Below are 60,948 nucleotides of genomic sequence, written 5' to 3' on the forward strand. Positions count from 1 at the left end.
TATATGTTTAGCCAGCCACCATCTTCAATTATGCCTAGATATTAGTTATTTTTTTTTATTTTTTTTATTTTTTTGGTTGTTCAGGTTGAACTTAATGTTACATTATTTTATGATCTACAATTACAAAGAAATAAGGTCATGGTGTCACCGGTGTCAAATTATTATATGATTTTACGATCCAAGAAATGCTGTGTGTGCTAAGAAACAGGCCATGAATCACAAAGAAATTTTGTTATGCATATATGATTTCTCCTGCCATGATTTTACGATCTATAATTAATTACTCAAAGATACAAGACAGCATCCATTTTTTATAGAACAAAGTGACGGGCCGCCTTTGATTTTAATGGTAAATGACTTAACAAGATTATTGTATAGCATCTTCCCAATAGATTTTTTAATCCTTACGTTACCGTACAGCATTTCTCTTACTGTATAAAACAAGGGGAAAAGCCGTGGAGTCGTGTTCAAATAGCTGTCTTTCTGTCTTGCTTGCACGGGTATTTGTTGGCGGCCAAATCTACTATTAAGTCAATCCGTAAAATGATTTCTTCAAAACCTTGCCTGTTTTCTTTCAAATCTCTCTAAATTTACTTAACCTGTCGGCACAAGAATGAGAGATTTTTTTAGTGTGATCGGCACACAAGATAGTAGCACATCACATATAATTATATAAATAGTAAAATTTGTGTGTCATAAAGTTAATAACTTAAAAAATAAATTTTTTTATCATTTACATAAAAACACGTGATACTATTTATATTTACGTTATAATTAAAAATTTATCCACAGAAAGCCAGAACTGTAGATGTTGAAAAGTAGCTCAGTAGCACTATAAATGGCTGCGTTTGACCAAGCACCGCGGCTTCTCCATTTTCACATCCGTTTCCAGTTGTCTCTTTCGAACATCTCTGCTTCCGTTGCTCTCAGAGTCTGCCCTGTATCTTTCTTATTTCTTTTAATTTATATGATCACGTTTAAATTATGTTAATATTTTATATTGAATTTTTTATAAAAATAATAAATTAAAAAAATAATAAAAATATAAAATATTGATGTGATTTAACCGTGACTATATAAATAGAAAATGATGGAAAGAGTATGAGATAAGAAAGACAGACAATCCAGATCCCTCTTTTGAACATCTCTGCTTCCGTTGCTCTCAGAGTCTGCTCTGTATCTTTCTTATTTCTTTTAATTTATATGATCACGTTTAAATTACGTTAATATTTTATATTGAATTTTTTTATAAAAATAATAAAAATATAAAATATTAATGTGATTTAACCGTGACTATATAAATACAAAAGGATGGGAAGGTTATGGGATAAGAATGACAGACAATCCAGATCCCTCTCAACTTGCCTTCTGACACTCTCAAACGCCGGATAAGCTATCGACCACCCACTCTCTACCTTCTTCTTCTTCCTTCGCTTCTCCCTGTGCAAATCTGAGAGACGCCTACCTTTGCTTTCCAAATAATAACAGTTTCGAGGTTTTCTTGAAAGTTGATCCTTGTATAATCTAAATGGGTGCCACAGCAGTCGCTACTAAGCCTCATGCTGTTTGCATTCCACTTCCGGCTCAAAGCCATATCAAGGCAATGCTTAAATTTGCAAAGCTCCTCCACCATAGAGGCTTTCATATTACCTTTGTCAACTCCAAGTACAACCACAGGCGGTTTCTAAAATCCTGGGGCCCCAACTCCCTTGATGGCTTGCCTGATTTCCAATTCAAAGCCATCCCAGACGGCCTTCCAGATTCAGATGCAGATACCACCCAAGATGTCCCATTGCTTTGTGATTCAGTCAGAAAACAAAATTTCTTGGCTCCCTTCCGTGAACTACTCATGAAACTCAACGGCGATGCCATATCAACATCCACTAATCCTCCAGTGACTTGCATAGTTTCAGATGGTTTCATGTCGCCGTTCACAATCACAGCCGCCGAAGAGATTGAAGTCCCTCTGGTGCTGTTCTACACTATTGCTGCATGCAGCTTTATGGGCGTTATACAATTTCGTGCTTTGGTTGAAAAGGGACTTGCACCACTCAAAGGTGACATAAATACAACTTTTCAAACAATTGCTTAATTTGTCTTTAACTCTTATTTGCTCATTCCTAAGCATGTAAATGAAATTTTTCGTGTTGTAGATGATATCTGTTTGACAAATGGCTATTTGGAAAAGGTTATGGATTGGATTCCAGGAATGAAAGATATCCGTTTAAAGGAGTTCCCAACCTTTATTCGGACTTCAGATCCCGACGACATCATGTTTAACTTCATGATGGAATCAACCGATAGAGCTCATAAAGCTTCTGCAGTTGTCCTTCATACTTTTGATGCCTTAGAGCCAGATGTTTTGGGGGCTCTCTCATCTATGCTTCCACTTGTTTATCCAATTGGCCCTCTTCAACTACATCTCAATCAAATACCAGAACACCCCTTGAATATTGGATATAGTCTATGGAAAGAAGAAACAGAATGCCTCGAGTGGCTAAACACTAAGGCGCCAAATTCAGTTGTATATGTGAATTTTGGCAGTGTAACTGTTATGACACCTGAACATCTTGTCGAGTTTGGCTGGGGACTTGCAAACAGCAAGGTTCCCTTCTTTTGGGTAATTAGACCTGATTTGGTTATTGGCCAATCAGCGCTTTTGCCGCCCGAGTTTTTGGCTGAAACAAAGGAAAGAAGTCTCATTGCTGGTTGGTGCCCACAAGAGCAAGTCCTGAACCACCCATCAGTGGGAGGATTTTTAACACACTGCGGTTGGAATTCAACCATGGAGAGCCTCACTGCAGGAGTGCCTATGCTCTGTTGGCCATTCTTTGGCGACCAGCAGATGGACTGCCGCTATAGTTGCAATGAATGGGGCATTGGCATGGAGATTAGTAATGATGTGAAGAGGGATGAGGTAGAGAAGCTTGTCAAAGAGTTAATCGAGGGAGAGAAGGGTGAGAAGATGAAAAATGAGGTCATGATGTGGAAGAAGCTTGCAGAAGAAGCTACTGAACCACATGGTTCTTCATCCAAAAACTTAAACATGTTAGTGAATCAAGTGCTACTGAGAAAAATCTAGATGTCATCCGTAAGAATATTTCTGGTCATGTATTTCTTCCTTTAGCTCTGGCGATGTTTTGTTATTGTTATTCATCGCCTCAAATAATAATCAGCTATAGCAATATAAACGGTTGGGTGTTGTTATTCAGGTCATTTTTACTTCTCTGTTAATTTTTATCTTTTGATTTTTTTAATTCATTTGATTAAATGACTAAAGATTTAAGATGAGTGTCTAGAAAGTAAAAATGATGTGTAAATAACACAATCCTAATTAGTATTATATAATTTTGACAAAAAAAAATTTATATATATATATATTACTGAGACACCAAATGGTTATTGATCAAACAATCCTCTTGGTTACTAGCCAAAAATATTTAACGTAGCGGTATTTCCGTACCACAAAATAATTTGTCCTATAGTCTCACTTTCACGTCATCTCTAACTCCAACTCCTCATCATCAACCGTCATCTCTAACTCCAACTCCTCATCATCAACCATCGTATTATATTTACACGCAATAGAAAAAATAGCACTAATTAACCATATGTCTTATATTATATATAAAATCAATAGAAAAGATAGCCCCTCTCTATCTCCCCTTTTCTAAAAAAAGTAAGAATTCCTACTACAATAATCATGTTGGAGAGATGTTGACATGATGCTAAGGCACAATTTTCATTAATATTCAAATGCATAATATAGGAAAGAAGATAAACACGAACACTGTTACATAAATTAGAGAAAATAAAATGCTACTTTAATTAAACAAATCCTCATGATTACTTGAGGTATAAAACATGCGACATTTCGGTACCATACAATAATTTTTCAGCCTAATTCGTCTAGCTCCTCGTCACTAATTAAATTATACACGCATTGTTTGGCATTAAACATGTATTATATAATGTATAAACTCGAAGAAAAAGCAACATGAAGTATTCATTAATATTTAAATGCACAACATTGAAAAGAAGGAAAACACAAACAGGGTTAAAGCAAATTATAGAAAATAAATTCCTACTTTGAATATTCCTCGTGTCCCCTTACGTTAATTTGTTTGACTGCTAAGCTTCTTTTCTTGAAACTTTCTTTAATCTCCTATTTTGGCTGCCCTTGATGCGTATCTGAAATTCTGCTAAGCTTCTTCACCTCGATCAGCAAGCGCCCTGGATCCAAAGAAACGTGTTATTTGGAGAGGTTGGAATTGCACCCTTTGACATGTGTACTGGGAAAACTAAGGGGATGACCTGGCTAATTTAATCCCTTTACTTTTCATCCGATGCATGCGATATTGGATGTGTTGGAAGTTTGATGAGCCCATGATATACTTAACAATAGAAATAACGAGAGAAATAATATTCAAAGGTGACTGCAACAATCGAACATCTAAAATATGCTCTTCTGACATATTTGAGAGACCTATTACTCTTTCACATCTCCTATTTCTTGATTCTTTTTCTTTTCTCACTCTTGATGAACATGGTGCTCATGGCAACTCAGAGGTTTGGCTCCTTCAATTTTGTAAGATCCTAATCTATTTATATATTGTAATGGTTAAAGCCTCATGACGATTATGTGAAAAATAGTAATTTGATGAGGTTATTTCAAGGGGTTTGTAATTACCTCTAAGGGTAAAATTTTCATTTCAATTTTTTTTATATGATAAATTTTCGGATGAAATTGTAACAGATGGAGTTTTGTGAAATCAATTTTAAACCCAAGGGGTGCTAATGTAATTTCGAAAGTCTCTAGGAATTTTTATCAAAATATAAAAAACCTCAATATGGGTAGTATATATTGGAATGTATAATTTGAGTGTAAGTGAGAGTATGAAACTGCACTAACAAATTAGCTTAATCTATATCTCACATCTGTATGAACCACAAGCCCGCCTAACATGATTCCAAATGTATCATCATTTGAGATAAAAGCTAAGAAATAGGTTATGACCTTATCTTATCAAATAGCAAACCTAATTTATGGGTACGGTACCATATGTATTTTGATAATTCAAGAGAGGAATCAAATTATGACATGTTACCCTGAAGGTGAAAAATGGGATCGATCCTGTAAATGTTATGCATATATATAAGGATATTATTATTGATAATAATAACTTTTGCGGGTGTTCCTATTGCTCGTCTTAACAACTACCAATAAGTAATACACAAACATGAGATATAGAGGCAGACTGAAAAAAGTAAAACAAAAAGAGAGAGAAGACAGGACATTGTCTCAATAAAACTAGCTACGGCCATTGCATTAGGGACCAAAATAACAACATTATAGAGAGGATTGGCTTGGGTATGATTATTCACCATATTCAAGGTATTCTAAACGAAGAAATGGATGACAAATTCCTTATTTTGTCGAAGTTGAAGGTTACTCATGAAAAAAAAGATATGCCTACAAATTGTTAGATTGAATTAAGCTCTGATTATTCTCTTGTTAAATGGATTCAAAGAAGATGATAAAATTGGAAAATGGTTTCTTCTCACTCTCTGCAAGATGCAAAGGTGCTCTCTTAATTTCTGATATTTTTCATACAACTCTCACACACAAGTCGTGAGATGAGGAATATAACTATTAGGGACTGTTGGATTCATTCTCACTCCTAGCTTAGATCACAGCCACACATCACATGGCTCTCATGGCCTTTACAAAACAAAACTTTACACTTGGCATTCTAAGCACAAGTGGATGCACCAATTAAATCATAAAACTTATCATATCAGCTCACAACTTATAATTCAACACTCCACTTTAAGTTTTGAGCTGATTTGACACCAAGCATGTTTCTAAGATAGTTGAATCGATCTTTGGTTAGAGCCTTAGTGAAGATGTCTGCAACTTGCTCATTTGTTAGACAGTACACTAAGTCAATTACTCATTCTTGTAGTGCATCCTTGATGAAATGGTACCTTCTGTCAATGTGTTTGGTTTTCTGATGAAATACTGGATTCTTGGTGATTGCAATTGCAGCTGCATTGTCACAGTGAACTGGAGTTGCTTCAGTTTGTAACTCACAAAATCTTCAAGGACAAATCTAAGCCAAATAGCTTGAGCAGTTGCCTCGAAAGCACTGATACACTCAGCTTCTGCAGTGGATAAAGCTACACAATTTTGTTTCACTAAGGCCCATGAAAACACACCACTGCCAAAAGAAAAAGCATATCCATAGGTGTTTTTGCTATCATCAACAGATCCTCCCTAATCACTATCGCAAAAACCAATTAGCATTGCATTCTTTCCCTTCACATACTCCAAGCCATAATCCAGGGTACCTTTAATGTATCTTAGCACCCTTTTAGCAGTACCAAAATGTTTATTTGTAGGACTGTGCATGAATCTAGCAAGGAGACTGGCAACATACATTATATCTGGTCGAGTGACAGTAAGATATAGCAAGCGTCCCACAATTCTTCAATATTTTTCCTCACTTGCTGGTCCATTACCATCATCTTTACACAGCTTATCTGATGGTACAAGAGGTGTGAATACAGATTTGCACTCACTTAGACCAAATTTATTCAACAGAGAGACGGTGACACACCCCGACCGAGATCAGAGCGTGCTGGCCGTCACACGAAGGTGACGTAACCATGTGCACGTGCGGAAGCTAATAAGATAGTAATATAAAAAGTACGGATAATTAAAAACTAGCATACAAAGTACTAAAATAAGTGTTAGCGTGTGAGACACAAATTCAGAGCAAGCCTACAGCAGTCCAAAAGAAAAGATGCGACAAAAGTACACCCGAAGGTGACCCTACAATGGTGAGTGTCTGTCAGAAATGCCGGAAAAGCCCTCTGGGAAACCACCGAACCCGCTACTCAACTAGAACCTGGAGGGGCGCAAAACAAAAGCGTGAATGGGCAAAAACAAAGCTTTCGAAAACCATTTATAAATACTTTCTAACCCCTCGCCGTAAAACCTGTATACTTCCCAGAAAATAGATATACGTATATATATACGAAACATGCTCAAGAATATGCCAAACGTGCTCAATAATGTGCCATGCCAAAATCTCATAATGATATGCAAGTGCTCAGGTATAATCATATGAATATCAAGTAATCTGGCAGCCGGAGTCACCTAACGTGACCTGTACGGCTGCATCTAGAGCTCAAATCTCAAAATCAATAACTGAACCTGCCCACGAGTCGGAACCACCTAAAGTGGTCTGTACGACAGGCCTGGGTGTAACATATGTATACGCTCTAGTGCTACGATCACGTGAAGGCTGTGCGAATAATCGCGGGTCACCTACGAGTCGGAACCACCTAAAGTGGTTTGTACGACAGGACTGTGCACCTAACTTGGATCCAAGCTGAGCGTGTGGTGCGGGAGGTGAACATCACGTGAAGGACTGTGCCCTACTCTGGGCGGGAGCACTAACACCGGGGGTGCAGGTTATGAGCTCTCTAAGCATCTCAAACTGCTACTGAATATAAACATGAATACCAATTACCTGGCACTTACCTGTGCGTCCACAGCACCATATATGCATATGTATATGTATATGCAACTACTAACATAACCAACGATGCATGAATGACGATAATGTAATGCATGGCATAAACTAATAAACATTTATTCAATTTCTGGGAAAATATAGTATATAGGTATATACGGAAAACCAAAAGCCCACTCACTGGTATGTGGAAGGGTCGTAGCCCCCCTGCCTCGAGTGTGCACGCTCGTCCTCGGGGTACGTGTCACCTATATGCGAAATAACTATAAAAACGTTAACTTTAAAGCACATAACCAACTTCTCATACATTGCTCAAAATGGACAATTGAATATACCAACGTGACCTACACAACCTCAGGATCACAACCATATTTTTAGAAAAATTTTCCACCGCCGCACGCGCCGGCCACGCGCAGGCACGTGCCTGGCACGCTGACGGCGTCAACTGACGCCGTTAGGAATATTCCGTCAGTTTTGACAGATTTCGTTAACGACGTCAGGAATATTCCGTCATCTTCTCCGCGCGAACCTCCGGCGAGGCTCCGGTGCCGGAAAACTGGAAAAACTTCCAATCGTGTTTTCTCACTCGTTTTTCAACCATTTTTCACGATTTTTGCACCAAATTGAAGCCTAGAACTAGGAGAACAACAATATACAAGTTTCAAGGGCTAAAAATCACGCGATCATACCTGTCCACACAAACCAAAAACCGGCCAAACTCAAAAACCACGATTCCGACGTCCAAATTCGTCCAACGAACTACTCCGAGGCTCCTTGGGACACCACCAAGCTACCTACGAGCTTCAAAATCCCAAAAACGAGCTAGATTAATCTTGCATGAATAGTACTCAAATCGGAGCTTGTGACATCGACGTGAAAACGTCGAAGTTCTTACCTGAAAATGGTACGATCGTGCTCCTCTCAACCTCACGAGTTCGACAGTGTCCTTGGTTCCTTCGATCTGCAAGGATTTGGTGTAGTTGTGTGTGTGTCCGTACGTTACAATGATAATGGGGGGAATGGGAACACAGGAGAGACAGGGAGGAAGGCAGAGAGAGAGGGAGTGTGAGAGGGTGTGTGTGTGTGGCCCAACACCTGCCAACACAACCCAAAACCACCACACAATATGACGAAAACAAACTAGAGGCAAAAGGGTCATTTCACACGTACGTTTTTGATATTTCCGGGACGGGATGTCACAGACGGCATACTTTCTTTGGTGAATAAAAATGCTAGTGTGAGTTTGAATAATTCCTATGCCAAGAAAATGATGAAAAAACCCCAAATCAGTCATTTCATACTTAACCATCATATCCTCCTTGAATTTTTTTCAACAGATCATTGCTCTTTCCAGTATACACTATGTCATCCACATAGATTGATACAATCAGAATTTCATATCCCCTTGCTTTGGTGTAGAGAGTAGCTTCACTTAGACTTTTCACAAAACCATATTATGCAAAATAGGTGTCAATCTCTCCATACCCTCTAGGTGCCTATTTGAGACTGTAGAGAACTTTATGAAGTTTATATACTTTGTCTTCTTTTCCTGTGATCACAAATCCATCAGGTTGCTCTACATATACTTCCTCTTCCAGAACACCATTCAGAAAGGCAGATTTAACATCAAGCTGATAGAGTTTCCAATTCTTTTGTGCAGCCAAAGCAATAAGAGTTCTGATTGTATCTAACCTAGCAACAGGAGCAAAATTCTCATTATAGTCTATTCCTGGTTTCTGGGCATATCCCTTTGCAACAAGCCTTGCCTTGCACAGCTCTATCAAGGTTGAGTTTGGTCTTAAACACCCATTTAACTCCAATTACAAGCTTGTTTGATGGACAGTCTACCAGTTCCCAGGTTGCATTTTTTTTAATCATGGAAAGTTCATTCTTCATGGCTTTCATCCAAGACTCATCATCAGCAGCATCTTCATACTTCTCAGGTTCCATAATGCATAAGTTGCATTAAGCAAGTACATCATCCAAATTTCTCCATCTCAATGGAGTATGATAAAAAACTTGGGAGCCTCTCACATCTTCACATGTTTTGCTAGAAGGCTCACTTGATTGGACTTGTGGAGTGATCTGAGTATCATCCGTACCACTTGGAGTTTCTTTTAAACTATCAGGTGGCAGGTTGTTTGAAACTTAAGTCTCATCTTCAGTGAACTCACTTCTTGGTATCTCAAAAGACTGTCACTCATAATTGGGCATAGTCACATGTTTCTCTGTGCTTTCTTGCCAATCCCAACTTGACTCTTCATCAAACACAACATATCTCGACAATATTAACCGTTTAGAGAGGGGATCAAAAATTATGTATCCTTTCTCACACTTTGTATAACCAACAAAAACTCCCTTTAGACTCTTAGCTTCAAGTTTGTGTCTTAGCTCAGATGGAGTGTGAACATAACAAACGGAGCCAAATACCTTCAAATGAGCAATACCCAGTTTCCTTCTACTGTAATCTTCAAAGGGGGTTATGTTGTCAAAAGACTTGGTAGGACATCGATTCAGAATATAAACTGCAGTATGTACAGCTTCTGCCCACATATAGTAAGGCATCCCTTTATCATGTCGCATAGATTTTGCCATTTCAATCATTGTTATATTTTTCCTTTCCACCATTCCATTTTGTTGTGGAGTGTATGCAAGAGAGAGTTGCCTTTGAATGCCTTCTGTATCACAGAGTTGATTGAATTCAGAAGATAAGAACTCTCATTCTCTGTCACTCCTCAAACATTTCACTTTTAAACCAGTTTGCAACTTAGTCATTGCTTTAAATTTCTTGAAACAAGAGAAAGCATCAGATTTATATCTAAGAAAGTATACCCAAATCATTCTTGTTGCATTATCCACAAGCAACATAAAGTACTTGTTTCCTCCAGTGGATTCATTTCTCATTGGCCTACATAGATCAACATGAACCAATTCGAGTGGAGCACTTGCTCTTTGTGCTTGACCACTAGGAAAACTTTCTCTATATTGTTTACCATATTGACAGCCTTCACAGACTCTATCATACTCTTCTAGATATGGTAGACCATGAACCATGCCTTTATCCTGCAATTTCTTGATTCCACCAAAGTTTAAGTGGCCTAATGTTCTGTGCCAAGTCCAAGTACAAAGAGCAAAACTAGTCTTCAACACAAGTTGATTTTCAGCCCTTAAAGATAAAGGATAACATCTGTTTCCTTTCATTTTCACATTGATAATTTGACATTCCAGAAAAAGGCCATCAAAAATAGTACACATACTTCCACCAAACACAAGATAGCATCCGTGCTCATCCATTTGTCCCACACGTGGTAGATTTTCCTTTAAACTAGGTAAGTACATGACTTCTCTGATGTATTTCCTCCCTTTGTTAGTTTCAATTGCCAGGGATCTCATTCCTGCCACATTCACTAACACTCCTGTTGGCATTTGAACTTTCCTTACAACATTAGTCCTCACATCAACAAGAAGATCAACATTCCCTGTCATATGGTTGTTGCAGCCACTGTCAATATACTATTCCCCATTAACCTTTGATTCAGCAACAACACAATTTGCATAAAATAAGTTTCCAGTCACTTCCCTTTGATTTGCATAGTTTGCTTTCTGAACAGCTTTTCCAATAATACATTCTTTGGCCCAGTGTCCAAATCTATCATAGTTATAACACTTAGATTTCCCCTTGTGCCTACATTCACCATAATGAAATTTAGTGCACACCTTGCACTGAGGTTTTGTACCCTCTTGATCCATGATTTGAGGAGAAATACCATTCTGTGCAGCATTAAGAATTGGCTTTTGTTGAAACTTGGGTTTTGAATCCCACTTCTTACCTTTCTGATTATAAATTTTATGTGGCTTAAACGTACTAGACTGAGCATACCCTCGATTCTGTCCTTTTGAATTAACAGTAAGAGAAGAAAATGCTCTCTCAGTTGCATCAGAGGAATGCAAATCAAACCTCTGTTCTTGACTCTTTAATATAGCTAGTACCTCTTGCAGCTCAACAGATTCCAGACATTTGGTGTTTTCTATCACTAAGCATATAGGATCATACATCTTAGTGAAACTAATTAACACCTTCTGAACTAATCTCTCATTTGGAAGAGTTTCACCAAACATCTTCATTTGATTAATTAGATCATTTAAACGAGTAAGATACCCAGACAAGGATTCATCATAATGCATTCTAGTGTATTCAAATTCTCGTCTAAGATTTTGTAGTTTCACAGACCTTACCTGATCCCCACCATGATATTCATCATATAACATATCCCATGCCACCTTTGCTGAGTCTGCATTTGAGATTCGAAGGAAGATCTGATCGGAGACTGCGCTTTGAATGATGTCGAGGGCTTTTGCATCTTTCATGAAGATTGCAGCCATTTTCTCATCATCATCACCATTAGCGTCAGTATCTTCATCAGTCTTTGCCTTTTTCTTCGAATCGGGAGTCGTAATCCCTTTCTCCACCAGATTCCATATTCCATGTGACTTGAAAATAGTGACCATTTTGATTCTCCCGAACTCGTAGTTCTCACTGGAGAAATTCGGAGTTCTCACTTGAGCATTCCCAGATCCGGCCCTCGCAAACTTGTGTGAACCCAAAAACGTAACATAGTGCACGCCCAGTTCTAATCGCAACCTGGCTCTGAGGCCATGTTAGATTGAATTAAGCTCTGATTATTCTCTTGTTAAATGGATTCGAAGAAGATGATAAAATTGGAAAATGGTTTCTTCTCACTCTCTATAAGATACAGAGGTGCTCTCTTAATTTCTGATATTTTCACACACCTCTCACACACAAGTCATGTGATGAGGAATATAACTATTAGGGACTGTTGGATTCATTCTCACTCCTAGCTTAGATCACAGCCACACATCACATGGCTCTCATGGCCTTTACAAAACAAAACTTTACACTTGGCATTCTAAGCACAAGTGGATACACCAATTAAATCATAAAACTTATCCTATCAGCTCACAACTTATAATTCAACATCCCCAAAAAAAAAAAAAAAAAAAGATTAAAAGAGACAACTATTTTCATGAGTAACCTACAAATCCTAAAAAACTTTCCTTAATTTATATTAATTATAATGATCAATCAGATTCAACTTGACAAGCAAGAAATAACGTACAGGGAGGGAAAGGGCCGTATTTCAACTTTTGCTTCTTCATCTCCTAGGTTCAATGTGCCTAACAGCTACGCTTCTTTTTTTGACCTCCTATACTTCAGTCAATCACAAGACGTAGAAAGGTAGCTGAGCAGAAAAGTAGCTCAGGAGCACTATAAACAGTCTGCATTTGTGCAAGCAATGCCATGCAAACACAAAACCTCAAATGGATCCCACAGCAGTAGCTACTAAGCCTCATGCTGTTTGCATTCCGGCTCCAGCTCAAAGCCATATCAAGGCAATGCTTAAATTTGCAAAGCTCCTCCACCATAGAGGTTTTCATATTACCTATGTCAACACTGAGTACAACCACAAGCGCTTTCTAAAATCTCTGGGCCCCAATTCCCTTGATGGCTCACCTGATTTCCAGTTTGCAGCCATCCCAGACGGCCTTCCAGATTCAGATGAAGATGCCACCCAAGATGTCCCATTGCTTTGTGATTCAATCAGAAAACAAAAATTATTGGCTCCCTTTCGTGAACTACTAATGAATCTCAACAGTGATGCCATTTCAACATCCATTAATCCTCCAGTAACTTGCATAGTTTCAGATGGTTTGATGTCCCCGTTCACAATCACAGCCGCTGAAGAGATTGAAGTCCCCATAGTGCTGTTCTACACTATTGCGGCATGCAGCTTCATGGGAGTTATACAATCTCGTGCTTTGATGGAAAAAGGCCTGGCACCACTCAAAGGTAAAATATATTATATATACAACTACAGAAGCTTTAATTAATTTATGGCTCGCTCTTAATTCCTTGTTTCTAAACATGCAATTGGATTCCAGGAATGAAAGATATCCGTTTAAGGGAGCTCCCAACCTTTCTTCGGACTTCAGATCCCGACGATATCATGTTTAACTTCATGATGGAGATAACTGATAGAGTTCATGAAGCTTCTGCAGTTGTTCTTCATACTTTTGATACCTTAGAGCCAGATGTTTTGGAAGCTCTCTCATCTATGCTTCCACTTGTTTATCCAATTGGCCCTCTTCAATTACATCTCAATCAAATGCCAGATCAGCCCTTGAATATTGGATACAGTCTATGGAAAGAAGAAACAGAATGCCTTGACTGGCTAAACACTAAGGCGCCAAATTCAGTTGTGTATGTGAATTTTGGCAGTATAACAGTTATGACACCTGAACATCTTGTCGAGTTTGGCTGGGGACTTGCAAAGAGCAAGGTGCCCTTCTTTTGGGTAATTAGACCTGATTTAGTTATTGGCCAATCAGCACTTTTGCCGCTGGAGTTTGTGGATGAAACAAAAGAAAGAAGTCTCATTGCGAGTTGGTGCCCACAAGAGCAAGTCCTTAACCACCCTTCAGTGGCAGGATTTTTAACACACAGTGGTTGGAATTCAACCCTTGAGAGCCTCACTGCAGGAGTGCCTATGCTCTGTTGGCCATTCTTCGGCGACCAGCAGATGGACTGCCGCTATAGTTGCAATGAATGGGGCATTGGCATGGAAATTAGTAATGATGTGAAGAGGGATGAAGTAGAGAGGCTTGTCAGAGAGTTAATGGATGGGGAGAAGGGTAAGAAGATGAAAAATAAGGTCATGGTGTGGAAGAAGCTTGCAGAAGAAGCTACTGGTCCACATGGTTCTTCATCCAAAAACTTAGACATGCTAGTGAATCAAGTGCTACTAAGAAAAACTAGACGTCATCCGTAAGAATATTTCTGGTCATTTATTTTTGACATTGTCAATGCTTTGTTATTGTTGTCCATTGCCTTAATTAATAATCAACTATAGCTGTATTAAACATGTAATATTGTGGGACCATACAATAACTTTTCAACGTAATTCTTTTAGCTTCTCATTAGTCATTAAATTATACACGCATTGTTAGGCATAACATGTATTATATTTTGTATCAACCCGAAGAAAAAAAGCAACATGACATAAGAAGCCATAAGTATTCATTAGTATTTAAATGCATAACGTCGAAAAGAAGAAAAGACAAACATGATTAAAGCAAATTTGTCAAATTTAGTAGATAATTTAATGATTTAGTAGATAATTTAATCTTGGATCTCTTATTCTAATAACATTTGAACCAGTAAAAATTTCAAAATATATGGGTGTTATGGTATATCAAATCACATCCTTTGTGGTGGCCGGCGTATGGACCATTGCCTTGCCAACTCCTCCTAGTCCAAGTGTAATCTCATGATCATATGGTCCAATCGAAAATAAAGTGAAACGACTTGTAGTTGTAGACTTGTAGTGCTTGATGTATGAAGTGTGGTAGCAAATGGAGAGATGATATGCCATCTATATTAGAACAATTTACATGGTACCGGTATATTGTCATGTGACGTTTTGTGTCATTAAATTAAAAATATATGCATAAAAACTTACACATATCTCCCTTTTATAGAAAAGCTACTAACGAAGGCTTCAAAATTTTGAAATTTAACTAAAAGTCTTCTAATAACTTTATTTAATGAAAAAGATTAAACTTCAAGAGCATGTCTGTCAAATTAATTACATTTTTGTTCTTGGACCCTTAATTTGCTTCTATGCCGTAGCCTGTGTACAGCCATTGGATCTAGTTTCATGGCTTATATAAGTTGTGCTTAAACCTAGTTTGGTACTGAGATGATTCTGAAAAAAGTGACTATCAAAAAAAAGTTGGGAGCTCTTTTATGTTTAGTAAACATTCAGCTTTAGATTTTTTTTTTCACAATTTTGGGTGAAAAAAAGCCAAAAACACAAAGTTGCAAAACCCAGCTTTGAAAAACCAGTTTTTTCCCCATCTGTTTTACATAAAAGTTTATCAAATACTATAATACTGTTTTTTTTTTTTCAAAAGCACTTTTATAAAAAGGTTTACCAAACACTCTGCTGCTTTATTTCACAACTGCTTATTCTCACAGCACAGCAGAAGCAGTTTTTTTTCAAAACACAGCAATACCAAACCAGCCCTCACTATCGATATGAGCAAGAAAGATTTACCTTGAATTTATGCCCATTTGCAATGTTCCAGTAGAGCCATAAACAACATGCTGACCAACCTGAAGTGGACTGGCCATCATATTGTACGTTTACATGCTGGCTAACCTGAAGTGACCTGGCCACCATATTGGAAGTTTCATTAATCGAGCCAATTAGCATCCGATGTAGAATTTTCCTCGCTTTTCCATTCCATGTAACTTCTGGTTCTTGGTACTTATGTGAATGAAATTGACTTTCTTCAATTTCGATTTCAAAATACTACAGTCTAATAGTATTTTTTTCACTTAGAAGTGAGAAATCTTAGGTTCGAATCTCATGAATGACGAATTCGATATATACCAAATTAGGTTGCACATTGTGTAGTTTTGTTGAACCCTCACTTCCTTTAGTGTAAAATATCGATGTGCTAAAAAAAAATTAACATTTTTGTTTCTCTTCATAAATTGTCTATACCACATAAAATTTAAGACGTTCCCTCATCCTTCATCCACACACAACTCTACCAAAATTTATATCAAGACGCGACATAAAAAGTAAGACGTTTCCTCGTCCTTCATCCACACACCACTCCTACCAAAATTGGTATCAAGACGCGATTAAAAATTATTTGTACCATATCAACTGATCATACGCACAATGAACAGATCAGAGCTGGTGTTTGTTCCGACACCGGCGGTTGGTCATCTTGTATCAACCATAGAGTTTTCGAAACGATTACTCGACTGTTGTGATAAATTCTCTGTTACAATCCTTGTCATGAAACCACCATATGAATCCTCCACTACTTTGGACTCAAACCCTAGCACTGCTCGATCACTTGCAGCCTCCCACGCCCACATAAAAATCATAGACCTTCCCAGTGTGAACCGCCCATTCGAAATTCTTCAACAATCTGTGGAGAAATACGTCACAGTTTACATAGAGAACTACAAGTGCCACGTCAGAGACGCCATAGCTGACCATGTTCTGCCGAACTCCTCCGTTTCTGGTTTGGTTATTGATATGTTCTGCACCACCATGATTGACGTAGCCAATGAGTTCAAGGTTCCATCTTATCTGTTTTTCACTTCCGGGGCTGGTTTTCTAGGGCTTCTCCTCCACCTTCCGGGCCGGTATGACCGACTCGGCACAGTTTTCAAACCATCAGACCCTGAGTCTGTTGTGCCGAGTTATGTCAACCCAGTTCCTGCAAATGTGCTTCCTTCGTTTGCTTACATAGACACCGGGTACAGTTGCTTTGCAAACCATGCTAGGAGGTTCAAGGAAACCAAGGTTATAGTGGTCAACACAATTTTTGAGCTGGAGTCCCATGCGGTTGGCTCACTTTTGGATTGTGAGACCGAGATCCCTCCTGTTTACACGGTGGGACCCTTGATTGGTGAGCATCATGTGCAGCCGTCTGATCGGGCCAAATTTGGAAAGATCATGACGTGGCTTGATGATCAGCCTCCAAAATCAGTGGTGTTCCTCTGCTTTGGGAGCTTTGGAAGTTTTGATGAGGCCCAACTGAGAGAGATTGCAGTTGGATTAGAAAAGAGTGGTATGAAATTCTTGTGGTCCGTACGGAAAACCCCACCTGCGGGCCAGTTTGTAATGCCAGGTGAGACAATTTATTTTTGGAAAATGATTTTAGCACATCTTTTATGTTATATATATATATATATTTTTTTTAATTTTTGAATTAATATTTGAATCAAAATAAAATTAAGAAACATACATAATGTAAAATGAGGTTTTAAAATGTGTTAGCGGCTTAGGGCCTCCGCATTTAGGCGCGGGCCTAGGTCTTTTTTTTTTTATTTTAATCGAATTTATTATGTAATATATAAATAAATGTTTATACTTTAAGAAAATACATAATTGTATTGGATTTAAATTGCAAAAAATGAGGAACAATCATATAATAAGTGTTCATTTAGGTATTTAACAAGTCTCTTACAATTTATTGAAAAATAAAATCTAAAATAAAATTTTAATATTTTCTATTTAAGTGGGTAGCAACTTGTCAAACATTACGGCTCTTACTCTCGTAGATAATTTAATCATTATTTTTCAACTTGTTAGTGAATTTGGTCTTATCCCCTTCAAGTGTAAATTTTGTAACATTTCTAAGCTTAGAAAATGTAATGGCAGGTGAGTACGCAAATCATGAGAAGTTTTTGCCTCGAGGGTTCTTGGAGAGGACCAAAGATGTTGGTATTTTGTGTGGCTGGGCCCCACAAGTGGAGGTCCTGGCCCACAAAGCGATTGGAGGGTTTGTTTCGCACTGTGGGTGGAACTCCATATTAGAGAGCATGTGGCATGGTGTCCCTGTTGTGACTTGGCCTCTGTCTGCAGAGCAGCAGATTAATGCCTTTCAGATGGTGAGGGATTTGGGATTGGCCGTGGAGCTGAGATTGGACTACAGAAGGGACGGTGGTAATCATTTCGTGGTGGCGGATGAGATTGAGAAGGCTGTGAGGTGTGTGATGGACGGTGATGGTGCGGTGAGGAAGAGGGTTGAGGAGATGAGTGAAGTGTGCAGGAAGGCTGTTGGAGATGGTGGATCTTCCTCTACTTCGTTTCGACATTTGATTGAGGTTATGTTGGCAAGCCTTGACAAAAAGGAGGAATGTTGGGATTAGTCGCACATATGCTCACGGCACAATATAATTGCTTTTATTTTGGGGAACTACAAATATAAATAACTAGGCTTTGTTCATTTGCACATCTGCGACTGATCTTAGTTGCTTGAATGTGGTCATGGGTAAGGTGAAATTCTCAATAGCCTTTACAAGCCTGGATTAGGTGGATGATCGTGGTTTGCCACCAGTTGTCTCTCTTTTTCTAAGAAAAAGCTCAAGTAAAAGCAACTGATTTTGTGTGCTCAATAACAATTCTAGTGCAATGTTTATTAATGCATGGTTTGCTTAAGAAACCATGCATTAATAAACGGACTTAACTATAAGTGATTTTCGCACTTTGTTTTCTTTGTGCACTCCTTCATTTCTTTTTTCTAGCATGTGGAATACATCGAGAGGTAGAAACACAATAAATGCCGAATGAACAACGCAAGTGCGCAAATCACTACCCCGGTAAATACCTATATTGGAGGAACGTAGGAAAATGGAATTTTAAGGACAAAGAGAACATATTTCTTCTACAAAGTAATGTTGCTTTTATTCATCATCCAGATTACAAAGACAATTAAACGAATTTAACAAATTAAATGAAACAATAAAAAATTACAAATGAGGAATTAAATTTAATCCTTTATATATTTCCATCCGATCTCAAATAATTGGAGAACCTCACATGATCCATTGGATCTTTCTTCTTTTTCTTGAAATGCTTAGAGGCAGCTTTCAGCACCTTATTCCACACCTGAACACCAATTACACAACTTCATATCTTAGAAATCAAAAACCAGATCAACCAAAAATTTTCAGTTACCAGATTGATTAAATTTCCAATGGGTAAATCTCAGAATCTCAATCAAACATTAAAAAAAAAATTAAAAACGAATTAAAAATCTAAGAACACAGATTACAAAAAAAAGGCAGTACCTTCGAGGCTATGGGGTTACAGTTAACGTTAACAGGAGTCGGAGAGAAATCAGAGGCCAAAACCATCTTGCTTTTCTTCCTCTTTATCAGCTTGTTCTTCAGAGCACTCCGATTCAGATTGAAACAAGTTGTGGTTGTGGGGATCTTCTTCTTCTTAATGCCGGAACCGGCTTCGACAAGGCTGTTCTGATTCTTCACTTCCAACCCCATCTCAAAATTGAGCTTACGCGGCGTCGCGAAATCCAAATCCAAATCCAGGTCCAAATCCACGGGAGCGTAAGCCCGGGGGACCAACGGGGACCATATCGAGCTCTGCGAGTAGTCGAAATCAAATGCGGAGTTGTCCGGGAACTTGCAGAGCAGCTCGTTTGACATCACTGGCTGCAAATACTCCACCACTTTGCATATGCAGCTCAAACCCGAAAAACTCTCTCTCTCTTCTTCTTCTTCTTGTTGTCTGAGTGAAGTGAGATAATATGTTTCTTCTTCTACTTCCATTAACGAAGTGAAAAGCTAACAACTTTGGTGTTTTTTGGTCGCAAAAGCTAAGATCTTTTGTGTTGGGAAGTTTGGTTTTGGAGCAGACTAAGGAGAAGGAGGACAAGACGGGACAAGAAAGTTACCGTTGCCGTGGGTTTTAGTGTTTGCTTTTAAAATGTCCAACGGCCGAAACAATGTGATGTCTGACCAAAAAACATTCTGATATGTCGGATCTAGGCCCAAACATCTGATATGTTAGATTTAGCCCTGCTTCTATTTCAAGCCCAAAACAAGTTTTTTTTTGTACTTGAGATTTTACATTTCAATTAGCTCATGGAAATCAAGATTACTGAGTAATTTTTCTGCGTACATAAAACATGGATCACGTAGTATTAATATTTAACTCAAATTATAATTCTTGTTATAACACATTAAATGGTACACAACGTGACTTGTATTTCTAGTACCGATTAAAATTTCTCTAACAGTACAATCATGAACCTCCAAAATAAAAGAAGTAATTTCCACATTCTCATTTTTTCAACATTGGGTTGAATAAATCAAAATAAATTAAAAGCATAAACAAAAGAGGGGTGTAAGAAGAGAAAAAGAGTACTACACCAAAATAAGTCTCCTCCATGTCTTGTTGATTTCCCCTACACAAAAGTAGAAGAATACATATGTTGAGTGGTCGGAGAAGTTCAAGTATATAAAAGGAGGGTTTTTGCCACTTAATACTGTAGTCTAATGGTATTTCTCTTCACTTGTAAGTGAGAGGTCATATGTTCGATTTTCGCCAAATGAGAATTTGAACTACATTATTAATAGCCCATTGTAAGGCTTAGCCTAATTCCTCTCCCCTCCCCTCCCCCATAGTGTAGATAATATCGTTTATTAAAAAAAAAAAAAAAAAAAAAAGTAGTGCTTTTTAGTCAAAACGGTCCCTATGATTGACATAACTCCTCACTATTTAGTCCCTGACAATGAAAATTGATAGAAGTGGTCTCAGAATAATTTATGGTGGACAAACTCATAAACCATTTTTATCGATTTTTATTGTCCTAGACCGAATTGAAGAATTATGTCAATCTCAGATACAATTTTTGCTAAAAAGCCTAAAAAGAGTCCACATAATGTCATATCAACCGTGTCAAGTATGAGAACAAATAACGCGAGTGATTTTAACACATCTCTTTTAGCCTCTTCATGTGTATTCAAGAGAAGTGCCACAATCGCTAGCAAAACAGATATAGACAAGCATGTAACTCATAGGTAATAAAAACTCCACTATTAATCATAATTAATTTTTGACTATTGTCAAAATTTCCACTGTAGTAAACTAAGACAAGTTTAACTTGGTTATTACACGATTAGTACAACCACGAGTTAAACCTCAATGTATCTAACCTTAATCTTTCTTCCTTATTTGACCTAAGTTTGAAATACAATCAAACTACATTGGAAGAAAAGATGATGGCTCCCTCAAAGTTTAAGGAAGCACCCAACGGCCGATGACATCCAGTACTAGGCTTTCAGCTACTTCCTTAGGAGGGATGTCAGCCCAAAACTCGACTCGCTTGCACTCCGCAGCAATCCTGGCAAGCAAGTTAGCAGCAGAATTGTCATCCCTAGTGACCGAGCAGAAAGTCACACTCCTAAACTTCTGCAAGTCATGAATGCAACGAAAAACAAGTCCTCTGGTCTCGGAGTCAGGTATCTTGGTCTCACCTGTTATCATCTGAAACAGAAATGGATGATTACCTTCGATCTGTAGGTAATCAATGCCTTCTGTCATGGCAAACTCAATTGCCCGGGAGAAAGCAATCAAATGCGTTGCCAAACCGTCCCTGACCTTGCCTGAAGGTCCAGCAATGGCAGATTTGAATACAGCATTGTGATCTCTCACAATGCAAGCAAAAGAACCAGTCCTTGATTCCGGCTCATGGTGACCAGCAAAGCTGATCTTCCATGCATTATTGGGGGGCGGAGTCCATGAAATGTGCTGGACAGGCACTATCCAATTAGCATTTAGCATATCTAGGAGAGGTCTTGCAGCCATATTTGTTTTTGTACTGAATGAGGCTACAGCTTAGCAACAAACACACAATGGCTACTAACTCGAACACTTGGACCCAAATTTATAATATGAGTTTACCTAACCACCTCGTCCAAAACAGGTCATCATGCCATTTCAGGTCATAGACTAAAAGAAAGGTAAAAATCGTGCTATGGAAAGAGACCGTTGAATACAGTCAATTGCCTTCTAAATGCAAGAAATCTACCAATTCTAGATATGCTATAGATGGCAAGAGACCGTTGCCAACGGCATCATAATTTTATAACATTTCGAGCAAAAACATAATTGACATTCCGAATAATGAACATGACTAGATTTTCTTTTTAAACTCTAGAACAGTTCAAGCCTCACTTGCCATAGCTGGCAAGGGGTTGTTGGCAACGGTCATATAACTTATTCTGCAAGTTTAGATGCTGTGTTTAAATTTGAACTCTAAAACATAATTTGAACATACTGGGTAAGTAACTTCTTCCCAAATTCCCCTAAGGAGGAAGAGTTAGGTCACGAGTAGCAAAATCTTGTTGCCGAATGGTAACAGAACAGCCAAATTATAACAGGTTGACATAGAATCTTCAATTGAAAAGTTATCAACAGGAATGAGAGCTCTGGACTTATAGTCAACCAAGCGTGATTGGTGAAGAGTATAATTTCTCTCTTCTGCAAAATCAAGTAAAGGAGTTTTATGCGGAACTTAAATTTTGTGTCTCGATAATTCTTAGACCTTCTAGTTGTTCTTAGCTAGAACTGAAAGTCAGTACCTACTATGTGTCTGCAATGAAATATACAGAGAGTAAGACATGCCAAAAAATAAGATGGCATCTTATCCTTAACGACGAGTGAAAGTTTTATGCAGTTCTTTTGTTCCCAATTCCAGTATGGTGTGTGATTGTGGCCTTTCAGCCTCCGTGCCTTCGTGGTTACATTGGCAAACAAAAACTCCTAGGTATCAGGTTCAATGATGAGCACAAACCAAGAGTTTTAAGGCGTTCCATCAAATATATACGTTTCATAATATTGTTAAACTCACTGAACAGAAGACAAGTATACGAGAAAAGATTTTTAAGGTGTTCCATCATGATGCAAAAGAAGAGATGCTAAACATCTTGGGATAGTAAGAGATGAGCTATAGAGACAAGATTAAAAGTTCGAAAACTACTTATCGAAGGACTCGTAACTTCCGGAGAAATGCAGAATCTAATATAGAGAGTGAGAGAGAATAGAAGTGTGCGTCGCTTTTGAGTGGAAAGCAAGCAAAATACAGTTCAGAAAAGTCTGCAATGTTCATATTTTCTCCACTGCCAAGCAAGAATATATTCAAAGGAAGCAACAAAAAATCTTAGACTACAAAGTAGTGAAGAGGAATCTTCTTTAATTAGCTTTACTTTATGTCCTCCCTACATATATCTCCCAAATGTTTTCTTGGAAGATGACTCAGTTAAGCAAAACATTTCAGACTGGTTTTTTTAGTGTTTTGGAGCTCACAATGTATTGCATGAGATTGAGCATCATACCAATTTTCTACATCTCCATTTCAATCACAACTTTCTCCATTCTATGTGGTAAGTAAGTGCTTCTCTTTGTGTCCAAAGTCATTAATTTAGCCCTCTTCATGAGCGAGAGAAACTTACTTACGTCTGGAATGTCTCAATGGCGGTGTCTCGAGCCTATCACTCGCCACAATGTGTTTTCACTTCTCACATTGAAGTGTGTTATTGACTTGTAATACCGTCATTGTGGCAATATGTCACTATGACAATATTCCAAGCCTATCATTTAACTTTGCACATTGGAGTGCGTAATTGACGAGTTACCATTAGTGTAATGTACTAGTTGCATGCAAGTTCTTTCTTCCTACATACAACTTACATTGCTTGGACAACTTTTACAACTAATTCTATGGTTTGTTTTGGTGCAGATGCAAGAAGTTTTGCCCAATTCTTTAAACTACACAAAAGCAATTCAATCCATGAATTAGAGAAGAACAAGCTGAAAGCAATATATCACTTGGACTTACAATTTCCATTGCCTTCCCCAAATATTGAATTTACACCGTCCGATGCCAGCTCTCCCTCTCCCTCCTCATCACCACCGTTGGATTCACGAGCACCAGGAAATCTCCCCCTTCCAGATCCATACTCTGTACTCCCACCCATTCCTTCAACCCCACCTCTTGCAAATCCTCCTTCATCTGGGCCCACTTCCTCACCCATCCCAAACCCACCACAAAATGGGCCTAGCCCATACCCACCAACCACAATCCCAATCCCGCCCAAAAATTCTCCTATCCCACCCAAATCCATCCCAACCCAACCAATCTCTCTGCCCCCTATAGCTTCCCCTCCGCCGTCCGGGCCACCATCTCCTCCGCACAAAAAGCCACCACAGTCTGCAGCGTGGTGCGTGGCCAACCCGGCGGTGCCGGACCCGATAGTCCAAGAAGCCCTAGACTATGCATGTGGGTCGGGGGCGGACTGCAAGTCAATCCAGCCCAGTGGGTCCTGCTACAAGCCCGACACATTGTTGTCGCATGCTTCGTACGCCTTCAACAGTTACTGGCAGAAGACCAAGGAGGCTGGAGGCACTTGTGATTTTGGAGGGACTGCCATGCTTGTCAAAGTTGATCCAAGTAAGTCCAAATTGTTCCTTCGACAAAAGAAAAAGTCCAAATTGCTCCCAATCAAGATATAATTTTCAATACGAATTGTCCTTATATATATTTGGCATATTGTACTTGATATTTCGCAGGGCTTTGATCTAGACATTTATTTTGAATTTATTGTTAATAACGCAAGGGGAAGAGTTCGAAACTTTTACAACATTTTAGGGTAAAGAGAGTTTTGAATCCGAAACGCATATCTAGAAATCTAAGATGCTATCTACTAGGATATTGCACCGCATGCTGATTCAAGAACACTAACACACAGCATGCTAATTAACAAATTAATCCTTGCATGATTGTGACACAGCAGGTTTTGTTGGATGCAAATTCTTCTACAAGGGATGATTCATGAAGAAGATAAAGAAAACTCTATTGCACGGAATATATTCCCTTTGAGATTTCCAGATTGTCCAGAAACTGCAAGCCCTTGTATAGTTCTTTCATTTAGCAGGATTAGCAAGAAGGATGAGTTTTTATTCTATCAATAAGTACCAACTCGTGTGGAGAATGATCTCATATAATTATATATTTGGTTGGAAGGGAGCGAACAGCTGCCCAATTACTTGCATTCGATGCCTTCATTCTTTGAAGGGTTTGTTAATTAATGAACATTATCAAGTGAAAGCAAATGAAATGATGTAATTAATAACTAATTTTAAAGAGAAATGTTATTTGGACTCTCTCAATTGGAACTTGCTTAAACATGTAATATTTTTCTTTTATTGAGCTGTAACATATACATAGAGTTAGGAGCATCTCGAGTAGTGCTTTTATATCCAGTCCTTACAATTATTTAGTCCTTAGAAGCCTTTAAGGGAAAGAATTTTTATTTTATTCTTTTATAAAAATAGGGATTAGGTGTGAGGTCCACACCACATCGAATTTTAACGATCCGAACTATCTATTTTTGAAGTTGCATCTCATAGATCATCCTTGCAAAATATTAGCCAAATCAGAAATATTTAAGACCTTTTTTTTTTTTTTTTTTAACAAATGATATTATTTACACTAAAGGGAAGGGGTGAGCTTTGCTTTACAATGAGCTAAGCAATAATGTGGTTCAAATTTACTTTTGGTGAGAGTCGAACCTAAGACCTCTCACTTACTGATTTGATTAAAAAAAAATTAACAAATACTTTGTTATATAAAAAACAATAAAATTTTATCTTGATAATTAAATAAGTAAAAAATTTCGGATTGAATTGAATTAATGCAAATGACTTCAAAACTTTGAATTTTAACAAAAAAAAACCATCATAGAATTTTATGTACTGATAAGTACAACAGAAGCTTCAATGTTTAGGTTGACAAAGATAAACCACCAGCACTTAGTGGCATTATACTGCAACTTGCACCAAAACTAGGCCAGCTGCTTACCTTTTTTGGACACCTTAAGTAAATGGCTTGGAGTAGTGACCGACGGGTTGGACATTCATCATTAAACGCCAATACACAGACTTGTTTGCAATAGGAAGACGACGGCAATACATGCTCATTATTATTTCCTCCATATTTACACAATTCTTTGGCAAATATGACTTTGCACATTACAGAATAATACAAACCCCAATACATGGCCCCAAGTACAACCCTAGTGACTTTTCAATGGAGGTTTCTTTTTTGTAGCTGCATGTGAAGCATTATTTTTAGGACAAGGATTGTATGCCCTCCCACTTCCGGTGCCCTCTCGTGCTTTCCTGTTTTGTGTGGTCACAGTTAAGCCACGTCAACATTTTATATTGTTTTTTTATAGAAATAATAAGACAAAAATGAATAGTAATATAAAATGTTGACGTGGCTTAACCGTGACCACACAAACATGAGGACACGAGAGGGCACCGGAAGTGGGAGGGCAAACAATCCTTATCCTTATTTTTAGTTTGTTAAAAAAATGCACCAATTTTTATCTTTTACATATCATTGTTAATTTTTTATCGTTGATCTTGTTTTATTCATTCAATCCGACAGCTGAAAATTAAGAAATTGTGTAAGAAGTAAAAATGAACGCACGGATAGCATTACCCTACATTGAAATGCAATTGCATGCAGCTAGGGTTATAGCAGCTGTGTAAATTAAAAGGAAGTTCCTACATCCGAATTCCGATAATATAATTTAAAGAAAATTAATGAAAATGACTTGTAAACTTTAAGTTTTAATGATAAGGACAAAATAAAGGATAAAGTGAATAATACCAAGATTGATTTTTTTAGTGTAAGAATGTAATTTTTCGTTAAAATAAACAATACCGAGAATTTTTCGTTAAAGTTCCTTATAATTTAATTGAGAAGATGTATAATAAGGTGCAGCCGACACCCAAATGCAATTGCTACTGTCTATTCATAAGATAAGAATGCCTAAGCCTGGTGGTGAGGGTGTGGGTGAGGGGTGGGGTAGAAATAGGTCCTAGGTTCGTAACCTGGTGGGGGTAGGGTGGGGTGAGGTTAAAAAATAAAAACAAATAAAAACCCTAAACTTGAACTAAGAAAGAGGTGGAAAACAAAACCCAAAAAGAAAAAAAGGAAAACAAAACCCTCCAATAAAAAGAAAAAGAAAAAAAAGCATGCCCTTTAAGTTGAAAAAGTCTAGGGCCTCTTTTGTCCCCATTGTTTTTTTTATACAAGAAAATTTGTTAGTGAAAGCATCACATGTTTAGTTTTGGCAGCATGAACCCCAATCACGGGTTGAAAAGCACACTACATGTTAAAACTTTGCCTGTATCAAAATCCGGGTTATTGATCCTTACCTTTGTCCTTTAACATTATGATTGGATTAGCAATTTGCAAGTACTTAATTTTTTTTTTTTTTTTTTTTTATACAATGTTGAATTTGTAGTAAGGAAGTATGATATTTAGAAATGCGTTTCTGTACAAAAACGTAAGCAAATGATTTAGAATTGGTTCGTTTCGAGTAATCAATATGCACATCCTCTCAATTCATTCTATTTATCATTTCAAATTCATTCATCTAATATTTTACAATGGAGTTTTAACTAATTTAACCTAAATTTATTGGTGCTTACAAATCTCTCCTCCACACATACCTATATTTGGCTAAAGATCATGACCACTGATTTCAAATTATAACACCCTACTTGCATATATCTTGAAATCTGAATGTAAGGTAAGGAAGTGACTCCAGGCGAATGTGATCTTCAACTTGGTTTTGGAAAGACCCTCAAGTCAATGAGTCATGACAATTTGGCAAATTAATTATACACAAATTAATAATTTTATATATGCACTTGGTACCACAAAGAAAGGAGCAGGAGTATCTCTGTCTCTGTCTCTCTCTCTGTCTCTCTCATACACACTGTCAAGCACACACACTAAGCGCGTTAAACTCTCTATAAAGGCAATTGCTTGGTATTGGGTTTCAATATCTAGTTTTGTACCCAGCTCTCTTTGGGGTTGTGGAGTGTAGCATTGAACATGGAGATCAATTACGCTCTGGCATTGCTCTTAGTCCTCATTCTCAACTTGGGTAGTTTGCTCACTTCTCTTGCTAACTCCTATTGCCCACCACCAACATACCCTCCAGTTCCTCACTTGCCACCCAAATTCCCTCCCCATGTAACGCCACCCTCCCACCCTAAACCACCAAAGAAGCCACCGCCATATGTCAAACCACCTCATGCAAAGCCTCCTCCCCATGTTCCCAAACCGCCCTCAAAGCCACCACATGCAAAGCCTCCTCCTCATGTACCAACCAAACCCCCTCATGTTAAACCACCCATTGTAAAACCACCTCCTTATCCGAAACCCCCGGTTGCCAAACCACCTCCCCATCCCAAACCTCCTGTTGTCAAACCACCTCCCTATCCAAAACCTCCTGTTGTCAAACCACCTCCCCATCCCAAACCTCCTGTTGTCAAACCACCTCACTATCCCAAACCTCCTGTTGTCAAACCACCTCCCCATCCCAAACCTCCTGTTCCCCATCCCAAACCTCCTGTTGTCAAACCACCTCACTATCCCAAACCTCCTGTTGTCAAACCACCTCCCTATCCCAAACCTCCTGTTGTCAAACCACCTCCCCATCCCAAACCACCAGTTGTACTGCCTCCACCATATACCCCGAAGCCCCCAGTTGTAATGCCTCCACCATATACCCCGAAGCCCCCAGTTGTCCTTCCTCCACCATATACCCCAAAGCCCCCAGTTGTCATGCCTCCACCATATACCCCGAAGCCCCCAGTTGTCATGCCTCCACCATATACCCCGAAGCCCCCAGTTGTCCTTCCTCCACCATATACCCCGAAGCCCCCAGTTGTCATGCCTCCACCATATACCCCGAAGCCCCCAGTTGTACTGCCTCCACCATCTACCCCGAAGCCCCCAGTTGTACTGCCTCCACCATATACCCCCAAGCCCCCAGTTGTACTGCCTCCACCTTCACCACCTGTTGTAGTGCCAAGCCCACCATCAACACCAACGCCAACCCCAGTTGTCCCAGTGAAGCCTCCTCCACCCACTGAAACACCATGCCCTCCTCCACCGCCAAAGGTAGTACCACCCCCAAAGTCGCCACCGAAGGACACGTGCCCCATCGACACCTTAAAGTTGGGAGCTTGTGTAGATGTGCTGGGTGGACTTATCCACATTGGAATTGGGAGCAGTGCCAAAGATGCATGTTGTCCGGTGCTTCAGGGACTGGTGGACTTGGACGCTGCTATTTGCCTTTGCACCACGATCAAGGCTAAGCTTCTCAATATCAACCTCATCATCCCCATTGCTCTTCAGGTGCTCATTGATTGTGGGAAGACACCTCCCTCTGGTTTCCAGTGTCCTGCATAGATGATCATCATGTCATATTCCTAAATCACAGTTAGTGGTTGTTAATCATGTCTTCGTTCAGCAATATGTGGCGCCACCTAGCTAATAATATAGCATGTCAATGCTTGGAAGTAAAAACTGCTTCTTAAGGATGAATATCTGTAGTTTGGTTTTGTTTTGTTTTGTTTATTTGAAGAGTGTATCAGGTCGATCGAAACACTGTGGTAATTAATTAAGTCATGTTAATTTGGTGAACTGTAGACGTTTCTATTTTGGAATGTTATAACTTGAGCTTAAAGAACTTGATTAATTCACTGTTAATCTGGTTTTCTCGCCGTAGTGTTTCGGTTTATTAATATGATAAAAACTTGCACACATAGCATTATATTATTATATCAAAACACTATTGACATAGCAATATAGGTTCCTAGCTCTCCCTTGTCTGTCGCTATGTAAAGTGTGTGTTTGTAGGTGCACGTGATTGTGTACTGCATTGAGTTACTTTTTGACTGCATTCGTATATAAAGATACAGTAGGAATAAACTATCAACGTCAAGTGCCACATGCATGATCGATGCATGCATGCAACACATATGTCAATAACTTTCTTAGGTCTGGCTGAATCACATGCACCAAATCCAAAGGGGAATCGGAATAATATTCTTTTGCAAAATGTTTTAATTCAAATTTCACCATGTTTTTCGATGTTTCAATTATTTGATCAATTTATCCGAAAAAAACATGTTAGCGATCATATGATCGAGATCGACCACGATATCGACAATTTAGAGAGGGAAAAAGAATTAAAAAAAATTAAAAAAAAAAACTAATAAAAAAAGTTTAAAAACTTTAAATTTCAATGATAAAAATAAAATAAAATGTAAAATGAATAATACCATGATTAATTTTTTAATGTAAAAATATAATTTTTCGTTAAAATAAACAGTACTTAAAACTTTTCGTTAAATTTTTCATAAAAAAAATGATATGACCTCACCTAACTTTCAATAGTGTTACTAAAACATTTCAAGTTCCAATACAATTACTTCTCATGAGCAATGTTTGTCTCATATGCTGCCATGCAATACCAAACTCTCTACCGAAAGGAACGAGGATCATCTACGGATCTTCTTTATGAGGATTGTAAAAATTTTCATATTGTGTTTGTTCATCGTATAATATGTGATCGGTTTTTATCAGGTACTGTTTATATTTAATTTTAAATAAAAAAATTAAAATAACTTTTTAACTATACGATATACGATAACCATATATAAGAACAAAAAGAATTTGGAAAGAATCCTCGTTCTACAAAAAGCACTTAATGTTACTCCTACAGTCTCAAATAATCTTTTTATATAGTGGAGTCAATGTGGGGTATTAGCTGTCGTTGAACCCCATAACATATAAATCCCCTCGTTGAAATTTTGTTTGACTCTTATATTAGTTAAGACATATATGTATGTATGTACGTATACGTGATCCAATATCTTAATAGATAAGATGTTAAGTTTCTACATCTTAAGTTCAAAACACCTTTTACCTCTAAATTATTGTAATAGTTTCAAACTTTTCCACTCACCTTCATAATAATAATTTGTATTAAAAAAAAAAAAAAAAAAACACAATCCCTACTATATCTTCTCATGTTTTTATCAAAATTTCAAAATCATGCTTGAATATTATGGGTTGCATACGAACCAACACTTGGGCTACCCACGTCAAACAGGCCCATATTTATCCCCATCGTTTTGCACAAATTTTCACGAAAGCCCTTACTCCAGAGCAGACAAAGTGAAACCTTTGGTTATTTCTTGAGGAAGAAGACGACGAACAACTGAAGAAGAAAGAGGGAGCTGAGCCGAATAGGCAGCAAAGACATAAAATTTCTTTGACCATCTGCACGAACGGAGCGTGAGCGATTCTGGGTAAGATCCGCATTCGCCAACAATCGTCTTTTCAATTAGTTTCTGAGAAATTTTCATACTCTCAAATGTCGACAACTTCATTGTAATTCGCTAGTTGGTACCTCTGATTATCGTGCATTTTAATGTTTGTTAATCCATTTATCTGTTCGGTGATATTATTGTTGTAATTTTTTTTATCTGGGTTCTGATGTTCTTAGTATTTCAAATATGTATGCTGCCCAATGGATGCTATTTAGTAATTTCGTATGTTACATTGAAGAAGAAGACCTTGCCCAAATTGTATTCATATTTTGATTTCTGGGTTTCCCTTGTTCTTCCTTTTTGAATCCGATTTTCGGGTGTTCTTGCTATAAATTTCGATATTTGCTTCCCAGTTGTAATCAAAGATGTCTTGGAGATATGATAGCCGGACAACAATCTTTTCCCCTGAGGGCCGTCTCTACCAAGTTGAGTACGCAATGGAGGCCATTGGGAATGCGGGTACCGCAATCGGTATACTGTCGAAAGACGGGGTTGTCTTGGTTGGTGAGAAGAAAGTCACATCCAAACTCCTCCAATCCTCAACTTCCACTGAGAAAATGTACAAGATAGATAACCATGTCGCTTGTGCTGTGGCTGGCATAATGTCCGATGCCAACATTCTGATAAACACCGCTCGGGTCCAAGCTCAACGCTACGCCTCGGTCCGTTAGTGCGGAAATAAAATTTAGATTACCTCACCAAGATACAGACCCACAGTTGAACATAATAAAATACAAGAAATAAAGACACCAAGAAATTTACGAGATTCGGCAAAAACCTGCCTACGTCTCTAAAGAGATATTGCTCTTCACTATGAGAATAACAGTACAAGTTACACATGAGTTAAATCGACATAACCCAATCTCAAATCCCTTGTACATCTACTCACAAAGTTTTCCCAAGAGCCTCACTCTACCCAAGAGTTATTTCACTATAATACTTTTCACTCTAGCTCTCTTGATTTTCTCTCAACCCATGTTCAACCCTTCCTCCCATGGGAGAGCCGGATGCTCTCCCCCTTGGATGCTTCTATGATGCTTACCTTCCCACTTTCCAAGCATACTAAATGCACAAATATTGCATCTAGTTATGGGCATACGCTAGCAACCATGCCAACAACCAAGACCAAAAAGTCTTAAGTTCACATGACATAATCATCACCTAGCCTACCTAGCATGCACCAAAGTCTATACCTAGCCTATAGAGTACAACTTTTTCTCCATTTGCCATTTGATGCATAGAAGAGAAAACATGCACAATTGCATGCAAGCAAACACAAAGTCACGGTTGCTGCCATTTCCTTGTAGCATTCACATGGTCTTCAATTGTTGTCAACACGACTCATAATTACTCACAAATGTATGAGCCAAATACAACAGTTTGCATATCAGGAACCGATGCCTGTGGAGCAGCTTGTTCAAACTCTTTGTGATACCAAGCAGGGGTACACGCAGTTTGGTGGTCTCCGGCCATTTGGTGTTTCGTTTTTGTTCGCTGGTTGGGACAAGAATTAAGGTTTCCAGCTTTACATGAGTGATCCGAGCGGAAACTATGCTGGCTGGAAAGCTGCTGTGATTGGGGCTAACAACCAAGCTGCGCAGTCAATGCTTAAGCAGGATTACAAGGATGATATGACTAGGGAAGAGGGAGTCGAGCTAGCGCTGAAGGTGCTCAGTAAAACCATGGACAGCACAGGTCTCACACCAGAGAAGCTTGAATTGGCTGACGTATTTCTCTCACCTTCTGGAAAAGTGAAATATCAAGTTTGTCCGCCTGCATGTTTGAGTAAGTTGTTGGAGAAGGTTGGGGTTAACCAGCCAGCTCCCGAGGATTCGTAAGCTTTTTCTGCATTTTGTCCTGACCTTTATAATCTTGGGGAAAGTTTAAAGTTTGTGCTGTTTGACGCACGATGTGATTTGTTTTTTAAGTTTGTTTTATCATATTACCACGTGTTTAAATTGCCTGCATTCTACTGATTTTTGCATCCTTCTTTGGGTTGATTGTTGCAATAGGCTTAGATGGTGTAGTTACAGCTGCTTAGCGGATTGATTCCGGTACTAGATGTGCAAACTTCTATTGGTTTTGAGTGGATTAGGGTTGAAAACAAACTAAGAGGATTCTAATATGAGAAAGTTATGGCAGAATGTGTTTACGGAATGTTGTCTAGTCAGATATGTCGGAGCTTGAGAAGAATGTTTAGTGTGCTTGTGCTACTGCTAACCTATGCTAGGGAAGGATTTGTAGCACAAATAAATGTCAGTTTGTTTGTTCGATCATAGGTTTGATGATGATAGGAGCCCAAAACCAGCAGATGTCATGGAATCTGCAACTATAGTTATCTGCCATATTTGTGTTGATTAACGTTTAGAAAGTAAAAGCATTGCCTTAGATGTCTCATGTTGGTCATTAAGGAAAGAGGCAAACCATCTCGGTTTCGAAACTCTCTGATGATTTCCATGAAGAAAGACTCACCCTATGCAGTTTTAGCTATCTATACTTCTCATTCCCTCCAGCATCCAAGCATCTGAAGGCTGCTGAAATATATACAGTTAGGCCTAGCCCAAGGTTTTCCTCACTTCAAGACTACAGCAGGATAAAACGTAGGCCCAAAATCCTTTAAAGTGACCAAGAAGATAAAGCCTATATTATTCGTATATCCCTCTTTAAGACGTACACCATCTCATGGAGAAAGACTTGTATATGACGGGTTTTTGTTCACCATGACCACCAATACAAGATAATGTGTAAGACTCTCCTCCCCACGGCCTTGTACATGAACCCGTTTCATGTAATTCTTTCTCTGTTTCAAGGTCGAAAACCCATTTTCCATCTCAAATTTGAGGGAAAATTTCATATGTTTTACTGTCAGCTGGCTTCGTAAGCTTGTTATGAAAGGAATTTTTGTACTATGGCGGCCACTTCTTCATGTGTTTTTACTAAATCATGTGTGATAACATGGGTGGACGACACAATTGACAGAAAATAGAATATTAATAAATGAATACACGTATCATAATATGAGTGGATTAATAACACTACGTGACACCATTTCTTCTACTTTGAAAGACAAGCAATTTTGAGCTAAATTTTTCATTAGCTCCAAGTACTCCATGTCTTTTCTTAAAGTCTCTGTTCAAGTCTTCTTATGTTTTCTCTATCCTTTTGCCCTGATGCTGAACCCCTGTCTCATAATCATACTTTTTTTAACCGAAACATATGTAGGTCTTCGTATATATAACTAGCCGTGGTAGCTAGATTCCACAAGCACCGAATTCCTGTACTTAATAAATCTAGTGAGGTAGACCAAAGCAGCTTCCAAATCCTTCTTCATATATAGATGTATTTTGGGCGAAGCGTGGATCGATTTGCATCGTAGCAAGGGTGTTTTACACACCCCGACCCTCCCTTTTTTTTTTTTTTTTTTTGGTTCTCTGGTTCTCTTTGCAGGTGTTTGATGGCAACTTTTTGAATCTCGAGCATTCGATTTGGTTCGGTGTTTCAAAATTAATCTTATGGTTCGTGTGTGATTTGAGATTTTGTGCAAGTATCATGGGTGCGGCAAGCTGCTCTCGTGTGTTGGAGATTAGGGTTTCCTTTTGTTGCTTTGTTTCTTATGCTAGGCATAAGCTTGGTTGGGTCTCTCTAAATATTTTGGGTTGTTGTTCACTTTTTGCTTTCGCCTTTTGTTGTTTGTACTTATTTTTTTAATTAATGAATGTTCTCTTTTCGAACAAAAAAAATAAAAAATAAATATATATATATATATATATATATGTATATATATATGTGTGTGTGTGTGTGTATTTTGGGGCATTCCGCATGCTCTATAGACAACATTTTTGCAGCCTTTTAAACCCACGTACTGAACCTACTCACTCAATGCTCACTCCAGTCTCTCACTCACATTCCCATTTCGTAAAGCCTTTTGGACCATTGCCAATTTGGCATGGGTCGTCTGCATTTTCTAAAACCCAGAATTAACCAACCAGAAGTATTTTAATTTACGAAAAGAGAGATTCAAATTTGAGTGCGAGAATACGAGAGAGCGGGTACACTGCTCTGGCTCTTTCTTGTAAACACTTCCTTTCTTCTATATATATATATATATATTTATTTATTTTTTTGATCTTGTATCATTTTCGCAGCATCTGTATTTACTATTATTGTCCTCACCTTTAAATGTTGACTGATTAAATTAGTAACTAGTGGAGCATCTTTCTAGCAGTGGCGTCACGAAGCTCCATCTCACCTCTGTCTCTGGATCTCTCTCTATATCTATATCCAATGCCTTTTTTTTAATGCTCATAAACAATGCGTCATCCATACTACATATGTATGTACCAAAATATTAAGAATAGACCGTCGAGAGTTATTCTTTATTGCAAAGACTCACTGTTTCGCATGCGTATGTAAATTACTTTTATGTACGTGTCATGTTGTGATTTGCAAGTAAAAATAAATGAATCTTTGCGTGTAAGAAGTCGTCCTTCATTGCAAAGAACTCACAATCTGACATGCTTGTGCATAACGCAAACATGTTGCTTTTATGTAAGTATCAGACTACAATTTGTGATTTGCAAGTAAAGAGAAACTATCAGGCAGTTTCCGTTGCAATTACTTATATATTTTGTCATGTATGCCTTGGTGTAACGGAAATGTTGCTACTTGTGACCGAAATGTCACAAGTTCGAGTCGTGGAAACAATCTCGTTGTAAAACTGCATACGTTCCCCTCTTTTTAAGTATTTGAGTATTAGAACATGCATGCTTTTGAATCTAAAGACATCCTATTAATTTATAACCCAATTGGGCAGCAGTGATGAGTTTATTACCTTATCTCTGGTTCTGTTAAGCTTTTGCCATCATTCGCCATTCAGTAAACCAAGTCTCCAGATGTGTGGAATTTGTGTAAGTAGGTGATTTAACTAGGTTTAGTCAATCATTAACTAATTTCATCATCAAAAAACAAAAAAAGAAAAGAGTCAGTAATTAACTAATATCTCTAGATATTATCTTAATGTATACTAGCATGTGTGAGATTTTTTTTTTTTTTTGTTTTTGAAATAGAAGGAGAGAGGAAAATAGTGATAGAGAATGCGGTAGTGGGCAGTATTTTTTTATTTTTTTTAATTAAAGATATGTTAGGATTACATGTAAGTGAGGTTTTGAAAAAAAAAAAAACAAAATTTGGTTGTATGAAATTATATTTCTGCCCCATATTTCTTATTCATGTTCTGTTTTAATTAGAGAGTTAAACTGGTAATTTCATAGGGTTTTGGTTGATAATAAGTGTTATTAATTAGTAGAGATTTTGATGGTGACCAATGGTTAGCGGTTGAAGGATATAACTATTGATTGGAATGTGGGAAAAATGTTGCTTCTTTTTTAGCATTATTTTTCATGATATCCATTTGGGTGATCTAATACAACGAAATGGATAGTATCTAAATTGCTGGATCTCCGTATACGTGATTGTTATGGAGGTGCGACGGTCAAATTGTTACATAGTATTAGCGTTTTTGATCCTCATAATGTAAGTATGTGTAGTGTATCTTTTGATTAAAGTAAAATTTGAAGTACTTGAAATATAAGTCATATCATTTTCCATTTTTCATATTAGAACATCACGTTTTTACATGATTATCTTCATATCTACTCTTGACTCAAACTAATGTGGCTACTTCAAAGTTTGTCTGTAAATCGAACCTAAAATCTTATAGTGAAAATAAGTATAACTAAACTGTATTACTAAGTGAAAATAAATCAAGTCAAGAAGTTGGCCAAAAGCAAAAATACGAAAAAAATACTAGTCAAGAAGGTGACCCAAATAAATAGCGTTGGGGCCATACCATATAATTACGCCACCCAACGGTTATATTATATCATCTCACACTCCCACCATATATTACATGAACCCGCACCAATTTTAACCCTCGGCGGTCTTTTTTTGTCACTCATGGCCAAACCACACTCTCACTCCTCACTCCCACTCTCGCTACTACTCCTCTCACTCCTCCTCACTCCTTCCGTCCAACAAACTCACAAAATCTCCACCGTCGATCTCCGCGCCCTGATCGCCATCAAAAACTCCTTCACCGACGTTCCCTCCCGCCGCGGCTCCCCCGCCGCGTTCTTCTCCACCTGGAACTTCTCCGCCCCCGACCCCTGCTCCACATTCACTGGCCTCACGTGCGCCTCCGGCCGCGTCACCACCCTCACCCTCGGCACCGGCCTTTCCGACTCTCCTGGTCTCGCTGGGTCGCTCCCGCCCTCCATCGCCGACCTCACCGAGTTGACTCAGCTCATTCTCTTCCCCGGAATCGTCACCGGTCCTATTCCCTTCCAGCTAGACCGGCTCGCCAGCCTCCGAGTCATCTCCCTCACCAACAACCGCCTCACCGGCCCGATTCCTCAGTCCCTCTCTCTCCTCCCCAACCTCCACACCCTCGACCTCAGCTACAACAGCCTCGCCGGACCAATTCCGCCGGGTCTGACCCGTTTACCCAAGCTCAAGGTCCTCATCCTCGCCTCCAATTCCCTCTCCGGCGAGGTCCCCTACGACGTGTCGTCCCAGCTCCTTCACCTGGACTTAAAACGCAACGGCCTCACCGGCCCGTTGCCGCCTTCTCTCCCTACGACGCTCCGCTACGTGTCGCTCTCGGAAAACGACATGTCAGGCCCCATCGGCTCCGTCTTCGACTCGCTCGCCGATTTAGTCCACCTAGATCTCGGGTCCAACCGTTTCGGTGGGCCCCTCCCTCAAACTCTGTTCCGCACGAACCTCCAGTCCCTCCAGTTGCAACGGAACAATCTCTCCGGGTGGGTCCCCCCAGCACGGTCCCAGCCGCCATCGTACGGCGAGGGTTCGATCGTGGATTTGAGCCACAACGTCATAACGGGTGAGCTGTCGCCGATCCTGGCGGGTGTTGAGAGCTTGTATTTGAATAACAACCGTCTGATCGGGACGGTACCGAAGGAGTACGTTAAGAGCGTGTGCGTGGGGATCACCAAAACGTTGTACCTGCAACACAATTACATTTCCCGGTTCGCGGTGGAGCCCGGGTCGATGTTGCCCGATACGGTGTCGTTGTGCTTAAGTTACAACTGCATGGTGCCGCCGGTGGGGATGGAGGCGTGCCCGGCCAACGCAGGAACGGATCTGTCGCGGCCGGCGTCGCAGTGCTCGGTGTTTAACTACGGCTAATGTGGAGAACTAATGATTTAGCTACTATAATTAGGGAGGTTTGAGCAACTTATTAACATTATTAATTCGTTTTAGTCTAAATATATTTAAAGTAATGTTATTCATACTATGTTTTTATACCACATTTTTATATTACCTTAGCTAGCATATGATGTGGATAGCCACATCATTTGAAAAATTTACACAATCCAAGGAAATAAAGGAGAAAGACTTCTTGTATACCACAATCATCATTTAATTAACTAGTTTTTCTTAATTATTAGTTTATTAAATAATGAACTAAATTTAAAAATCTGATTAATTCAAATGATGTGACTATCCACATCAAATGTCACCTAAGGTGGTATGAAAATATGGTACAAAAATATGGTATGAATAACATTACTCATATATTTACATATTTGTATTTTCCACATTTGTTTTGTGATTTGTGTTCATATTTGTAAATAGTAAAAGGAAAATATTATGTTCATTTTACTTTCACTGTATAATTATCGTACATGAAATTTAAATTTAAAATTTAATTTGGCGTGTCTTTTATTTTTACATTTGTCGCCAAGTGCGTCCCATGTGCGAACCCGGATCCTCTTTGGATTCCTATAAATCTGAGCTTAAGGATCCAATGATCCAGATCGTTGAAATTTGATCCAACGGTTACAAACAAGAGGTCCCTTTAAAAGTTATAATAATTATAATCGTTATATCAACTTTCAATGGCTCGGATCGTTGAATTCTTAAACTCAGACTATTGGGATCTGGAAAGGAACCCAAAAATTCCAACTGATTATTAGGGCCGATACATTAACTGTCGCATTTTAACATGTTAATACTTATTTTTTCAATATTAAAAAATATTTTATGTATGAATTCTCACTCTTTATCGACGAAGACAAAACATGAAAGAAAATAATATGTGATATAATATATTTATAAGCCATAACGGATTGATGACGTGATGTGACGTGACGTGGCAAACGTATTTTTTTTACCATTGACATGCCATGGATATATTTTCAAGATTATTGTGACAATACACCCAAGGAATCATGTATATATTTTCATGCATGCAAGGGAGGGGGGAAATATAAATACAAATATTAATGGGGCTAATAATAATATTCTTAAATGTTTGTCGTGAGAGGTGTGAGGCAGCCAAGCCAAGTGCATAATTGAAGTTTGTCACGCACCAAACGGATCTCGGCATGCCAAAGCAGCTCCTTTGTGATCCACATATCACATATCCATGCATGCACGTCACCTAGAGGCCAGAGGTCCAATGCAAAACCCAACATTAATTCACTGCTCCACGAGGTACGCCAACGATCTCGTTGTAGCATGTTTGTGGTGGATTCAGAATTTTTTATTTTCTTTCCATCTCGGGCAAAGATCAAGTCTACATACATGCCTACGCAATTTTTGTTAGTTGTCATTGGCTACTTACCTTATACATTAGTTTGTTTAAGGTATTCAGTCAACAATCTATTACGCGTAGAGCGGAGTTGGAGAAAGCACCTGACCAAGATGAGCCGCATAGCAACCAAATACAGTATGGCCCATTCCCTTGTCTGAGTTCTGAATCTGATCGCCCAGCTAGTCGTGTTGCACTACCCGTCAATGGTGTTTTTGCATTAATAAATACAAGTTTATAAGAAATGCTAATGTTAGTCGCGCATGACGTGTGAGTGACTCATTTTCTTTGTATGGACGGCTGAATCTAAGTGTTGTGGTAGCCTTTTTTCCCCAAGTTAGTGAATCCACTCAATTGGTATAAGGGAGTAGGAATATCACCTTTTATTCTCATCCCCTTCCCTTCTCTCCTCTCACACTTTGCTTTGTGTCTTTTTGTCCCCATAAAAAGTTCAATATAAAATGCTTACGTGGCTCAATCGCAATTGTTCAAGTATGAGGGGAGATAATAGGAGAGATTAGGAGGGAAGATAATCCTTCTCTTAGTATAAGGGCCACAAGAAAGATACGTCCTTATCGATTAGTCTGTTTTCGGTGGTGGTGTTGATGGCTAGGCCATGAGATATATCTCTAAAGGGTATCCCAAATCAATAAGGCTTTCGACTTTGAGAGAGTTGGGAGAGAAACATATATCGTACGTAATCTTAGTTTTGCTTTACAAATAAACTGTTTTTACGATTTAAATTCTTAATCTTTTGGTCAAATAACATTTTTATTGCATGGCTCGCCACCTCGCCAGACCATGAGATATATCTCTGCTGGGGAAAAGCCAGCTTTTAACGAAGTTAGCGTTGAAGCCAAGGAAAATGACTTCTCTCTGTCATGTCATGAAAATTATAAAACAACCATGGCAAGTGAAAGCCTCAATCAACATCAGCAGACGAAAGAAAAGCCAAGTGAATGTACGATGACGTGCAGAAAATGTTGGGTCCATTTTACCCAAATAATGTATTTTAAAAGTAAAATTTAGCAAGTAGCTGTTTTAAAATTTTCATGGAAAAGGCCATGAAAGCAGTGAAAATCACGGTACAACAACCAAACTATGACTTACACATAATAGGTTCACTCCTATTGTAACATCCTGATCCAATATTGTAATGTCATGTGGAAATTTTTCTCCGTACATCATTACAGTATTGAATTGGGACATTACGTGACAATGAAGCTATTTCATGTATGTTCTCTCCAAGAACATGGTTACTTGACACGTTAGTCTTAGAGATACCAATTGACACCATTAATGTCACCCATGTTGTCACCGGTATAAATCTCCTTGTGTATTTCACACAACTCTTTAGTCAAAATAGTCCCTGAGAATTTGAGATTAACATAATTCCTCACTTTGGTCCTTGAGATTTAAAATCGAAATAAATTGTTCCTAAGTTTGTCTATAATCAATCATTTTGATCATTTAAGTGAAAAATGTTCGTTAAATACGGACCAAAATGAAAAAACCACCCTCAAAATTTATCAAATCATTTGGCCCGTTATTTATTAAATTAAGAGTATCTTTGTCATTCTGATACTTATCTAACAGAGATTTCACAAAATGAACAAAACGATTAACGATGGACAAACTCAAGGATTACTTCTATCGATTTCAAATTTCAGAAACCAAAGTAAGGCGTTATGCTAGTCTCAGAAACTATTTTGGCTAAATTGCCTTCACATAATCATGACCTACTTACATGGAGAGATATATACAGCGGTGATAAAGACAGAATCTCTCCTCAAGAAAACATTGAAGAAGTAAATACAATAAGCAAGAGAAACTCGAAAGCTATTGGTGACGAAATCATGGGGAAAAAATGCACTTTCAAATTGCATTGGAAACGAAATCATGAAAATAATTGCCGGACAATCACAGCCGAAGAAAATTTGTAGTAAAGTTTGGGCCAGTCTAGCAACTGGTACAACAAAGAACCACCATACGTTACAAGAATGTATAAGATATCTACCACCTCTGCCAGTAATTTAAAGAGACTGAGAAGCTCTTATGTGTTTTCAATAACTGAGTTCTGTCAATGTCGGTATATCCTTGCAACAGGCTCTGATCTGTTGCATTTGGAAGCAGGTTTCCTTGAGTAATTTTAAGCAAGTTGAATTGGAACACACGGTCGATGTACTTACGCCAGAGCAAGGAAGGGCAGCAACTTATTGCACTCAAGCGTTCACATTTTATTTCGTGCATCGTATTTCTTGTATATCTTGACTGGACGTCATCTTTCTCGCATGCGATAATCTTTATAATCTCAAATCAGTCTACTTCAGAACCATAGATTTTCATTTTTCTCCTAGCTCAGTTGGACAATTCATCCCTGTTGCGAATCTAAACAGGTTAGAGAGAAGGAAAACATTAGTAACTATCACCGTGAAATTTTTGACAAACCGACCTTGAAACCAAGCACATGGCATGGGAAGCACCAACTGCAACAGACAGCACATTGTGGGCTCCCAGTCCATCATCCTCCATTAAAAACTTGACTTCAACAGGAGATGGTTGGATCTCCGGCAGCCCAGGTACTCCTAGCTGAGAGTCTTTGGTGTATCCCCACATAAACAACTTTCCTTTATCTGTTACGAAACAAAAGATGGGCACTCAGCAGGAATATACGAAAGTTTCACGCTTACTGGTTTGAACCAAAAGCCAAAACATCTGCCTATCCATGTTCTGATTTATGCAACTAAAATTTGTAATGCTCTCTCAGACCATCTTTAAGTCTTGAATTGTTTCCTAAATACAAATATCTATGGATGACTAAACCTTCAACAAAAAACCAACCTGTTTTGCTACAATAGCACATTTATGACTCATGATCAATGCTCTGGTAGAATGTAAAATTAGAGGATGCAAGGAATTTACACATTTGAGCGCCAGAATAAAGTATTTCTAAGACCTAATTGATTACAGTACCAATAAGGCACGAATCATTACCTGTTATAGCTGCTGAAGATGAACCCCCGCAAGCAATATAGATAACACGCTCATCAGTTAAAGCCTCAACAACTGTAGGTGTTTTCTGACTCTGTAAAGAAGAGTTGCCCAACTGACCATGACCACCATGGCCCCAAGAAAGTACTTTACCTTCATCTGAAAATTAAACACCAAGAAAGAAGGACCATTAATAAGACTTAACCTTTCCAGAACTAAAGACAATAATAGTTGCTGCTGCAGTCAATTTACCGGTTAACGCAAGAGAATGATATCCACCACTTTCTATCTGAATAATACGAATGCCTGCAAGACTAGGAACTGGTTTTGGTGTCCAACCACCAACCTTATCGCCCCTTCCAAGCTCATAGTTAGAGTTTGCTGAGGAAATAACAAGAAAACGCAATAAATTCATTAAAGTGGAGCATTTAAAGTCAGTCATAAGTCTCAAAGATGGCAATAATATCAAGAGCCAATTAGCTAATCCCCTTAATTTAACAGTAACAGCAACGCTTCCCTCACAGATGTTCCAATGGCCTCAGGATTGCTAAAATAAACTAAATCTAGCCTTTTATTATCTCCTTATGGCTATCTCCATTTGTCAAATTTACAGGTTGAAATGAATTTCCATTAACTCATTCACTAATGAATCAAATATTTTGGAGAACCTTTGAAAACAATAACACCATTTCCTACAATAATTATACAAAACTTACTCAGCATTGGCAGTATGTGGTGAAGTTACAGTAACTAAATTTAATTCACTTATATAAGAAAGAAGCAAACACTTTCCGCATAAGAGGCTGCAACCTTACCTCCCCAATTCCAAAGTTCCCCATCTTCTGTCAGTGCCATTGTGAAAAAACCTCCGCAAGAAACAGCAGTCACAGGCATAGGTAATGCTTTTACTTTGGAGGGTATGCTGAGTCCACCACCCTCGTTTGGGCCTCGATTAGGACCAAGTCCCAATCTACCATCCCCTTCATCTCGACCCCAAGTATAAAGTTCTCCTACAAGCTACATCCAATTAGTAATAGCCTATTATATGTAACGACAAATCAAACATATAAACATAATCTTCATACTGGAATACGAATGCAGAAAGCCAGAGAGGAGTGAGAATCTGAAATTCATGCCATCTGCAACATATTAGTTTAAATTCTTCCTATCCTAGCGGTTGGAGTCCATTAATTTGTTGCATCCACGCAGTACCACATTTACTCCAGTAAAAAATAACTGCAACAAACCTGATTCCGTGATGGCACCAGTATGCGTCCCACTAGTCGAAATATGACGTATTTTCCCACTCCACGATCCTTCTACCAATCTAGGGAACAACTCTCTAGTATAAACAGAATGCCCCAGTGCACCAAAACCACCATAACCCCTGCAAGCTTCATGTTTAATGACAACCATGAGTCGATAGAGCAATATGGTCAATGAACACAAAGATTTGTAGCACACACGAAAACAATATAATTCTTTCAAACTTATTGAATGTGTTAGAATTTGATAAAATTCATGCGGGTTGGAGAAGTAAATAGTAAATTGGTCTTTCAACTTATAACAAGCAAATGTTTTGGGCAATTTTACTCTTAAAAAAGAACTTTTAACTGCATATAGTTGAGAGTAGAAACGATTACTCTTGCGAAGAAACGAACTTTACGAGTTATGGGCTGACTCTGCTCGTTGCCACAATATGTTCTATACAGGTAAACCGTGAATTCGATACAATACTTCCTCTTTCAATAAGATCAAAGCAGTAAATATTTGTGCAAATTGAAAACAACAAAGAAAACCGAATTGATTGCAACCAACGAAATGCAGGGCAACACATCCTGTGATAAACTGCTAGAAATGTGTAATCTTTACTATTGTACTGACCAAGTATAGACCTCCCCGGTGGCGGTGAGCGCCACCGAATGCAACCCGCCAAGCGCCACGAAGCGAACCGAATCCAAATTGGGGTTCAAAGTCGGGAGAAACAGAGAATTCTCATGCCCAAAACCAAGTCGACCGCCGTCGCCTTTACCCCAAATCCAAAGCTTACCATCCACCAACAGCGATGAGTGGAACAACCCACAAGAAATACCCACCTCCACAACACCGCTGTCGGCATTGTTCTTTTGATTCGAGCAATTGGGTGATTGAATTCGGCCCTGGGTTGGTGAAAGAGTGAAGGATGAGGTGGGAACGACGAGGTTGGCGACTGGAGTTGGGTAGAGCCGGATTTCTTCGATGCCGCCGCCGAGCTGACCGGAGGCGCCTCTGCCCCATGAGAGGAGTTGGAGGGTTGTGGTGGGGACGGCGTCGTTTTGGGTGGTGGTGGGGGCGGCGGTGGGTTCGTAAAGGGTGGGGATTTTGGAGATGGTGCTGGTGGAGAAGGGCGAGGAGGAGAGGCGGCGATTGAGGTATGCGAAAGAGCGGTGGCGGAGAGACAGATGGACACTCATGTTTACCGCTTTGTTCTCCTAATTGAAAATGGAGGGTTTTAGAAAAGGGTTTAACAGCCATGGATTTGACACAAATTCTTTTTATTATTTGAGTTATTTTTCAAAAGAGCAAATTTGAATTTGGGTGCAGAATCCTAGCAAAAACGGCAATGACTACGTTTGTACTAACATTTAACAAAAATTTATTGTACTTCTTTTATTGATATTGGAAAATATCCGAAATTCGAATCTCTTATTTATTAATAAAAAAAATATTAAATTAAAATGACAACGATCTCAAGTATCGTTTGATTAGTGTGATCATTTGGTTAATAAGTTAATTGACATCCACAAGTTAAACCTCATGCCAAGTTTAATTAGGAGTCTTTTAGACCTACGAGTCTCCCACTTGTTAGGCATGTATCCTTAGTCATGCATCAATTGCTTAATTAGCCGAGGAGGAGTGTTTCTTGAATTGTTGTAGTACTAAAGTTCCACCCTTTTCAACTCTTGTGCATTTTCAGCAATGTGGGAGCTGTGTAGACAGCTCTTTGTACACAATTCTATGCCGAAACGAAATCGAGAAATAGAAATGAAGCTATTTAACATGTTCTCTTGTATTATATCCGCACATTTTTGGTATCATATCGGTCTTCTTTTCAAAATTTGACGAATGATACATGTATGTATTCCCTTGTACAAGGTAGACAGTTGTAACTTGATAAATAATTTACATGAGAAGGAACAATTTCATGTATTGTGCAAATGGAAGAGCGACTGAGAGACACAGCGATCGAAGGAAACGGTAGGCGGGAGAGAGTAATCGAGAATTCGAAACCATACATCCTCTGCATATTTTCTAACTGCTTTGCAGGGTTCAGTGTTGTCTCCAAGGTCTCTCTAGACAAAAGGCATGAGCTGTTATGTGCTTGTGGTTTATGCACATGTTTTCGGAACTCTGGCAACTGCTCTTCTTGCCCTAATTTTCGAGAGGTCAATATAGTTTTCATTCTTCTTGTATTTTCGTTTATGCTGTATCCGATGTGAATTTCTCCTCTCATTAATTGTAACCTATCTCATGGCAGACAAAACGAGAGCAAAATCAGTGTTCCCGTCTTGCGAAATGTCTTCTTCTTGGGCTTCCTTGGGTGAGAAGCTTGCTGAACTCTGAACAAGTAATCTAATTCTGATTAATCCTCTAAATTTTCGTGTGCATCTTAGAGGAGTGTTTGGAAGAACATTGAATTACATGGGACTCGAGTACACTTCAGCGGCTTTTGTAACTGCCATGAGCAACCTTATTCCATGTAATACCTTTATCATAGCAGTTTTGTGCAGGTAATGCAATCCATTTGGTCACACGTAAGTCACATGATTATTGCATTAGGGTTTTTAAGGATTTACATCATGATGTACTCAGGATGGAGAAATTCGATATTGGGAAGCTTGGCACGCAAGCAAAGACTGGGGGAACTCTTGTTGGGTTTGCTGGCGCGACGCTGATGACCCTATACAAGGGCATTGCTGTGATTTCAATGCACACTGAAGGCTCCCATCGAACCGCAGCTACCTCAAAACCATCCATAGACAGAGACTGGATAAAGGGCTCTCTTGTCCTTCTTGTTTCATATTTTGCATTATCTGCATTCTACATCTTACAGGTGCTCGAAAAAACTACATCTTAAATGAACAAGTTTTGTCACAATTCTCATAGCCACGTAATATTATTGATGCAGACGGTAACAATTGAAATGTATTCAGCACCAATCACGCTTACCTTACTCACTTTCTTATCGGGGACTTTACTCACGGGGATCATGGCAGCGATTCTCGATCACAAAGCATCCTCTTGGAAGTTGTCATGGAACATTACACTTCTTGCTCCTGTGTGTAGTGTAAGAATCCAAATTCCGAAGACTGGTCTTTTAACTGTCTAATGTTTTTACTGCTCAGCTCATGGAAAATCTGAGGAGGTGAAACCTTTTTTGCAGGGAGTTGTGATTTTGGGACTTGTGATTTATCTGTAGACTTTGGTAGCAAAAACAAGAGGTCCAGTTTTCATGACAGCATTTAGACCCCTGGCTACGATTGTTGCGGCTATTATGGGATTGTTTATCTTAGGAGAAGCTCTATACATGGGAAGGTATTTCCAAACTGAGTCGAGTCATGGTCAATTTACTGGATCCCAAATCTCTACATTTAGAATCAGTACATTTATCCGCCTTTTACTTTGTGCAGAACATTGTATTGATTAACATTTACAGGCCCGGGCCGTTTGATAACCATTTCATTATTTTTATTTTTTTGAAAACTGAAAATTAAAAACGAAACGGTTATCAAACAGCTCCTGGAATCTTTTGGTGGCTGATTTTATATGAATTCATTGAGTCTGGGATCTTCAATTTAACACACCTTAACATTTTTGGACATTTTCAGTGTTTTAGGAGCCTTCTTTATCGTTCTTGGTTTGTCTGCAACTCGGGGGAAAGAAAAGGGAGAAACAGAAAGTGAATAATTCATTGGAAGATGCTGTGTCCCAACATGAAGCTAGTGATTACAACAGCACATGATCTTTACCATTCAAGTTGTGGTCTAGATGATTGTACATTTGAAATCTTTGGTCAAATGTTGCACAAATGCAAGTTTTTTTTTTCTTCAGAAACAAAATTCGTTCATTCAAACGGAAAAACCTCTAGTATAATCAGTTTCAATACAATCAAATATCAGAGTATTAGTAGCTACGTTAGAGATGGACCTATCCCAAATGTGCATGTTTTGATTGGGAACACCCACATTCGCAATCTCCCTGAAGACATGCATCCATTTGATGCAGAGGAAAAAGGAAGCCAATCATCAAATATCGTCAATGATTGGTTTAAGTCTCTAGGGGATGCTACATAATTAAATCCTAAACGGTATCAATAACAAGTTTGGTGATTTTGACTCGGGAAGCTTTGTATGACTGACAATTTGATTCATTCAGTAGAAGTTGCTATCGTGAATTTTCGTTGAATTGTTTTTCTATCGAAAAAAAGAGACTGACCTGCCTTCTCCCCCCTCCTTTTCGTTGAACACTAACATTGACTGTGTGATATAACTCACAGATGAAATGAACAGAGATTCTGCTTAACGGTTGTCCTTCACTTATCAAGTTGATGAAGAAATTACCAATACAAACTTCATGGCTATTCTGATGTACTGTGGTTTGAATTAATTGTTCGGACTTTATGGCTATCCTGAAAACTGATGTACTGTGGTCTCTAGTCATATTTCAAAATTATCAGAACCCAGTTTGTACATTTAGAGGCAAATGCCAGTTGAACCTAGAATAAGTTGTAGCTTTCATGTTGTCCAGATCTGATTGTTGAAACCAATGGCTATATAAGCCCTTCGTTTTATTGGTTTTGCCTCTGAATTACATGTTTTCATGCCGTCATATTCAATTTGCCGACTCTGACTTCTCGGATTGGTGATTTGTCAATTTGTTTCCCCTCTTATGCAAATTAGGTGAAGTCATCCAGCGCTCGTGAATATGTACCTGTGCAATATCCAGAAGTTGCTCTTTCCATTGAGGTTTACCAAAATGTGCAAAAAAGGTTTAAGGTATAGCATCTTCTAAAGTGTTATCTTGCTGATGTCAAATAGAATGGGTCTTGGTTTTGGTGTTTTTCAGTTGCATAGTTCCTACTAGTCAAGGTTTAATGCGAGCACTTTTATTTGGCTTCTGATTTGTAGGGTTGAAATATCTGATATCTCTCTATGATTGAGATGTGTGCAAGTGCAGTTCTTCATTTTTATAAGGCACACACTACATAGGATACAAACATTGACCAGAAACTCCAAAGACAGATTTCCATGCTCAAACCTAGCTGGCTTATGCAAAGATGTAAGAAACTCATGGTACGTGTAACTGTGTGATGGGAAGGTCTCAGAATTAAGCCGAACAACTGGATCTGCTGCTTTTATTTTGGAATTGGTTTGAGTTCGCTAGGTTCTTAGACATAGGCTTTTAGGTCCCTTGTGGCTGAATCACCTTCAATAAATTGGGAGTCCACTGAGAGTGGAACATGACCAAAATTGTCGTGCATTAGACTTGTCATTCTTTTTTTTCTTCATCTGAGTTATGTAAATATATCCATCTGGTTCCTTTTAGTACTGTTGAGGGAAATGGTAGACCGGAAAAAAAGAAGTTAGCTTTCCGTCCTTTGTATTCTCTTTATGCAGTACTCTTTTTGCTTAATCTCATGATTCTTGCCTCAAATTCCTGATTTATTGACATAGAAAGATCGTTTGCAGAACCAAGAGTTATTGGTCCTTGGACAACAAACCTTGACTGAACTGAGGGATAAGAGCGACCGCTTGACAGACCATGTGATGCAAAAAGCTAGTCAGCATGATCCTTCAGCATACTTCCTTGTAGAAGTAAGAAATCTGTTCATCAATTCTTTGTTCCATGATGAAGATAGTATTATGACTAAAATCTAGTATGTTGCTATCCTATATAGGATACATTTTGCAATTATTTGAGGGGTCCCTCTGTGGTTGATTATAGCGAACCTATATTCGATTGGCTTAAAGATTCTAAGGACGATGCACTTGAGAAATGGGAAAGCATTGTAGCTGGAGAATTGAAAAAGAAGCAAAAGGCTGTCGTAGGAGATGTAACGGGCTCACAATTGTCTAGTTTCAGAGCTGTTGACATGGACAAGACTAAGTTTTCTGACTTGAAGTTCCGACTTGGTGCTGGATATCTGTATTGTCACCAGGTGCAGATCTCTGTTACCATATATGTTCATGCTTTATAAGGGAAATGTTGTTTTGTGGTGTACCTTCATATTTTGCTCATTGAGAACCTTTATGAAGTTCATATGCATATTTATTATTATTTAAAACTGCTTAGAGTCAATTATCTTTTAGGATCTATTTTCTCACTGTTTGGGCCCAAAATATTATTGTTGGGCCGAGCAGCAGGATGTGCTCGGCCCAAGGTGATAACAAATTATGGGCCGAATAATAAATCACGGGCCAGTTGGCAGGGTCGGCCAAATACTATCCTAAGTAGTCCGGATAAATAGAAAAGGTCGAAGAAGTCCTGGTGCGACCAGGATTCTCGACCGGCAAGGAATAAAGCCTCGAAAAGAAGGAAAATTCAGAATCCCAGTGGGAGTAGGTTTGTTCGAGTTAGAGTCAAAATGGGACAAGGACTCCCAATCCAGATCAGAATTGGTTTCAAGGAATGGGGCGCTATAAATACAAGAAATCATACAACACAAAAACCCCTTCAAATCAGCATACAATTGCCCTGCGCAAAACTTCTCAAACACCTTGAGATTTTTCCTTTTCTTTTCCTGCCGACACACCTTCAGTTTGGATAAACGGCACTGTGGAAGCACCGGGCGAGCATCTTCAGTTTGGATAAACAGCACTGCTGTCGCAGAATCAGCCGACCGAGAAGCACATTCAGTTTGGATAAACAGCACTGCGTCGAGGTCGACCAGTTATCTATCTGAGTCTCGGCCGAGAAGGGTTTTCGAACCTTTGTTGGCAGAGGTCACCTTACGAGCCTTCTCGGCATAGTCAGGTGTTACGAATTGCATTACTCGGCGTACTGGACGCCGAGTGGTTTTATGATTGGATACTCGCAAGTAAGTTTCAGGGTTCGGCATTCCGACGGCCGAACTACATTTACCATCAAGACATACATCACGTTTGAGTACCTGTGCCCATATAGTTTGGTCTCGATTCGACGTTCTTATACTCTTACGAATATAATCACAGTGACCGAATCGGGCTCCGACGATTTGTGAACTTCGCAGAATTAGTAGCCTTGTCTTCAGGCTGTAGAACCCAGAGACCGAGAGTGTTCCTTCCTCGGTCGCAATCGCAAGACAGAAGTCAACAACGCGCTCAACGCGACATCAACAAATTTTACTCCTCGGCCAAGCTCGGCCGACGAGTTGGCACGCCCCGCATTCGACCGAATGACGTAGTTAGCTTACTAGTTACTCGGCCTGCGCGCCACGTAGGTTTTGTAATTTTTTGAGTCAACACTCACCCTCGTGGTAAGATACAAAATTCATCAGAACGTTTAACTCCCTGGACGATTTTAGGTTCAACGGTGCAGAGACAAAAAGATAAAATGGACATGCTTATCAGGGATTTTGTCTATATCTTTCAAACCATGATCGTTGTCAACTGTCTTATTCCGGAAATAAAAAAATATTACAAACCATAGATTTTGGTTGGAGAGCGTTTTACTTGTTTATGTTTGGCCTCTGTGCGTGTCGATGGTTATGCTGTTCCTATGGTGTGGCTGAATAACTTGATTTTTCCGAATGACTTGGAAGAGGGAGACTGCAGACACACGTTTGTAATTGGTGACATGAGATTGATTCATCCCCAAGATATACAATACTGGGCAGCTTATCCAGTACTCTCATTTCAAGTGAAGCCAGTCATACAAAAATGCAATGCTTGTAAAATATTTCGAGCAATGAAGGTGACTGTTGATGGCAAGTGACTCAGGAGAACCCGTATTACTTGTGCGGCGATTGCTATTACCTTCTTCACTATAAAGACGGTCGTCTACTCTGTAGTGACTTTTCTGAGTATGATTATCACCGTGATTATTTGTTTTGTACAATTACTGCTATTGAACTTGATGCAATTTATAGATGTTTGATTCAATTGATTTTGTACTTGCATGCAGTGGCGGATCCAAGATTTGAACCTTGGGGGGTCCCAGTGTTAAATACAAGTTTTTTAGATAGAAATAAAGCTCGAAGAGCGTAAAAAAAAAAAAAAAAATCAGTTTATTCACTTGGTAGGCTTGTTGTGCATATGTCAACAAATATCTACATATGCCGAAGCAATCTAAAGAGTGATGTAGAGAGAACTTGTCGAGTGCTATCAGTGCAACATGTCGAGATATATCTAGTATGCATTACATAAAACATTTAGTAGGCGCAAAAGTGACCCGCACCAAACATTCAGAAGGTCCTCGAAAGACCTTCACATGTATAGTTTCCAGACTCGGGTGGTCCTGGGACCACCTCAGTCCCTATTTTCATCCGCCCCTACTTGTATGAGCACTTGAGAGTGATGAATGCTATGCTACCATAGTCATAGATAGATGTTCGAGGTGATGGATTGGAAACATAGTGGACAAGGAAGCGAATGAAGCAGCATTGATAAGTTCATATTTATATAAATTTTATATCAAATTCACTTGTCTTTTCTTAGTTAGTTCCTTATATTTTTGAGTTATTTACTTTGTTTTTGTGTTTTGTAGGATTTGTCAAGTAAAGAAAAGAAAAATAACACAAGTGGAATTTTAAGTAACAAATTCGTCAAAACTGCCTGTGCAGGTCAGCTGACTTTGGAAGCGATTTGCGGACAGCTCAAAATGAATTAGAGAATGAGCCTTATATGCTTGGAAAGCTACGGATGTCTATTTTCTGGAGCATTTCGCGGATTGTCAATATCATTTTTCTAGAAGAAGTTATGGCCGTTTTAACACTGAAAGGTTCCCAACAGGCTGAGCAGTTTGTAACTGACAAGAAAGCATTGAAAGCAATAAATCCAATAAATTTAGCAGCCAAAACTGATGCAATCAAGAACAAACCAGCTGACACCTATTCAAATAATAGAGGAAATGGAATTAAAGATGAGGATTAAGAGGGAGTTATTGGCATAAAGGCTACCAAGGAGTTACAATTGTTTCACAATTTCCTCTCACTTATTGTCATCACTAAATGGCTATTAGTGGGTGAGTTAAGGAGAAGAAAATGATGCAGCAAGAATTGGTTTAAAAGTAGCATTGGGGAAGGAAGGAAGGGGAAGCCTCAGGCAATTTCTTTCGGTTCTATTTTCTCAAACTCATGTCTATCTTTTGTTTTAACTTAAAGATTGTGTAACTAAATTTTTAGTAGTTAGGGGCTGTTTGAAGCCCCGAATATGATTGCAAGTTTGTTATGACATTTTGTTTGAATTACTTTTATAATGGATGAAAATTGGTTCACTATTTGTCTCATTGATGAATTCTTTATGTGTTTTCTACGGATGCATACTTAGTAAGCATATCTAGGATTCTAATGTTATGAATATATGTATGCCTGCCCTTGTCGAATGAGGACCTACATATGTTCTAGAGTAGTACTTGTTAATTGCGATTAACATGTGAACCAATTTCTAGGATAAGTAAGACAACGCCAGTACTTACGATGCCTTGTGATGACTCAAACTCTTTTCGTTCTTAATGATTTCTACTTGTTAAATCTATGAACACACCATTCTAGATTGCATGTTAGGGACTAAGTTAAGTTGAAAACGCCATTCTCTTAACATACAACATAAGAAAGAGTAATAGGTTGAGTTCTAACATTGAACCAACTTGAGCATCTTCATCCGGAAATAGAAGGAATTTGAATGAAACATAACATGTTTGCATGATTATTTGGTGGTGGATAGCAATTCCCCTAACTCGTTTTTCTTAATTTGAGAACTACTCAAAAATCTGTCTCTGTTCTGTTTTTGTTCGATTTAATTTAAATAGAAAATCAACTCCAAAAATCCCAAAAATTTGTGTGAGTGTAGCTCTATGTGTCTAGTATCTGCATATAAAATTTTGTAGACTTTAGATAAGTGTAAGTCGGTCTAATAATTATTTTTTGGTGGCTGGTCAGTAGTGACAGCAGCCCAGTTTTTGTGACATTTTAAGTAGTTAGATAAAACAATCTTCTGCGGAAAAGACCCTTATTTTCATATGCTACAATTGACAAATCTTAGTGCTAATAAGGAAAATCAATAGGACATTTGTGTGCTACTTTGTGGTGTGCTTTTAATCCTATCAAGCATCGTCTACTATCATTGAGAGTATTGTTGCAAATTCGTCTCAATGGATATAAATAGTAGGGAATCGACTAAAACTAGAAGCACCGCGTATTAAGCATGTTCGTCCAATGTGGCAACGAAGGTGGATATCGCGGTTCACCGTGTTATCTAAGAATGTGGAACCATAACTTGCTTAAGAATACCTAACTTAAAATATCCAATTCGACTCAACATAGCCACCCATTTCGAAATAACACAGCAAACACAGAATCATTTTCGCTTGTAATCTTCCCCTCCCTGCTCCTCCCTGCACAACGCACAAACCTCTTGTCTTTTCATCTGCTTCCCTTCACCTGTCCCAATGATAATCACAGGTATGGATTTTTTTTCTTAACTCATAGTTTGCTAATTTGATTCTTTTTTTCTACATCTTTCCAGATTGTTTATTCAACTTTACACCTATATATTTTAGGGTTTTATATTGGGATGATTCTGATTTTTTTTTTTTTTTGTTTGGCGTCGCTAGAACTCTATCATTCAGATGATTATTTGTCTGATTATTCTTTCCTCGTCCCTATATCATAGCAAAATTCTTATGAGTTTTTTAAATGGTAGTATATGAATTCCTAGCTCTTGCGGCATGTTGAACTTGGCCAGCATACTGACCAGTACCTCCTCTCGTTTTATAAACCCTACATAAGTAAAAGCTTTAGGGTTTTTTTTTCTGTTCTTCTTCCAATTTTTATTCTGACATTTTTAGGGATCTTTTTGTAGTCAGATGAGATAGATTTGATAATCTTACTAACATGGCAGACAGCGGCCTCCTGGAACGAGAGACGCAACTGGTCCCCTCCGATGATGGCGCCTGTATTTTCACCGATGACATCATCCTTGAGATACTGTCACGGGTTCCAGGGAAGTCTTTACTACGATTTCGGCGGGTATGCAAGTCATGGTGTACCCTAATCTCCGGCCCTAATTTTGTTAGAAAACAGCTCTGCCAAGCAGTTAGACACAACACCAACTGGAGGCTGCTAATGTTTACAAGCTGGAGGCATCTCAAGTCCATTGACTACGAATCATTATTGTCACTATTAGCGAAGAACAAGCACGAAAATATTAGTCGTATAGTTGTTCCACGCTGCAGAAAGCACAAATTACCAATAATGCAGCCTGAAAGAAGATTCGTGCAGATTATGGGTTCTAGCAATGGCCTGATCTGTCTTTATATAAACTGTGAGAACGTTTTCTTGTGGAACCCTTGTACTGGAAATTCCAACGAGATACCAAAACCTGCTCCAAAAGTTTTCCTACCGTCATTTTATGGATTCGGTTATGATTCTGCGACTGATGATTACAAAGTCATTTGCCAATGTCTAACTGAACATTTAACCTACGAAGTTTTTCTCTATACCCTGAAATTGGGTTCATGGAGGATTCTTGAAGGTCTCAATGATCGTGAACTGAGGAGGCGAGGTTTGTTGTTCAATGGTGCCCTACATTGGATAGACTATAAACATGGTGAAGATGGGAAAATACGTGCGAAATCAGCAATTGGGCGAGTAGGTGCGAAATCAGTAATCACCTCTTTCGATCTAGCAAGGGAAAAATTTCAGGAGCTAGTGCCGTTACCCAGTGTTCTCGAAGATCAATCAATCGGGTATGATGTTGGGGATTATAAATGTTCTAACCTTTTGTGTTTACTCACCAATTTCAGCCTTTGGAATACGGAAATATGGGTGATGATGGAATATGGAGTTGAGGAATCTTGGACCAAACTGATTTTGCTGGAAGATCAAAACCTGTCACATACAGTGTACGTTTCACAGGATGATAAAATTTTCATACAGTCAACACAGGGCGGATTAAAACTATATGATATAAAGGAAAACAGATATAGAAGTGCTCTTAAACCTAAAAAGTCTCTGTCGCTTAACTTAGCTATGTATGTAGAGACCTTAATTTCACCAGTAACTGGGAAGTAGTGAAAACATCCAAACTCAGGTTGCGAAGCTTTCGTTCGCTCCTTTCTTAGGATGTAATGTAACTTTATTTTCATTCGAAACATCATATTGACATAGTAAGATTATGTAATACTCGTTCATATATTCAGTGTTCTTTTTGAGAAATGAAAACGAAGCAGAAAGAAGTTGTAGATGATGCAAGCAAATCCACAATGGGCAACGTACGACATACATGTTACTGATGGATATAAGCAACAACTATGGAGTCCTTGTTTAAACTGATAGCTACTAGGCAACGAAAAGAAGTCGATGATAATGGAATGTACAACAATTTGAGAATCGTTCCCTAAAATAATCATCAGTGAGAGCAAAAGTTGTTGCACATGTCTATCAGCAACAACTTGTCAAAGTTTTTGCATAAAACTATCCCCTAGACTCCAAAGCTAACGACTCTGGCAACGACGTCTGTAACATTTAACGGGCTCACGTTTGCCTAGTTTTAGAGCTGTTGACATGACTTGAAGGTTTTTTTTACATCTTTGTAAATATATTTGGCTGCTGAAGGTTATAGGATCTAATTGTTTGTCCAGAAAGTCAATTTCCCCCGTGTTTTCACACAAAAGTTAAGAATAAAAATAAAATAAAACGTGGGGTGTATGAAGAAATTGTGGGATGAGACTATTACGGGAAAGTATCTAGAGTGTATTAGGATAAATTTTAATAGAAAAACAAAATATGGGGTGTTTTTCAACTTCGGGCGTTAATAAAACAACCAAAAAAAAATCTACCTGGGTGTATTGAGTTGGAATTTTAATAGATTTTAATGGATTTATAGAGATTCCATGTAAGACTTTTGATGAAGTTTAATTGATATATAGAGATTCTATGTAAGGTTTTGATTTAATTCTTTCGAAATCTCAGGGGGAGAAGTGAAATTTGTGAATTCTTAAAATACACTATAAAATGGGTAATGCTAGGGAGACTAAATTTGTAAACTAAATTTTGGAAACTAAATGACATAAAAATTGATGATTGGTTTATTACCTAAGCGTTGATAAACGTGTTCATTCCTAATACATCACTTATAGTTGCAAATTTTGTCTTCAAATTTAGGGGGTGTAGTCAAATTAAGATTTGAAAGGATTTTAAAAGACTTTAGAATCAGCTTGTAGTCAATTAGGATTTTTAAGAGGATTTTAAAGGACTTTAAAATCATTGTGTAGTCAAAGTAAGATTCAACAGGATTTGAAAGAATACATCCAAATCTAGGTGTAGTCAATTAAGATTTAAAATTCTTGGTACAAATCTGTAGGTATTCAAAATGTTATGGATTTTAATGGATTTCATTAAGTAATGGATTTTGAAGGATTTGAGAGCCAATTTATGAATAAAAAAGGCTGTGAAGAATCCCATTCACACCCCTAGGATTTCTTTCTTTAAACTAACTTCTCTCTCGTCATGCTCTCGATGATGTACTCTTGCGACAACTCATTCTTCTCATTGGCGTCCACCTTGGCAAAAGTACATCTTCGTGCTTGAGCTTGGTAGCTGCTCGTCATGGGGTTTCAAGGCCTGGTAGTGTCCGCACCACGGCGCTAGTTTTAAACGCTCATCGTTTTCGTTGGGATTTAATTGCACTTTGCGCTGCTATTTTGTGCTGTCTAATAAGAGCCAAATGGCAATTAAAACCCATTTAAATTTTCGGCACAAAGTTGTCAGCTTCTGATTGCTTCCTTTGTTGAAATTTTGAAACCGTCAGCAGCTGCTTTCGCTTTCTTATCTTTCCTTTTCTTCCATTTTCTCAGATTGGGAGAGAGAAAGATTCTAATGGTGGAGAGAGATTTTTCACATTGACCAGCAATTAACTCAAAACATCTTTCACATTTAATTGTTGATTCTGTATTTATCTATTTAGCATTTTCATTAACAAATATTGGATGAGGAGGATATTGATCCATAGTACTAGTTTATCTATGTATAGTAAACCAGTACATGACCTTGAGCTTTTACAATGTGTTTTTGTTGTGGTTGCTTACTTTGTGTGTTATATTTCTATATCATTTATGTTTTAAGAATCAACTATAAATCTATAGAAATCCATGAAATAAGTTCATACAAATCCATAGAATCTACAATAAAAATCCATATAAATCTACCAAAATCCATATGGATTTGTACAGTCTATTAAAATCATTTAGAATCTGTCATTTAAAGAAATCCTTTAAAATCCTCTAAAATCTAAATTGACTACACCCCCCTTAGTCTTCATAGCATTACCCCTATAAATATCTCTAATTCACTCAAATTCCTTAACTTTTTAAAATTCTTTAAAATCAATTCTTAATTGAATACATTCAGATTTCTAACCATTTTAATATACTATCTTAAAAATCTTGATTGAAAACACCATAAATTCATAAAATCATTTAAAATCCTGACCTAAATTTTTGTTGATGTCAAAAGATAGACTTTATTTATGATCTAATCGAAATGTTTACTTTTGTAGCAAGAATGTTAAATAAAAACTCATGACCAATCTTGTCCCAAATAAACGAACCACCATGTTTGGCAGTAATGAGGCAACCATGTGAGAAACTAGGTTGCTATCCCGCGACACAAACCCAAACTTGATCATCACCAACATGCTTCACCAAATAATCAATATCAAACAAAAGATAGTCCAAATCAGCATCCACTTCAATCTCCTTGTTAATCATTTGCATCAGCACCTGGGCATCTGATTCAATCTCCAACTTCAAGAATCCTTCGTTTTTTTGCAGAACACAAGTGCCGCGCGAATACCCTCTGCTTCTGCCAAGATTGCCGAATTAAAGAGCCTCTTCCCCGCCCTTCCTACTCTTCGCAAACACCCTGCAAAATCCCTAATTACCCACCTATAAACTCCCAGCCCCGTTTTCGAGTTCCACGATCCATCACAATTTACTTTCAAAGTACCGAATTTCGGTTTCCTCCACACTTCAGTCGCCTCACCTTCCTCCCGCATCCCTTTTTTGTTTGACTTAACCAAGGAATTCCGCACATCTTCTCAATTACCCTATGCTCACCCACATTGCCTCCATCAGATTCCATGGTTTCCCATTAAGCACCACGTCATTTCTGCATTTCCAAATTCTCCAAAGCCCATAAACCTGTTGGTATTGTAAAGTTTACTAACTCAATACCAAAATATGTGGGTGATAAGTTTACAAACTCTATCACACCTCTCACTTTCACTCTCAATAAAATTGGACAAAGAAATAGAGAAATGAGGGAAGCAACAAGCTTTGAAAAACACTTGGACTTTGATATATGAAAAGAGAGTTTACAAACTCAATAGCTTATAAGCTGAAAATGAGAATGGGAAATGGGATTTGGATGATATGCTCTAAGGCTTAGCAAGATGGCCTATTTGTACAAAAACTGAAAAAATAAACAATCCAACAATACATATAATGAATGATGGTGTTCCACATCTTTACACCCTTTCAAACACATGCAGCAACTTTGATAGTTGGCATACACATGCATTGCATCATGGCAGGTTGTAATACCTTCCTTTCGGCTAACACATGGAGGAAACTTTAGTCTTTAAAGTTGCAGCATGTGTGGATACAACCTGTAAAGAAACTAACAGCCATCAGCAACCTTTTACAGCCTGTTTTGAGTTGAATTTCCAACACGCCCCCTCAAATCAAAATGCCTTCATGCCTAGCATTTCACGCAATAACCTGAATGGTTCAACTGGCAGTGGCTTAGTGAAGATGTCAGCCACTTGTTCCTTTGTGTGACAATAGACAAGCTCAATTGTCTTTTGTTTCACATGATCCCTTAGAAAATGGAACCTAGTATCAATGTGCTTGCTCCTTCCATGTTGAACTGGATTCTTTGCAAGTTTGATTGCAGATATATTATCCACATGAATCAAGGTCGATTCTTCTTATGAATAACACACTGATTTCAACAGATTCCTTAACCATATTGCCTCACACACGGTTGAGGCTACAGCTACATACTCGGCTTCACATGATGACAAAGCAACAATTGATTGCTTCTTTGAAGTCCATGAGAAAGTTGTTGATCCTAGAAAAAACACATAGCCAGTTATGCTTTTCCTTTCATCTTGGTCACCTCCCCAATCACTATCTGAATAACCAAATAATTTTGCTTCTTCACCAAAATTATAAAATAGACCATAGTTTAGAGTACCTCTTATGTACCTCAAAATTCTCTTGGCGGCCAGCCAATGAGACTCCCTTGGTGTTTCCATGTATCGACTCACAAGTCCAACATCATAAACTATATCAGGTCTTGTGATTGTAAGGTACCTTAGGCTTCCAACCAAGCTTTTGTACACGGTTGAGTTTACAAACTCACCTTCTCCTTCCTTGGACAGCTTCAATCCTGTTGCAACTGGAATGTTGACAATATTGCTCTTGTCCATATTGAATTTCTCCAATATATCTCTAATGTACTTTTGTTGAGAGATGTAGATACCGTCACTTTCTTGCTTCACCTCTATGCCAAGAAAGTATGACATTAATCCATTGTCAGTCATCTCGAATTCACTGAACATGGATTGCTTGAACTCATAGAGCATTGCTTCATTGTTTCCTGTAAACAACAAGTCATCTACATAGAGACAAATAATTAAGAACTCCCCTTTTTCACCGTTCTTCATGTAAACTGAATGCTCGTATGGACATTTCTGAAATCCATTTTGGTGAAGGTAGTTGTCAATCCTTGAGTTCCAAGCTCGTGGTGCTTGCTTGAGGCCATACAAAGCTTTCTTCAAACGATACACCTTATCTTCTTTTCCTTGTACTTGGAAGCCTTCTGGTTGTTCCACGTACACTTCTTCCTCAAGAACTCCATTAAGGAAGGCTGACTTGACATCTAATTGATAAATTTTCCACTTATGCTGAGCGGCAAGAGAGATTAGTAATCTTACCGTGTCAAGTC

At 38.4% G+C, this 60,948-nt stretch overlaps 10 protein-coding genes and 3 pseudogenes across 13 annotated transcripts; 10 read left to right on the forward strand and 3 right to left on the reverse strand.

Annotated features, from left to right (window-relative positions):
• Window positions 1-1,323: 1,323 nt before the first annotated feature.
• LOC137739998 (7-deoxyloganetin glucosyltransferase-like) lies at window positions 1,324-3,228 on the forward strand. Its single transcript, XM_068479778.2, has 2 exons — window positions 1,324-2,057; window positions 2,154-3,228. The coding sequence occupies exons 1-2, from the start codon at window positions 1,529-1,531 to the stop codon at window positions 3,080-3,082; spliced, it is 1,458 nt and encodes a 485-aa protein (XP_068335879.2). The 5' UTR covers window positions 1,324-1,528; the 3' UTR covers window positions 3,083-3,228.
• Window positions 3,229-12,830: 9,602 nt separating this feature from the next.
• On the forward strand, window positions 12,831-14,532 carry LOC137740482 (7-deoxyloganetin glucosyltransferase). Its single transcript, XM_088700574.1, has 2 exons — window positions 12,831-13,410; window positions 13,503-14,532. The coding sequence occupies exons 1-2, from the start codon at window positions 12,882-12,884 to the stop codon at window positions 14,387-14,389; spliced, it is 1,416 nt and encodes a 471-aa protein (XP_088556700.1). The 5' UTR covers window positions 12,831-12,881; the 3' UTR covers window positions 14,390-14,532.
• A 1,671-nt stretch (window positions 14,533-16,203) lies between these two features.
• LOC137741125 (UDP-glycosyltransferase 71K3-like) lies at window positions 16,204-18,593 on the forward strand. Its single transcript, XM_068480926.2, has 2 exons — window positions 16,204-17,276; window positions 17,810-18,593. The coding sequence occupies exons 1-2, from the start codon at window positions 16,313-16,315 to the stop codon at window positions 18,298-18,300; spliced, it is 1,455 nt and encodes a 484-aa protein (XP_068337027.2). The 5' UTR covers window positions 16,204-16,312; the 3' UTR covers window positions 18,301-18,593.
• Window positions 18,594-18,809: 216 nt separating this feature from the next.
• On the reverse strand, window positions 18,810-19,845 carry LOC137738795 (uncharacterized). Its single transcript, XM_068478270.2, has 2 exons — window positions 19,222-19,845; window positions 18,810-19,039 (listed from the first exon to the last, which is right to left on the reverse strand). Exons 1-2 carry the CDS (start codon window positions 19,717-19,719, stop codon window positions 18,929-18,931), a joined length of 609 nt encoding a protein of 202 aa, XP_068334371.2. The 5' UTR covers window positions 19,720-19,845; the 3' UTR covers window positions 18,810-18,928.
• Window positions 19,846-21,190: 1,345 nt separating this feature from the next.
• Window positions 21,191-21,760, reverse strand: LOC137740483 (uncharacterized). The gene has a single exon (XM_068480341.2). It carries the CDS (start codon window positions 21,758-21,760, stop codon window positions 21,191-21,193), a length of 570 nt encoding a protein of 189 aa, XP_068336442.2.
• Window positions 21,761-23,189: 1,429 nt separating this feature from the next.
• LOC137738768 (uncharacterized) lies at window positions 23,190-25,123 on the forward strand. The gene is made up of 3 exons (XM_068478241.2): window positions 23,190-23,337; window positions 23,694-24,404; window positions 24,748-25,123. Exons 1-3 carry the CDS (start codon window positions 23,190-23,192, stop codon window positions 24,780-24,782), a joined length of 894 nt encoding a protein of 297 aa, XP_068334342.2. The 3' UTR covers window positions 24,783-25,123.
• A 2,553-nt stretch (window positions 25,124-27,676) lies between these two features.
• Window positions 27,677-29,511, forward strand: LOC137739054 (uncharacterized). 3 transcript variants are annotated; one of them, XM_088699819.1, is made up of 2 exons: window positions 27,802-28,362; window positions 28,399-29,511. In XM_088699819.1, the coding sequence occupies exons 1-2, from the start codon at window positions 27,867-27,869 to the stop codon at window positions 29,229-29,231; spliced, it is 1,329 nt and encodes a 442-aa protein (XP_088555945.1). In that variant the 5' UTR covers window positions 27,802-27,866; the 3' UTR covers window positions 29,232-29,511. The 3 variants fall into 3 exon arrangements, with proteins under 3 accessions (XP_068334631.2, XP_088555945.1, XP_088555946.1); XM_088699820.1 differs by having other exon boundaries at window positions 28,417-29,511; XM_068478530.2 differs by having other exon boundaries at window positions 27,677-29,511.
• Window positions 29,512-30,902: 1,391 nt separating this feature from the next.
• Window positions 30,903-33,316, forward strand: LOC137738738 (proteasome subunit alpha type-4-like; annotated as a pseudogene). The gene is made up of 3 exons (XR_015966265.1): window positions 30,903-31,138; window positions 31,513-31,821; window positions 32,539-33,316. The product of XR_015966265.1 is annotated as a proteasome subunit alpha type-4-like (transcript).
• A 3,527-nt stretch (window positions 33,317-36,843) lies between these two features.
• On the forward strand, window positions 36,844-38,853 carry LOC137740381 (uncharacterized). The gene has a single exon (XM_068480257.2). The coding sequence runs from the start codon at window positions 37,115-37,117 to the stop codon at window positions 38,360-38,362; it is 1,248 nt and encodes a 415-aa protein (XP_068336358.2). The 5' UTR covers window positions 36,844-37,114; the 3' UTR covers window positions 38,363-38,853.
• A 2,774-nt stretch (window positions 38,854-41,627) lies between these two features.
• On the reverse strand, window positions 41,628-45,309 carry LOC137740403 (RCC1 domain-containing protein RUG3, mitochondrial-like). Its single transcript, XM_068480281.2, has 7 exons — window positions 44,646-45,309; window positions 44,009-44,148; window positions 43,577-43,771; window positions 43,014-43,142; window positions 42,765-42,920; window positions 42,223-42,403; window positions 41,628-42,147 (listed from the first exon to the last, which is right to left on the reverse strand). The coding sequence occupies exons 1-7, from the start codon at window positions 45,212-45,214 to the stop codon at window positions 42,129-42,131; spliced, it is 1,389 nt and encodes a 462-aa protein (XP_068336382.2). The 5' UTR covers window positions 45,215-45,309; the 3' UTR covers window positions 41,628-42,128.
• A 637-nt stretch (window positions 45,310-45,946) lies between these two features.
• LOC148694182 (WAT1-related protein At5g07050-like) lies at window positions 45,947-47,763 on the forward strand (annotated as a pseudogene).
• A 657-nt stretch (window positions 47,764-48,420) lies between these two features.
• On the forward strand, window positions 48,421-51,985 carry LOC148694183 (snRNA-activating protein complex subunit-like; annotated as a pseudogene).
• Window positions 51,986-54,386: 2,401 nt separating this feature from the next.
• LOC137738894 (F-box/kelch-repeat protein At3g06240-like) lies at window positions 54,387-56,119 on the forward strand. The gene is made up of 2 exons (XM_068478366.2): window positions 54,387-54,399; window positions 54,839-56,119. The coding sequence occupies exons 1-2, from the start codon at window positions 54,387-54,389 to the stop codon at window positions 56,008-56,010; spliced, it is 1,185 nt and encodes a 394-aa protein (XP_068334467.2). The 3' UTR covers window positions 56,011-56,119.
• Window positions 56,120-60,948: the final 4,829 nt, after the last annotated feature.

Source organism: Pyrus communis, chromosome 9, assembly GCF_041283825.1.
Source record: "Pyrus communis isolate YQ-2024b chromosome 9, ASM4128382v1, whole genome shotgun sequence".
NCBI lineage: Eukaryota > Viridiplantae > Streptophyta > Magnoliopsida > Rosales > Rosaceae > Pyrus > Pyrus communis.

Coding starts and splice junctions, on each gene's coding strand:
- LOC137738795 (XM_068478270.2), bottom strand. CDS start 19,719: ATGGAAGTAGAAGAAGAAACATATTATCTCACTTCACTCAGACAACAA. Junction 19,040..19,221: donor GTAACCCCATAGCCTCGAAG/GTACTGCCTTTT, acceptor ATTGGTGTTCAG/GTGTGGAATAAGGTGCTGAA.
- LOC137740381 (XM_068480257.2), top strand. CDS start 37,115: ATGGCCAAACCACACTCTCACTCCTCACTCCCACTCTCGCTACTACTC.
- LOC137740482 (XM_088700574.1), top strand. CDS start 12,882: ATGGATCCCACAGCAGTAGCTACTAAGCCTCATGCTGTTTGCATTCCG. Junction 13,411..13,502: donor AGGCCTGGCACCACTCAAAG/GTAAAATATATT, acceptor ATTGGATTCCAG/GAATGAAAGATATCCGTTTA.
- LOC137739998 (XM_068479778.2), top strand. CDS start 1,529: ATGGGTGCCACAGCAGTCGCTACTAAGCCTCATGCTGTTTGCATTCCA. Junction 2,058..2,153: donor GGGACTTGCACCACTCAAAG/GTGACATAAATA, acceptor TTCGTGTTGTAG/ATGATATCTGTTTGACAAAT.
- LOC137741125 (XM_068480926.2), top strand. CDS start 16,313: ATGAACAGATCAGAGCTGGTGTTTGTTCCGACACCGGCGGTTGGTCAT. Junction 17,277..17,809: donor GGGCCAGTTTGTAATGCCAG/GTGAGACAATTT, acceptor ATGTAATGGCAG/GTGAGTACGCAAATCATGAG.
- LOC137739054 (XM_068478530.2), top strand. CDS start 27,867: ATGGAGATCAATTACGCTCTGGCATTGCTCTTAGTCCTCATTCTCAAC.
- LOC137740403 (XM_068480281.2), bottom strand. CDS start 45,214: ATGAGTGTCCATCTGTCTCTCCGCCACCGCTCTTTCGCATACCTCAAT. Junction 44,149..44,645: donor ACCGGGGAGGTCTATACTTG/GTCAGTACAATA, acceptor TGAAGCTTGCAG/GGGTTATGGTGGTTTTGGTG. Junction 42,404..42,764: donor ATCTTCAGCAGCTATAACAG/GTAATGATTCGT, acceptor GTTTCGTAACAG/ATAAAGGAAAGTTGTTTATG.
- LOC137740483 (XM_068480341.2), bottom strand. CDS start 21,760: ATGGCTGCAAGACCTCTCCTAGATATGCTAAATGCTAATTGGATAGTG.
- LOC137738768 (XM_068478241.2), top strand. CDS start 23,190: ATGTTTTCTTGGAAGATGACTCAGTTAAGCAAAACATTTCAGACTGGT. Junction 23,338..23,693: donor AACTTTCTCCATTCTATGTG/GTAAGTAAGTGC, acceptor GTTTTGGTGCAG/ATGCAAGAAGTTTTGCCCAA. Junction 24,405..24,747: donor GCTTGTCAAAGTTGATCCAA/GTAAGTCCAAAT, acceptor GTGACACAGCAG/GTTTTGTTGGATGCAAATTC.